The sequence below is a fragment of the Pinus tabuliformis genome, chromosome 9 (assembly GCF_031772625.1).
Source record: "Pinus tabuliformis cultivar Carrire ecotype Pingquan chromosome 9, CPIR1, whole genome shotgun sequence".
NCBI classification, from domain to species: domain Eukaryota; kingdom Viridiplantae; phylum Streptophyta; class Pinopsida; order Pinales; family Pinaceae; genus Pinus; species Pinus tabuliformis.
Genome location: NC_142307.1, coordinates 396,924,266 through 396,996,354, shown reverse-complemented (window position 1 = coordinate 396,996,354; position 72,089 = coordinate 396,924,266). Strand labels below are relative to the sequence as shown.

Sequence of the window (72,089 nt, the reverse complement as noted above, 5' to 3'; positions counted from 1 at the left end):
CAACTTCATGTTAAGCACTTGATAAATTACACATTTCCTTGATATTCCTATTAGCAGAACAAGGTCTCTATCTCTCTCTCATCTCTCCCTCTCTATATGTGTGTATGCATGTATGTAATCCCCAAGGAAAAAAAATAGTAATTTTATATTGGTATAAAAACATAATAACATATGTATATGACATCAACATTCAAGGGGCTCTTCCCTCAAATTTGGTTGTCTACATGTACTATCAAAAGAAAAAATATCCATTGCCACAAAAATTACTAGCTTTTAGAGTTGTTGAAAGTGTTCAAAAAAATATAACAATTTTTTTTAAAGGTGTGTTTAAGCCTTCAAATTGACAATATCTCTTCAACGAAATATCTCAAACTATAATATATAAATAAGAAATAACTATTCATCATTACAACCAAGTGTCATGAAGATATTTAGAGAGGATAGCTTAGGATTTTCCTAAAATTTCCACATGCCTTAGTCCAGTGCCAATTTAGCTATTAAGGGTGTATCCACTTCTTGGTTCCTATTCCTGTACAGAAGATAATAAGTAATGCGAGGGAAATGTTTTTCCTATTTTGATTTTCCTAAAACAATGGAAGAAGATAATAATTTATCAATATGAAGTCCTCATTCATCCATTTTATAACAAGAGATGAATCTCCTTTTATATATATAAGACCCTTTTCACAAGTTATGTGTAAAGTGAGATTGAGAACCACAAGTTCACAAAAAAATGTTTTCACATTCCTAATACCAACTACGAAAGAGATGGTCTATTCATTTGAAAAATGAATAATGCATATTACCCCTCCACAAGGGGATCTCCCTGGGAAATATGTTTAATCTTTAGAGAGCACATTTAAAGAGAGAAGGGTCCTTATTTTTAGAAATGGAATGATTTTTGGCTATCCAACTATTGATGCAATAGTGAGGGGAAGAGATTTGATGGTTTTTGTTTCCTAGTTTTAGAGCCATGATTTTAAAGATTCCTCTATGGTGGCTCTACCCCAAAAAATTAGAGACCTAATTTCACTATATCTATATCTATACTTCCACTTAGAATTTACAAGTAATAATTGGGTGGTGATTTGTTTCTATATTCTACATGTAAAAACATCTTCTAGGACTTTGAAAATTCCTCCTTTTTAGTTTGTCCCATGTAACATCCTTATTGTGTAAGAATTATCATATAATATTTTATTCTTTGGCAGGACACTTGAATTTCCAAATTTTTCTCCCCAACTAAGGTGGAGGTTCCTTTTTCTTATCTTGGGATAGTGTAGTACATCCTAACATTGGTTAATAATATCTAATTGTGAGCCAAAGAGGTTGGTCCTCCTGGTATAATATAAAATGGAATAATTATTGAGAGATCTTATGTGGTTATTTTACAAGGGAGAAAATTCATCCCCAAGGTCTAACTTTTACCAAGAAAGCCACTAAACTTTTCTCATTCCTTGATCCCCACTTGTAACTTGGTTTAGATAGTAAAAACCCCTCTTGTAGAGGATATGGACTAAATGATCAAGGGATATGGTTATCTTTGCTACATATCCAAGGGTCCTTACCTAATAGTTCTTGAGCCCCATTCCCAATTTTTAAAACTCATCCAATTTCCAATGAGAGGGAAGGCATTTAGGATTTCCTTCCAAGCGATGGAACAATTTTAAAATTTCTTATTAGGTTTCCTTATCCAATCCATAAATATATCCTAAGAGAAGTATTCAACCTTTGTATCTTATTCCCATAGACTTGATCATTTGATGAGTTCCCACACATTTTTTGTTGACAATTATTTGGACAAGAGAAAAATATTTAAGTCCCCACCCTTAATGGTTTTTGGAGTGGCAATTTTTTTCCAAGAGGCTAAGACTATATTATTTTTCTAAGCTTCCTAACCATCATAAATTAAAAGAAAGTTGTTTTATTTTTCGTATAATCCCTTTTGGGATCCAAGCCAAAGAGGACCAAGGAAAATATTGACAAGTACAAATCACCTTTCTCTAGAGAGCCAATTGTAGCACCATGCACCTACTTTACTTTTCAACTTTTCTAGTAGCCATAACTAGTCATTTTATTAACAATTGTTGGCTTTTCGCATGAAACCTAAGTATTTGAGTCATGAGTGAATTTCCAACTTGTAAGGAGGATTTGGGAAACGTTATTCTCTTCCTCATCACTAATTCCCATAGTGATTATGGAGAATTTCTCCTTGTTAACCATTATACCTATGGTTTTACAAAAGGTATTCAGTTTCTCACTGAGATGGTCCACTGATCTATTAGTTGCTTCACAAAATATTAAGATGTCATCTATGAATAATAGATGAGTGATTTTATAAGAAGGACAGAAAAATATACCTTTGATCCTTTTTGAAGATATAGCTTCTTTCAAAAGTCTACCAGTACCTTCAACAACTAGTAAGAAGAGATAAAAGGAACAATAATAACCCTCTATTATTACTCTTTATGCTTTGAAAAAGGAAGATGCCGATCCATTTATAATGATATAAAATGAAGCATAAAGGATACGATTGAGAATCCAATTTGCGTAAGAGTGACTAAATCCCATATGGATAAGGATTCTAATATATAACCAATTTACCCTATTAAAGGTGTTGGATAGAGCTATGTTAAAAGTATGGGCTTTCTGATTTATTGCCTTGATATAACGGAACCCTTATTGAGCTATGTTATGGCTTCATGAATATGTCATCCTTTAAGAAACTGATTTTTTTGCGGAGATATGGTTTGAGAGAGTGTCCTTAAACTTTCAAGCATCAATTTTGACTTGATTTTGTGTACACTATCATAAAGAGGTATTGACATAAATTGATCAAAATTTGGGGGGTTGTCTAACTTTGCAATTAAAACTATAAATATAGAATTAAAGGTAGTCGTACTTTGTCTTTCGATACTAGAGTATTTAACCACCTTTAGAGGATGTTTTTTATAAAGTCAAAACAACCCAAGTAGAACTCCATAAGGAGCCCATCCAGGCCTAACCTTTTATCCTTCTTGAAACTATAAAGGACACTAAGGATTTCTTCCAAAATTATTTTAGCCAAAGGATGCCTATTTCATCCTAATATACTTATAAAGGGAATAAAATGGGAACTTAAAAAAATGTGGTTGCTCTAGAATATGCTTTAAAAAGACCTTGAAAGTGATGGATAGCTTCTTTGTCTAAATCAAGGAAAGAGGTAGCTCTATCCCTTTCATCCTATCTATATTCCAAATAGTGTTCATAGGCTTCTAAAAATTTGCAAAATGGTGGAAACATTTTGTGCTTTTATCTCTTTATCATATCCAAATGGCTCGGCTCTTAATTCTTCATTGCTTTATATTATCTACGAGAATTTTTCGCCTGGTATCCTCTTGGGATTTTATTTTATCTTTATATTATTTTGTTAGAAATGTTGTCCCTTATCTTGATAATATAGATTCAACTTTGTCTCTAATTCCTTGAGTACCTTATCATCCTTCTTTCTTTACTTGTTGTAGCAGGAGATAGAAACAAACTTTACTCTTTTGAGGTTAGTCTAGAATTGCAATGATGGGGATTCCTATGAGGAAGGATCAAGGGTATCCAACACTCCTTTATAGATTCCATATAATATTTCTTCCAACCGTGCTAGGTTTTACATGAAGGAATAGGGGTTTATCCAATTATTGACGTTGTGATCAACACCCTACAAAAAGTTTCCTAAATATGAATTTTGGAGCCTACCGAGGATCTAACGATCTATCATTCAATAATTGCTTCATGATCAATTACTGTTACGCTAAGTGTTTAAGTCTTATTCTCAGTTTCTAAGTGTCGAAGTAGCTTGCTCACACATGTTCAGTCTGTAATAAGTTCACGAGTTCATTATTTTACGCCATCTTGAATATGCATATCACAGTTCATCAAGATAGTGTATGTGCAATGTTAAATCGATGTCAATAGTTAGTGCGCACTTTCATTGATAGTCTCTAACTTTTGGTTGTAATTGTACTTCTATTTTGGTGATTTTTTCCAACTATCGCTTTTGCGCACCTTCGCTTTTGCAAGTGTCTCTTTCCTATTTATGATTGTTTCTTTTGATTTTTTCCACTTTAATAAGTGGAATTTTCATGTTATATTCCCTCTCGCATGTTTCACTTTCAATGTCATTTGAATTTTCAAGTGTCATTTGCACATTTCTCTTACTTCTGCAATTGTTGTCTCCCAGACATGCGAAGTGTCACATGATGTCAAACCAAAGTCATGGTTCATGTTAGGAGGAAATTTTGGTACCAATGGTTCCTCTCTATCATATATACATGTATTAGACTCATTCCCAAAGTTTTGTGTGCTTTCACAGTAGTGTCGTCACTGCCGTCATAAAGTGCATCCTAAGTGTCACACTTGGAGGAGGTTGTTGTATTGTCATTGCATTGAGGGGATCATGTTGTTCCTATGTGCTGAATGTTCAATGTTATGTCATCAATGTTGGGAATCATGTTGTCGTTAGACCAAAACCCATAGGTGTTAGTCAACAATCGCATTGCTAGAGATAAGGATCCATGAGAGACAGTTAGTCCATGTCACGAAACACATGGGGAGTGTTGGTTTATCCAATGTCCAACAATCTCCCCCCCAACGCAAGTAAAGTGTGTATTGAACTCGTGACCTATGCTTTGATACCACTTGTTGGGAATCACGATTGTCGTTAGACCAAAACCCATAGGTGTTAATCAATGATTGCATCACCAAAGATAAGGAACCATGAGAGGGGGTTAGTCCATGTCGCGAGACACACAGTGAGCGTTGGTTTATCCATTGTCCAACAATCAATTTTTATGAGTGTGTGTGATCATTCATAAGTTCAATCTTGGTTTCACTTCTACCTCATTGATTCCACACTTAGTCAAATTCCATAAAGTTCCTACCTGGTCAACATGACCTCACTTAACGTCCTGGTATAACGCACTGCATAGTGTCAACCCTCAAGTTGATCCCTTAACTCTTGGAACAACGCAATGAACAGTTCTTGCCTCCAAGGATTGTGCATTACACAACATCAGTGCTCAACCTTGCCCTCTTGACCTCCACAACTATGCAGTTTACCCTTCCAATCAGTGTCCTTTTGTCAATTGCACAATGGAAAGCCTCAAGTTGTCTCCCTGCATCCCTGGGTTGTGCAATTACATAATCCCTAGACCTATCTCTCTCCTATACTCTGCAATGGGAAACTTCAAGGCACAATAATGCCTCACTAAGCTCCCATCTACGCAGTCATCTTACCCAGGCCTCCAGAACTATGTATTGTGTAGTTTCAAGCTTGATCCCATCACTCCTAGCCATTGGAACTGCACACTGCACAATCCCTAAGTCTTCCTCCCTCTCCAGTGTCTGGTCCTCGCTCAATTAGTCATTTTCATGAAGAAAGTTTGACTAGAATATTTATGGACCGATGTCGTCTTGTCATGAGTGGATTCCACTCGTAGGTACTACATCTTAACATGATAGGATTATTCTCGGAGAGGAAGAGAATGAAATCATATGAGAAGACACTTGTGAAGATGGAACCATGAATAATTCATCGAACAAGAAGATGAAGAGACACTACCTTAACATAGAAGATCAAAGATCTAGATGACATGAAGAATCCATACCAATCATCCCCTTGGAGGATGAAGATGAAACACATGCAAGATCCATCATGAAGATGCAAAGAAAGCAACAAAAGGAGCAACTTGGCAATGCCACATCATCATGAAGTTCCATGTCATCATTGTCAAGAGTCAGCTTAAGAGTCACATGTGTCATAGTATCTAGCCACATCAATTGTGGAATGTAATTGTGTAATTTCCCAAGATAAGAAAATTTAAATATGTGGGATACCAAGGGTCCCACATGGAATATGAAGAGTCACTATTGAGTTCTAAAGTCATATAGAAGCTCAAAGGTCATGTAAGAATTCATAAATTCATTATAGAAGCTCTAGAGTCATGACGGAGGTCAAGAGTCACATTGGAAGTGGACAGTCACCTCATTTGTTATAAATACACCCTCATAACTCAAGAAAAAGGGCTTTTGGGGCTTGAACTACCCATCTTGGCTTCTCTAGCATTGGCATAGGAGAGAAGATATTTCTTTGGAGGAGCAAGTGGTGACTTAATGTTCCATTATTGGGGCTGGTGTGGAAGCATTGTACTTGTATGTCTTGGAACTTCCACTTAATGTATGAAGCTCAATGAGCCAACACATTTTCATGCATGTATCATGAATGTCGTAAGACTATTATTTAGATGTTTGTGTTATAGTTTTTGCTCATATGTACTAAGGAAATTGAACTATTTTGGTGCCTTTGGTACTTATCTTGTTGAAGGTGTGTTATATTTGGTTTTATGATTGTGGTTGTATTGTGAACTACTTTGCAGGATAACTAATCATCCTCTTATGTTCTTGTGTGTCTCTCTTAAGATAATACTATTACTATTCTTTTAGAGGCTCACTCTCTTCCTCCTTGTCATGAGGGTACCTTATATACATTTCAATTGTATGCCTCACAGTGTCAACTTACTTGTTTGTTTCAAAGAATGTTTGTATAACCTCTTATGTTAATAATGGAATCCAAGGTAAATCCCTAAGGATAATGGAAACCATCTGTATTTTCAGTTGGAGTTCCTACTCCAAATGGTGTGAGGTCTAATTGGTATTTCACATTGGGGAGACCGCCGTGGTTAATGGATTTACAACACCATCAACAATTGACACTAGAAGGAGGGATAGATGGCAAGTTGTTCCCATTGATTCGGTTTTGAATCTCTTATCTCAAATGGCTCTTTCCCAAATCATAATCCCTGAGTGTTATTCTAACCTATCTCCTGGTAAATGTTTCCTCTTCGTAAAATAGTTTGATGACTTATCACAATTCAGGTTTGATGGTGGGGGTACTACATTCACAACCAAACATATATATGATTTTCTTGGTTTTTGTAAGTCTCATTAAATTGATTATGAAGATGTTGTTTGTATATTATTCACCCTCACTCTTGAAGGTCGGGTTGATAAATGGTGTCATAACTTTCCAATCCTTCTATTCATTCATTTGATCAATTCCTCAAGGAGCTCCATCAAGCCTTTGATAGGTATGATTATAAAGATGTATGTGATAGGATTGATTTTCTCATAATGAAATATGGTGAATCTATAGAGGATTTTCTTAATTAGTTTCTTCACCTTTTCTATGAGTTTCCTGCAGAATATTTTAATTATAATTTTATCAGTGAAAAGTTTCATAGCTTGAATCTTATCTCCATGAAATAATTTACATCTAAACCTTTTGATGATTCCCCTCCTCCAACTTATGTTGATCATGAGAAACCCCAACTTTTTGAGGAGGAACCTCGTATTCATTTTGTTCCTTGTCCTCCTCGTCTTTTAGTATCAATTTGGGTGCCTCCTAGTGGAAATGTTGAAGTTGGAAAATATGGAAATTGAATTGTTGATCCATCCATTCAACCTTCCCCCATTTCCCATGATCTAGTTCCTATTTGTTAGAAAATTATATATTACGGAGCAATGGAACACATAAAATATTGCAAAAATATAAACAAAAAAATGCATAAGATAAGAGAGACACAGATATATGTGGTTCACCCAGTTTGGGCTATGTCCACCCCGAACAGCCAGTCCTTCCTTTCTATTATCCAGCAAAATGAAGAGACACAACCTACAACAAATCCACTGTAATATCCTTTGTTTTCTCTCACAGTCTCGCCTCTCTGTTTCTCTCTCAGAGAATACACATCTATATCACAGCCTCAAATACAATGCCCTCATACAAAGAAAGGGGGTTGCCTTCTAGGGAAAAAAACCCTAAACTAAACATAAGTTCTACCGTCAGATCATCTGCCTAATGAATGGCCTAGATTGACTAGAAATTACTATACTTTTACAAGGAAATTTTACATCTATTTTTGGCTTCGGGGGTGCTGCCCCCGAGCCCCCGGACCCCCAGCCGGGGGGGATCGCCCCCTCACACCCCTTCACGTGGAGGGGTGTACAAACTTCCTAGGGTATACATCTTGTTGAAACAAAGACCTCTGAACAATCATGCTCCACACACAACAATCTCCCACTTGGAGAATGATTGTAGCAACTCCACCACTGCTTCATTTGCTAGACAATGACTCCTCTTTGGACCTGGCTGTTTCTCATCTTCATCGTCATCCTTGAAGGCCAATTGAAAGTAAGCATATTCTCAGTTTCTCCCTGGTTACAACTTTTGTTAGCATATCTGCAAGATTCTGGCTAGTGTGTATTTTTTCCACCTTCAACTCTCCATCTTCCAACACTGATTGTATGAAATGGTACTTGAGATGTATGTGTTTAGTCCTAGAATGAAATGCTGAGTTCTTTGCAAGATGAATGGCACTTTGGCTATCACTGTATAATGTGCCCATATCATGATCCTTACCCAATTCACCCATAAACCTTTGTAACCAAATCATTTCTTTACTAGCCTCTGTAGCAGCAACATACTCTGCTTCTGTTGTTGAAAGTGCAACAACACTTTGGATTTTTGAAACCCAACTGATAGCTGTTCCACCAACAGTAAATACATATCCTGTAGTGCTCCTTCTATTATCTCTGTCACCTGCCATATCTACATCAACATATCCCTGTAGAGAAATGTTTGAACCACCAAAGCATAATGCTTGATTTGTGGTACCTTTCAAATATCTGAGAATCCATTTCACTACCATCCAATGTTGCTTTCTTGGATTGTTCATGTACCTATTTACAACTCCCACTGCATGTGCAATATCAGGTCTTGTGCAGACCATTGCATACATTAAGCTTCCAACCGCTGATGCATATGGAACTTTAGACATATAATCCATGTCTTCTTGGGTCTTTGGGCACATTTCCTTACTCAGTTTGAAATGGCTAGCAAAAGGCATACTAACTGGTTTTGCATTGTGCATATTAAATCTTTTCAACACATTTTGTATGTACTCATTCTAAGACAATGTTAATTTGCGATTTTTCCTGTCTCTAGTTATTCTCATACCAAGGATTTGTTTTGCAGCTCCCAAATCCTTCATTGCAAACGAATTTGCCAATTTTCTTTTGAGCACATTTATTTTCTGCATGTTAGACCCTGCAACAAGCATGTCATCTACATACAATAACAATATAATGTAGCTGCCACCATTTTTCTTTTTCAGATAAACACAATGATCAAAGTGACATCTAGTATAACCTTGTTCAGACATAAACTTGTCAAATTTTAGATACCACTGCCCTAGAGCCTGTTTTAAGCCATACAAGCTCTTCTTCAACTTGCACACTAGTTTCTCCTTCCCTTTTACCTCATATCCTTGTGGCTGCTGCATATATATCTCTTCCTCCAAATCCCCATGGGGAAAGGTTGTCTTTACATCTAACTGCTCAAGATGCAAATCTTAAGCTGCTACTAGACTTAGAATAGTTCTGATTGAAGTCATTTTAACAACAGGAGAAAATATTTCATCAAAATCAATACCTTTCTTCTGTGCAAACCCCCTTCACCAAAAGTCTAGCTTTGTACTTCTGTTTTCCTCCATCTTCTTCCTTCAGCCTGTAAACCCATTTACTCTGCAATGTAGTTTTACCTGCAGGCAACCTGACTAAGTCCCAAGTCTGGTTATGCACTAAGGAGTCCATCTCTTCTTCCATGGCTAGCTCCCACTTCTTCTTGCTTTCAACCTGCATTACTTCTTCATAACATTCAGGTTCACTGGAATCAGTCAACAATAAATAATATAATGAAGGAGAGTATCGTTCAGGGGGTCTACTTATCCTGGTAGATCTTCTAACACCACTTTCAGGTGTTTGGGGTGCTTGTTGCTGTTGTGGTGGTTGTTGTTGTTGTGGTTGTTAATTATTATTATTTTCAGGCACCTTTACTTTTTCAGTGATTTCATCAAGAACTGCATATTCCTTGTTTTCTTTTTCTTGTTTCATTTCCTGCAACTGATTCTTATACAAGACCTTTTCATTGAATATTACATCTCTGCTCCTAATGATTTTGTGATTTTCATAATCATATAAGCGATAACCAAAATCATTAACACCATATCCAATAAAGGTACATTTCTTTGAATTTGCCTCAAGCTTTGTTCTATTTTGTTTATCAATATGGACAAAGGCCTCACAACCAAAAGGCTTTAAAAAGGAGTAGTTTACATTTTTACCTGTCCATGCTTCCTCTGGAACACCACCATCCAAGGAACTTGAAGGCCCTCTGTTTATTAGATAAATAGCAGTATCTACAACATCTACCCAAAACTATAAAGGCAATCCTGCATGCAATCTCATGCACCTTGCACGCTCCATGATTGTTCTGTTCATCCTTTCTGACACACCATTTTCTTGTGGTGTTCTTGGAACTGTCTTCTCTCTATGAATTCCATGCTCTAAACAATACCTATCAAACTCTTTGCTGCAATATTCACCTCCATTGTCTGATTTGAGACACTTTAATTTCTTTCCTGTCTCAATCTCAACCAAAGCTTTCCATTTCTTGAAAGTATCAAATACATCAGATTTATTCTTAATACAATAAATCCAAGTTTTTCTAATTGCATCATCAATGAAAGTAAATAATAACGAGAGCCATCGAGAGATGATACTTGAGCAGGTCCCCATACATCTGTATGCACAAGCTCTAATTTTTCGCTCTTCTTTTCTTTCCCAACTCTGAGAAATCTGACTCTCTTCTATTTTCCATAAATGCAATTCTCACAGAAGTCCAAATCAACATTCTTCAAACCCGGCAACAAATTCCTTGAGTGAAGAATCTTCATCCCCTTTTCACTCATGTGTTCGAGCTTATGATGCCATAATGCTGCATCTGCTCCTTTGGAAGTTAAAGCATTAACAGAGTTAGAAATACCATTGCATAATTACAATGTACCAACCTTTTTGCCTTTTACTATTACCAGGGCTCCTTTGGTGACCTTCCAAGCTTTATCTGTGAAAGTTGTCACACAACCTTCACCACCTAACTGCCCTATTGAAATCAGATTTTTCTTTAGATCTGGAACATGCCTTACCTCCTTTAGTAGCCATTGGTTTCCATTCTGCAGTTTTACAAGAACCTTACCCATTCCAACAATTTTACAGGGTTTATCATCACCCAAACGAACTTGTCCAAAATCTCCTTGAACATAGTCATGAAAGTATTTCTTATCAGGTATGGCATGGAATGAGGCCCCTGAATCTACCACCCAGGAATCAGTAATATTTTTGAAAGAAAGAATCAAAGCATCTTGTAACACCTCACCTGTCACATTTGCTTCATGATTGTTTTCTTGCTGTGCATCTCCTTCTTTTCCCTTCCGAGATCTACAATCTTTCTTTAGGTGTCCTTTCTTTCCGCATTTCCAGCACACTATCCCCGATCTGGACTTGGATTTGCCTTGATTTACTGCGATATCCTGAGCTCTTTCCTCTTTCCATTTTTCTTCCCCTGGACTCTGCACTCAAAGCATTACCCAATGTCTCACCGGAGCTTTTCCGTCGCATTTCCTCGCTAAGGATAGCACCGACAACATCGTCAAACTTTAAAGTACTAGATCCAGAGATAGAGTTACTAATGGACATTACTAAACCTTTCCAACTTTCTGGCAATGAGCACAAGAATAACAAAGCTCTAACTTCATCTTCAAAGTTTACCCCTACAGAACTTAACTGACTTGTAACTGTATTAAAATAATTTAAATGATCTACAACAGATCCACCTTCCGACATCTTCATATTAAATAACTGTTTCATAAGAAATACCTTGTTTGAGGTCGAGGGCTTTTCATTGATCCAGGTGGATGTTGGTGGCCACCCACCTATCCCATCTGGACCCCCACAACTGTCCCTTTCAGTTTTTCAGTTTCCTTAATTATAGTGCAATTTACTATTTTTAGCAGTATTTTGGGTCCTAAACTTCCAGAGCCGTTTTGAGGCCCTAAACGACGTTTTTTGGGAAATCTACCTAGCGATTTTTTTGTCAAAAAATCATCTTTTTCGTCGTAGTCCTCAAAGAGATCTTTCCAACGGGTTATCATGCGTGTCAAACGGAGATAATACGACCAATTCGCGACCCCGGGAAGTTGATGTACCAACTTACCCAAAAATGGGGCCCACAATTTGGCGTTTCATCTTCTAGGGTTAGGTTTTGGAATGTGAAGGGTTTTCCATTGTTTCTCAACAATAAATAGGCCTTCAAGCCTCATTGTAACATAGTTCAGAGGCATGTAGCCACCACATCCCTTCTCAGAGATAAGCTACCATCGCCTTAGCTGGTATTTCCATCACTGTTTGTAAGCATATTTCAGTATTTTACATTAATGAAGTGAATTATTATTTCTGCTGAATATCTGTGTTTATGGTTATCTCTGTAATTTGTTGCGTTCCTGTTTAAATCCGGATCATTCATATAGTTTCGGCAATGCCTGAATCAAACCCTCTGTCGTTGTTTCCTTCGAAATGTTGAAGGCGACTGACGCAGCGAGGCACAACTGTATTGTTCCGAGTGTCTTTCTATCGAGAATGTTCCATTCTTCATCTGTCATAGCCATCGACTTCTTTGTTTTTCTGCTCAATGGTAGGTACAGATCTTTCTGATACAGATAATCTTCCAACTGCATCTTCCATAACGAGAAGTTTTGGCCGTTAAATTTCTCGACCCTAAACTTACCATCTTCCGCCATTGCTCCCACTCGAACGAGGAACCCTTCTTTCCTGCAAGTTTATCAGCCAAATAGACCTTCGTCTCTAATGCCAGTTGTTAGAAAATTATATATTATGGAACAATGGAACACATAAAATATTGCAGAAATATAAACACAAAAAACGCATAAGACAAGAGAGACACAGATATACATGGTTCACCTAGTTTGGGCTACGTCCACCCCGAACAACCAGTCCTTCCTTTCTATTATCTAGCAAAATGAAGAGACACAACCTACACCAGATCCGTTGTAATATCCTCTGTTTTCTCTCACAGTCTCGCCTCTCTGTTTCTCACTCAGAGAATACACATCTATATCACAGCCTCAAATACAATGCCCTCATAAAAAGAGAGGGGGTTTCCTTCTAGGGCAAGAAATGCTAAACTAAACATAAGTTCTATCGTCATTTCATTCGCCTAATGAACTGCCCAGATTGACTAGAAATTACTATACTTTTACAAGGCAATTTTACATCTATTTTTGGCTTCGGGGGCACTTCCCCCGAGCCTCCCCAGGGGACCGCTGGGCCCCAGACCCCCCAGCTGGGGGGGATCGGCCCCCCCCCGGGGACAAGTCTCCCCCACGTGGAGGGGTGTACAAACTTCCTGGGGTATACATCCGGCTGAAACAAAGACCTCTGAACAATCATGCTCCACACACAACACTACTGAGGAGAACTTGGAATGGTTTAGTAATTGCATAAAGCCTGAAGTGAAAGCTGATCCATTGGTTTTTCAAGATCATGTCAGTGCACATAATTCCAACCTTGAATATAATCCAAATGAAAACTTGGTTGCCTCAAGGGATACCCTTCAACCTCCACCTTTTATGTCTCATGATTCCTTGTTTCATGATTCACTTGATCAACCTACTTCAACTCTTAAGGATGTTCAATCTCTTGTTTCAAAAAGTGATCATATTCAAGGTAGTTGCATTTCATAGGTAGAGGAGAAAAGCGGTGAAGATATGTTTCATATTTCTTTCCTCTTTTAGGATGTCAATATTGCATTTCTGGCTTATCACCGATCTTGCAATCTTGATAACATGTCAAATGATTCCGTATCCTTCATTAAAATTAAGACTTTAGACAACCATCACCATGACATCCTTGTTTCCATTAACACATGTGGTGATGGATATCCAAGTACATCGAACAATATATTTCCTTCTTTTGAGCACTTGGATTTGTACGGTATCGATTCAGAATCTACTTCTCATAGTTTGTAGTCTTCATTTATGGCACAAGATTCTCTTTCAATTCAGAATGATTTTGAAATTTCTTCGAGTCATGCATCTCCAGATATCAAATTTGAAGAAATAAGTTTTCAAGCTTTTGAATCTTCAATATACCCTGTTGAAGAAAGGAAAGATCAATATGAATTTTACATTGGTATGCCTATCTTCGATCATTATGATGATGAAAATAATATCATGGGGTATAACATGCATGATCAATTTGATTTAGTTACAACTGGTGTTTCTCCTCTTGAGTCTTTTCATTCTTTCCCACCTCTAGCACACTACTCATTGTATCCAGATATGTGTGATAAGTTTGTTATACCAACAATATCTTTAAATCCTTTATATCTTTATCTAGATGGTCATGGTTGAAATTAAGTATAGGATGGTGTGATTCTACCATCAAAGGATGATAATTTTGAATCTATTATTCATGATCTATTCAATTGAAATTTTTTATAAGTCATGAGGAATATGTTATAGCTCTAAACGACCAAGGGAGTTTTCAACCTGATGTAACTCAATGCTCTATCCATCAAGAATTTGATACATTTAATCTTATGTTTGATCAAACCAGTGGAATTAATATTTCTTTCATTGATACACCTAATGATAATGGTGCATATTTTCTTGTTGATTTTTCTAAGCCACCCATGTTCGATGATCCACCATCAAAAAGTTTAGAGACCGGTTAGGTAGTAAAGGCACTTCAGCCCCTGCTAATGGTTATGTCAGACTCTCACAATCCTATTGAGATCTCTGAACTAAGTTGGATCTATATTTTCACGCATAACTCTTTCATTGATAGTCTTTCACTAGTTGTGAGTTCATTCTTAAAGGACTTTCGATATTTTCAAGTTGATCTTCACGATATTCAAGATAACATTTCTAATCAAACGAAAGATTCTTGTATGGTTAGCCCATTTTCATGTGGGTCCCTTATGTTAGACCAAGGGTTGGAGACAACATCTTTTGTAAATCCCCACAGTTTCAAAGCCTATGATTTTGATGATCAAGATAAAGGTCATTCTGGGTTGAAGGATTTCTCTTTGTCAAACGGTTATGAGATCAATCACCTTCTTATCCCTCTTGTGCATGTCACAAGGTTAATCATCCTTTTGGAAAAATATCTTTTATTGAATGATAGAAAATGATTGATTCATTCAGTGAATAAAATCCCTTTTGTTGATATGAATACCTAGTTTGATTTGTTCCTTGCTTACAATCGTTCACCAGCCTCGTATCCTAATTAGTTTTCTAAATTTGCATTGTCAATGATCGTTTTAAATACCTTAAGCTTTCATATTGTTGGCATGGTTTCTAATCAAATGCAAAGGGAACCAATGGATATTCAAGGATCTTATAGTCACCAATCTAATCATGATACTAGTTCTAACAACTATCTCTCAATTAATCATTGTCTCATTAACATACCTGATGATATTTGTTTTAAATTGATCAATTTTTTTGAACTCAGTGATATTCATGGTTTATAATTTCATGATTTTAATTTCTTTTCGAATAGTTGAGGCACTTCTGCATGAGCTGATGGTTATGTCAGTTTCTCACCATCCTGATAAGGCTTCTGAATAAGATCAAATCAAACTCCCCTCTGGAGATTCTCTATGTTTTGAATGTGTTGATTGAAAATTCATTTTCTCATGAGCATAAGGGTTTTAAAATTTGTTGTTTTGGATATCATGATAAAATCCTTGAATGGTTAGAGAAATCTTACCTAATGAACTCCATCACAAATAACAAGATTTGATCTTCCTTAATGTTTTCTAGAACTGAAAACATGAATGAATGTACTTCCACGAGCGACCTTAAAGGTTTGTATGATTGTCATTTTGAGAAATAGGGTAAAGCTCAAAATTGGTTAAAGCTAGTTAGTATGGCACACCTTTCTATTGATAAGAAAGACTTTCCATTCATTATGCAACATTTTCAAATTGATTTCTTTACTCTTGCACAGTGTTTTATATTGCTTTTAATTGCTTGTATCTTTGTGATTGCAACCTGGGAGTGGTTACGGTGGCTACAATGAAAATTCCATTACACATAGCCTTAACCTTATATACTGTTAGGTTAGATTAGGTTTAGGTACATTTTAGCTCTCTAGTCACATTTCATGACCCTGCATTTCACCCTGCATTGGTCCTTGCATTTGGTGTGTTTGTTTTGTTTGTCTCCCATGTTACTTTTTAGTTAAGGTTACTTCTGCTCGAATTTTATTTTGTATTTCTATTATTTCTTGCCTTTCTTTCTACTCTGCTTGAAAACTCTCTCAGTTGGCTCAAAAGACAATGTGGAAAAACTTGAAAAGGGAAATTGTAATGATTAAAAATGCTTGGCTTATATGTTATCCTCTTCTCTATCTTGGGTTTACAAATTCAATGATGTTTAAATGGAAAATATGATCCATTCAAATGGAAATCCTTTGGTCAAACCATAAAGCCCATATCTATTCTAGGATCTTCATTCCTTGACTCAGTGTTGTAACTAAATGGTGTTCTTCTTGTCAATCCAATCAAGTAGAATAAGGGAATGGGGAAAATCAATAGCAAGGAAAATAATACCAAAGGTATATATAACCTTCTTTGAGGGACCAACCTCTTTTGTTCTCAATAAATCGGGATCCCTCTTCCGCCCTAGTAAATAAATAAGTTCCTAAGCATAGTCCTATAAATAAATAAATAAAGGGAAATGTAAGAGAAAGGCTTCCTATGAAGAGAGGTGAAGCAAGTAACTTTGCCAAGGTATTGTTCAGGCTCACTGGCAGTGAAGCAATGATTGTGTTCTTGTAGTGACTCTCTCATGGTATTATCTAGGCCTGATGGTAGTGGAGCAACACCAGAGCTGAAAACTAAGACTTTGATTATCTTAAACTCACAATTTTATATTACCCTTCTCTTGAATCGAAACAATTGTGATTTGGAAAGATTTGTGAATGTGTAAAACTTAGAAAAGAATAGAGGAGAATATTTCCATAACCAGGTCAAATGGGGGAGCGAAGGTAATCCATACGATGAATCATTACTTCCTAAAATACTGAGACCTTGTACTTAAGGATAAAAACTGAACAAAGAAGTTGTAGTTCTACCAATGTGTTGCCAAGTGTTGACTCTGCAATCAACACCCTCCATAATTTTTCCTACATGTGAATTTTGGAGCCTAGTGAGGATCTAGAGATTTGTCGTTCAATAGTCACTTCATGATTGATTAATGTTACGCTAAGTGTTAAGTTTGCTTCTCAGTTTCTAAGTGTCAAAGTCACTTGTTCCCACATGTTTAGTTTGTAATAATTTCATGAGCGCATTCCTTACACAAGATTGAACAAGCACCTTCCATTTTGTGAGTGCCACTTTCATGTTTACGACTATCACTTTTTCTTGTTTCACTTTAATAAGTGTTTTTTCATGTTATCTTCACTCTGGCATGTGTCACTTTCAATGTTGTTTGCATTTGCAAATTTCGTTTGCACTTTTCTTTTACTATCACAAGTGTCATCTTCTGGGCATGGGAAGTGTCACATGATGTAAAAGAAGAGTCATGGTTCATTTCAAGAGGAAAATTTGGTACCAAAGGGTCCTATCTATCATATAGACATGTATTAGACTCATTCCCAAAGCTTCGTTCACTGTCGCACTAGTGTCGTCACTGTCATCATAGAGTACATCTTAAGTGTCGCACTTGGAGGAAGTTGTTGTATTGTCATCACATTGAGGGGATCATGTTGTTCCTATGTACTGAGTTTTCAATGTTGCGTCGTCAATTTTTCTAAGTGTGTGTGATCATTCATAAGTTCAGTCCTAGTCTCACTTCTACCTCACTGATCCCACACTTAGTCAAATTCCAGAAAATTCCTACCTGATCAACATGGCCTCACTCAACCTTGTGGAATAGCACGCTACGTAGTGTCAACCCTCAAGATGATCCCTTGCCTCTTGGAACAACACAATGCATAGTTTTTTCCTCCAAGGACTATACATTACACAGTCTCAGTGCTCAACCTTTCCCTCTTTACCTCCACAATTGTGTAGTTTAACTTTCTAGTCAGTCTCCTTCTGTGCATTGTGTAGTGGTAAGCCTCAAGTTGTCTTGTTGCTTCCTTGAGCTGCACAATTGTGCAATCCATAGACCTCTCTCTCTCTTGTACTACACATTAGGAAACTTCAAGGCTCGAGAATGCCTCACTAAGATCCTCATTTGCATTGTCATCTTGCCCAGACCTCCAAAACTTCACATTGCGAAATATCAAGATTTAGTCCATCACTCATGGCCCATGGAACTGTTCACTACACAATCCATGAGTATTCCCCCCTGTCCAGTGTCCAGTCCCAACTCAATCAGTCATTTTCATGAAGCAAGCTAGACTAAAATATTTCCATATTGAAGTCATCTTGTCATGACTGGATTCCACTTGGAGGTACTGCATGTTAACAATTACATGGTGATGCTCAGAGAGGAAGAGAAGGAGATCATACGAGAAGACATTTGTGTCGCTGGAACCATGAAGAAGTCATCGAGTAAGAAGATGAAGGGACATTAGCTTACCATAGAAGATAAAAGATCTAGATCACATGAAGACTCTATATCGATTAGCCCCTTGAAGGATGAAGATGAAACACATGTAAGAAACATCATGAAGATGAAAAGAAATCAGCAAAAGAAGCATCTTGGAAATGCCACATCGTCATGAAGTTCCATGTCATAATTTTCAAGAGTCATCTCAAGGGTCACATGTATCATATTATCTTGCCACATCAATTGTCGAATGTAATTGTGTAATTTCCCAAAATAAGAAAATGTAAATATGTGGAAGGCCAAGGGTCCCACATGGAATATGAAGAGTCACTATTGAGTTCTAAAGTCATATAGAAACTCAAAGGTCATGTAAGAATTCAAAAAGTCAATATAGAAATTTTATAGTCATTAGGGAGGTTAAGAGTCACATGTGATATGGAGAGTCACCTCATTTTTTATAAGCACACCCTCATAAGTCAAGAAAAAGGACTTTTGGGACTTGAACTTCCCACCTTGGCTTCTCTAGCATTGGCATACGAGAGAAGATATTTCTTTGGAGGATCAAGTGGTGACTTAATGTTCCACTGTTGGGGCTACTGTGGCAACATTATACTTGTATATCTTGGCAGTTCCACCTAGTATATAAAGCTTGATGAGGCAACACATTTTCATGCATGTATCATGAGTTTCATAAGACTATTCTTTAGATGTGTTCATTATATGTTTTGTTCATATGTACTAAGGAAATTGAATTATTTGGGTGAATTTTGTATTTATCTTGTTGAAGGTGTCTTGTATTTGCTTTTATGATCATGGTTGTCTTATGAACTAATTTGTAGGTTGAATAATGATCCTCTTATGCTCTTGCATGTCTCTTTTAGGATAGTACTATTACTTTTCTTCTAGAGGCTCACTCTCTTCCTCCTTGCTGTGAAAGTACCTTATGTACATTGCAATTGTATGCCTCATAGTGTCAGCTTACTTGCTTGTTTCAAAGAATGTGTGTGCAACCTATTATGTTAATAATGGCAAAGAGGAAAATCCATAAGGACAATGGAAACTGACTGTATTTCTTGTTGGGGATCCTACTCCAAATGGTGTGATGTCTAATTGGGATTTCACATCGGGGAGACCCCCTTAGTTGACATATTTCCAACCCCGTCAACACTATCTAGGGAATTATTTCCAAGATAATGGGACTATGATCCAAGTCTCATCATGATGAAATACATTGTCTTATTTATTATTTTTCTTCAAAGAGAGATTCAGAGCCTAGAAATGTACATAATTGCTTTGCTACACTCACCTCTATATTTTTTATGCTCCTCCAAGTTGGGGAGATTTTTCTAGGTTATGTATTGAGTATTTCCATTGCCTCTAATTTGGAGATGAAATCCTCCTAAGGGTCTAACTTGGCTACTAGGTACTAGATTTAAAAGGCACCCAAAGAGAAATTCAAGTATCCCCTTACTAGAACAATCCTATACTACAAATTTCAAGGGTGAGTTCCCAAAACCTTTAAAGGGCCATAAATATTAATGCATTTACACTCCTTGTCTAGGGAACAAGTGAGAAGAGAGGTATTGAGCTTATTTGGAATGACCCAAGAGTTTGTTAAAGATATTGAGTTCTTTTTCCAACTAGTGATAAGACCCCCCAACCTTCCTTGTGCATTAGTAGCCAATAATTCTTAGCCCAATAAAGTGGAAGTGAGGAGTTGTATAACTTTATCTCCATCCAAAATTGGTTCTTGTTGGAAGAGGATTGATGGATTATGTGAATTCACCAATCTCTTGATTTTTTTGAGGGATTGTCCAACCATCTCAAATGTAAGGAGAGAATGATCATGAATATTCTCTCCCTAAGGAATTTTCTTGAACTCTCATAACAAGAGAATGAAACTTTCCAGTTTGAACTTCATGATTAACATGCTTTTATGGAATTGAATGGAGGGATATCCTTATTCTTTGGGAAGGCTTCAAATCCCTGTCTTCAAACAAATCCAATCCCATTTTAATGCCTCTTAGAAGAGAAATAGATTCCTTTGTCTTAGAGTGAAGATTATATTTGAATCTATCAGAATGTTAGAGGTAAGCTTGGAAGGGCTTCAGTATAGTGGAAGTCATGAGGGTTTTTGTAACACCCTTCTCCCACATCTACCCAAGTAACCTACCAACTAGGATAAAATGTGACAAAGAGTTACTATGATATGATTCAACTCCCTATATATCATTTAAGTAAGTGGAACCGACGGAACACAACCAACTTGACCTTCTACACATGCAATAGAACCCATAGGAGCCATCCAACCCATCAAGGTGACCATCCCCTAAGACAAACTAAAATTTTTCTACATTAAAGCCTTAGTCTCTCCCTTGACATGGGGATGCCTACGATAAGGGAACCTCCGGTCCCTCCCACAACAAGGCATGCATGCAATTGGAGACTTTTCTAGGTAGTTATATGCCGATGACTCCAAATTCTGTGCCAATTTTTCAGGGTCAGGACTCAGGCCACTGCCCAGAACTCCAGGAATGAAAAGTAACATCAAAAAGATTATACAAATTCAAATAATTGAACAAGGACTTGATTGGACCCCTACTAGCCATGATAGGCATTTCGTCAAACATGTCACCAATATGCATCCAATAGGTTTAAACAATAGATCTGAGCATAGGGGTCTCACACTTATCTAAGAATCACTAAGAAGCATTGTTTCCTAATCACCATAATTACATTCCTATATTAAGCCATATATTCATTCTACATTCAGTGATAAAGCAAAACATGATGAGATCCATACATGATCACTGTCATAAAACTCACTAATGACCAACATATAACCAATAGAAATATCAAGGATAGAACAACCCTATAAGCCACATATAAATAAGTATATTTACCCATAAAATACCAAGGAGAAAGAGATCTTATTGATCACTGCATAAGACAACCAGGTATGGGGACTTCCATGAACCACCTGACCATAGACTAGGTTGAACCAAATATTTCTTTCATCCAGCCACCCTTGTGCCATATTCCAAGCATGAATGTGGGATATCATAAAACAAATCAATCAAAACCATCCAAGGCTTCCAGAGGCCAAACCATCTCAACCGTCAACCATTGATTCCACCTCACAGTTGGACATCACTAACCATCACCAAATTGGTCTCTACCCAAGCTATCCAGGGCTCCAGAGCATTTGTTCTGACTAGGGCTTCCAGGATTAGTAACTCAATCCATAGTTGTCATTGAGATTCTAGGGCATTTGTCCAACCAGGGCTTTTGGGACTAGTAACTCAACCCTCCAAGGGATTCCAAAGTATTTTCCCAACCAATGCTTCTAGGACTAGTAACTCAACCCAAGTTGTTACAGGGCTTCCAAAGCATTTTTCGAACCAAGGATTCCAAGAACTAATAACTCTACCTACAACCAAATGCATAATAAAACCAACCAGAGAAAAAAAGTAAGACCCACTACCATGGCTATCCAAGAAATGGAAAGGCTAGGCAAAACCACTGTCAACCTAGGAAATCCTCCATGCCAATGATAGATCATGACCAAATAAACACATGCATATGCCATGCATGCCAAAATCTGCAAGGAAATCATAACACACAACTTGGTACCTGCAAGTGAAATCTGTTATAGTTATTGATCCCGATGACCTCTTACGCTTTCTAGATTTTCCTTTGCCTTCTTGCTCCAGATTCCAAGTATGCCACACTCCTCCAAGAGTGCTCCAAGAAAACTCTAAGTGTCCAAGAGTATGTGAGAGAGATAATACAATGGGAGCTCCAAAACTGAACTGGAAAAAGTCTATGAACTGATTGTTAGAAGCCTTTTTATCAATGATGCCTCTAATTTCTTCAATTTTCCATTATTTTCTTTCATTTTCCTCCTCACATGAAACCTATGACATTTCACCTTCCTTTTCTCCTAATTTCCATTATTTTCATAAATAAATGCCAAGAAATTCCATTTTGCCTTTCCAAATCCTTTGCCATTGCCTTTGCTATTTTCCTTAGTTGTTAATAAACCGAAGTTACACCTCACTAGGTGGTTTTCCCACTATCCATATTGGAATATGTGTCCCATGACCAAGGTATTATTTTACCTTTATTAATTTTTACATGGATTTTTGACTAGGGCTGTTACAGAACCCCCTCGGGGGGAACACCGTCCTTGGTGTTCAATGACACCTACAACCAACAAGACTGTTGAAAGAAAAACATACTACCCATGTATATTTATAAATTAGCTTGTTGCAATATTTACAATGATAAACCTGCTAAGAAGCAAACCAACATGACAACATAACAATCATGAAAACCATAAAGACATGACTCCATGCCTCTTATTGGAGATTTATAACACAACTCATGGTGGTATTTACATCCATATACATATGTGCATATACCCAAAACATCATACCAAGCATATACCAAAGAAATATATCGAGGACATTCACTCAACCAGTGAATAAAGAAGGATACATAGCCCACATCTGATCTGACATCTCCCATGTAACTTCATCAGGCCCAAAGTGCTTCCACTACACCTTAACCTGCTCGATTGCTCGATTCTGGAGCATGAGCATCTTTCTCTACAATATACACTAAGGTTTTGGTTGGAATTCTCCTTCTGGCTCCACATGAAATACAAACCATTCAATCACATGATCAACATATTTAATACACTTTTTAAGCAATTGTACATGGAAAACATCATGTACTTTCACTGTCGAAGGTAGTACAAATCGATAGGATACTAGTACAATCCTTTCAAAAATCTTGAAAGGTCCAAAAAACTGAGGTGCCAACTTAGCACATGATCCAATATGCAAGGAGCTCTTCTTGGGCTTGATGCACAAGTACATAAGTTCCCCAACCTGAAACTCCTTAAACAACATGTTCTGATCTGCATAAATTTTTTGTCTAACCTATGTTTCCTTTCAATTCTTCTTAATTACCTACATTTCCTGTTCCATTTCAGCCAACATATCCGGTCCTATCAATACCTTGTTAACTAGATCACTCCAACTAATAGGAATATTACAACTCCGACCATAGATTTCCTTGAATGGACTCATCCTCAAAGACTCTTGATACCCATTTTCGTAAGCAAACTCTACCAGTGGAAGACACTCTTCCCACTTTCATTGCTGATGCATCACATACATCCTCAACATATCATCCACCATCATGTTGACCCTCTCTGTCTGTCCCTCTGTATGTGGATGATAAGTTGTGATGAAGGCCAACTTTATGCCCAAACATGAAAATAACTCTTTCAAAAACCTAGAAGTAAACTTAGCATCCTTTTCTGACATAATCTTCTTTGGGACACTATGCAAAATCACCACATCCCTGATGAAAACCTGTGCTACATCGTTGGCTGAATAGGTAAAATTCACTAGAAAAGGACCTCGAAAAACCTTTGATGTAGTCCATGAAAATGATCTCCCATTTCCATTATGGAATCGAGATTGGTTGACGTAACCCACCTGGATACTTACACTTTGCCTTTACCTGTTGACAATAACAACATCTTGCCATGAACTCTACCACTTCTTTCTTCAAGTTCGGACAATAGTAAAACTTCTTCACCACTGTCAATGTCTTCTGATATCCTGGGTGACCTAAATAAGGTTTTGCATGAAACTGCCTCAAGATAAGCTTCTTGAGCTCGTTTTCATCTGATATGTATATCATGTACCTAAATCTGACCAACCCATATTCTATGAGACGATAGTCCACATCCTATGCACCTGTACTTGTACCTACACCTGTACCTATTCCTATACCTCTACTTTGTTGTAACTTGTGCCTGAGTTCCATGTACCTATTATCCTGTTGGCCTACTTGTAAGATTCAAGCCTGTAAATCTATCCCATAAGAACTCATAGTTGCTATGTGGTTCACCTATATCTTTCTTCTAAGAGCATCTGCAACCCTATTCTCTTTACCTTTAATGTACTTGATTTCAAAGTAAAACTCGTTGATTGTGGCCAACCATATAGCTTGCCTGGTGTTCAAATTTGGTTGGTCAAATAGATACCTCAATCCACTGTGATCGCTCATTAGTACAACTCTCCTACCAAGAATATAGTGCCTCCACATCTTCAATGCATGGATGATAAATTCCAACTCAAGATCATGTGTCAAATAGTTATGCTCATGCTCATTCAACTTCTGTGATTCATAGCATACTAACTATCCTTCCTGCATAAGAACTCCACCAAGTCCTCTCTTTCAAGCATCTGTGCAGACCACAAACTCTTTATCTGGATCTACAATCTTTAGTACTAGAGAATTTGTCAACAACTGTTTCAACTGCTCAAAACTTGTTTCACGTTCTTCTGGCCATTCAAACTTCTTACCTTTTTGTTGCAATGACGTGATAGGATATGCAATGGGAGAGAAGTTCCTGATGAACCTCCTTTAGAAACTTGTTAACCCCATAAATGATCTTACCTCATCCACGTTCCTAGGAGTTGCCCATTCCATGATATCCCTTATCTTCTCTAGATCCATTGCTATGTATTCATTGGAAACAACATGACCCAAGTAATGTACCTATGTCTGAAAGAAACTACATTTTCTAAGCTTAGCATACAACTGATGCTCTCTTAGCCATCTCAACATTGCTACTAAATGTTCGGCATGCTCTTCCTCATTCTTAGAATACATCAATATATCATCAATGAATACAATAACAAACTTGTCTAGATAAGGACGCAACACACTATTCATCAAGCATATAAAAGTAGTTGTAGCATTAGTCAAACCAAATGGAGCTAAAACAAACTCATAATGTTTTTACCTGGTTTAGAAAGTTGTCTTGTGAATGCCATCTTCTTTAATGAAAACCTGATGATATCTTGATCTCAGATCAATCTTTGATAACATTGTTGGTCCCTTCAACTGATCGAACAAATCATCAATCCTTAGCAACGAAAACCTGTTCTTAATGGTCCCCTTATTCAACTGCCTGTAATCAATGCATAACCTGAGAGTACCATCCTTCTTCTTCACAAACAGTATCGTTGCACCCCATGGTGATACACTTGGCCTAATGTATCCCTTGTTAAGAATTTCCTTCAATTGCAACTTCAGCTCTACCAACTCTGGGGTGCTCATTTCGTATGGTGCTTTTGATGCTAGTGTTGCCCCATGTACCAACTCAATAGAAAAATCCACTTCCCTATGAGGCGGAAACTATGAAATCTCTGCGAGAAATACATCCTGAAATTGTTGTAAAAATGGGCACCTGCTCAAAACATTCGCATCCTCAACTTCCTTACCTTTGTCACTAGTAATATGTAACGTAAATAACACACACCCTTTCCTTTGACTATGCCTCGCCTGAATAGACTCAAATGCACGAGATCTTACCCAATGATGAAATTGCTTCTTTGTACCTATAGTCAACTGTACTAGCCAAGGCTTTGCATGTACTTATTTATTCAAACCACACTTATCCACTAGGTAAGGATTAACATGACTATAATTAGATCTAGGGTTAATAAAAATTGAAAAAATTTGATCAAAAATCTTATTGTCCATCTCGATAATAGATGCTTTGTGGTTTGCCTACCTGTTATCCAATGCTACATAGATCCGAGGAACACTCTGTCCAACATCCCCCATTGTCTACACTTCTTGAGCACTATAGATCCATAGTCTACCACCCTGATGCTATGTACAACCTCTTCTGCAATGATCTTTGCCACAAGTCCAACATTGTATAGGCTTCCAACCTGCACCCTTATTCTGCTCCTCAAACTGAAATCTCTTCCCTTTTTCAGATGCATTAAACTTCTTGTGTTGTGATGCATTCTCTTTGTTACCTGTGTCCTGAGGCCTCGCTCGCTTATTATTCCATTTCCCTTTATTCCTTGCATTACGTTTCTAGTCTAGTTTCATCTCAAATACGCTTTAATTGCTCATAACAATGCTTTAGCTTCCAGATGGCCTCCTCCAATGAACTAGGCTCATCAAACTCAATCCTATCTTTGAATGTTATTGAAAACCCACTGATGAATCTATGAATCTTGGACTTCTCCTCCTTGAGGTAAGGAACATATCTCAACAAATCCATAAATATGCTAGTGTACTTCTCATCGGTCATAGAGCCCATCTTTAGTTCATAAAACTCTTTTTCCTTGTCATCATAGTACGTCTTCGATAGATACTTCTTCCCGAGTAGTCTCTCAAATTCACTCCAAGTCAAATCCTCCACATAAATATCTTTGACGTTCTTTACATCTTCCCACCAAATATCTGTTTTACCTTTAAGACTGAATGTAGCTATCCTGGCCTTCATGTTCTCTGAGTAATCATGCAATCTAAAGAACTTATTCATTCCAAGCAACCATGCTTATGTATCTTATATTTTCTTCATTTCCCCATTGAATGTAGGTGGTTTTTATTTCTTGAACTCATCCGGAAAATATCCCCCTACACTCCTCCTGTAAGTTAGAATAGTACTTGTGTCCATCACCCCTCATGTTCAGAGTATCCAAGAACCTACCATCCTTGATAGTGTCATCTCTATCTGACATGTTCCCACTATGGGATCTAATTCCATATGCCCCATTAGTCTTATCCTCCAGTTCATATTTGATCTGAAGTGGTCAATGTCTCTACAAATCTGACAAACTCTAAAGAATTACTGCATTGAATTCTACTTGTTTCGCCCGTGCGTGCATGATTCTGTCATTTTCCACTTTGAAACTCCTTATTTCTTCCTTCAAACTCCTCAATGTGTCTTCTAATTTAGAAGAGTTACCAACACCACATTTCTCATTGAATTCATAGGGAGAATCTTTGTAGTCTACCATCTTGCCAGTCATCTTTGATCTCTTCTTCCTGCAAGGTGTATTATGTCAGCTAAACCAAACCATAAACAAACCAGTGTACCTTAGTATAGTTCAGGGAGGATGTCTCATTTGCAAGACTAACCAAATTAACACAATACATATATAAACATAATCAAATCAACATATAAGCATATTTTCAGCCATTATCCAATTATCAATGCATGACTATGCTAACCACATACCATGACTTCATGCATAATGACCATCATCCAACCAATGTATGCATAACAACATATAAACATCGACACACATAATTGATGCACGAACGACATACACTCACAACAAATACATTTAGCAACGACAACATCAACATTCACATGGTGATGACACTACAATTATGACCAATTCCATGCATACACAACAAGAACATAGCCCTCAAGCACAAGGACCTATATGCAACCAACATGTACATGCGACAACACCTTCATTAAAGGGAAATAGAAACCAGACATCACCCAAGGATAATGGAACCATGCTCTGATACCACTCTATAACACCCTCCTCCCACATCTCCCTAAGTAACCAACCAATCGAGGTAAAAATGTGATGAAGAGTTACTATGATATGATTAAACTCCCTACATATCGTTTAAGGAAGTGGAACCAATGGAACACAACCAACCTGACCTTATACACATGCAACAGAACCCCTAGGAGCCATCCAACCCATATAGGTGACCATCCCCTAAGACAAACTATCATTTTGCTATATTAAAGCCTCAATTACTCCCTTGACATGGGAATGCATGCGACTAGCAACAAGGCATGCTTGCGACTAGGGACTTTTCCAGATAGTTCCGTGCTAGCAACTACGAATTTTATGCCACCTTTTTAGGGCCAGGACTCAAGCCACTGCCCAGAACTCCAGGAAACTTCCTGTAATGAAAAGTAACATCAAAACAATGATACAAATGCAAATACTTAAATAAGGACTTGACTATACCCCTACTAACCATGACAAGAATTTCGTCAAACATGTCACAAATATGCATCCTATAGGTTTAAACAACTGATCTGAGCATAAAGTTCTCCCACTTATCTCAGAATCACTAAGAAGCATTGTTGCCTCATCAACATAACTACATTACTATCTATTAAGCCATATATTCATTGTACATTGATTGATTAACCAAAACATGATGAGATCCATACATGATCATTTTCATAAAACTCACTCATGACCAACGTATAAAAAATAGAACTATCAAGGATAGAAAACCCATATAAGCCATATATAAATAAGTATATTTACCCATAAAATAACAAGGAGAAAGAGCTTTTATTGATGATTGCACAAGCCGACTAGGTATGGGACTTCCACAAACCACCTAACCATAGACTAGGCTGAAACAAATCTTTCTTCCATCTAGTCACACCCATGCCATATTCAAAGCACGAATGTGGGATCTCATAAAACAAATCAATCAAACCATCCAAGGATTCCATAGGCCAAACCACCTCAACCCTCAACTAGTTATTCAACCTCATGGTCGTACATCACTAACCATCACTAGATTGGTCTCTACCCAAGTTGTCTAGGGCCCTAGAGCTTTTTTTCCAACCAAGGCTTCTAGGACTAGTAAGTCAACCCACAGCTGTTACCGGGCATCTAGATAATTTATCCAACCAGGGCTTTCAAGACTAGTGACTCAACCCACTAAGGGCTTCTAGAGCGTTTTTCCAACTAAGGGTTATAGGTTTAGTAGCTCAACCCAAGCTGTTACAGGGCTTCCAGATTTTTTTTCCAACCAAGGCTTCCATGAACTAATAACTCAACCAATAGACAAAGGCACAAGAAAGCCAACTAGAGAACAAAATTAAAACCCACAACACCATGACTATCCAGGAAATGGCAAGGCTAGGAAAAAACATTGTCAATCTAGGCAATCATCCTTGTCAATGAAAAATCATGAAAAAATAACCACATTCATATTCCATGCATGCCAAGACCAGCAAGGAAATCATACATTCAACTCGATACCTACAAGCAAATTTCGTTGTATCTGTTCCCAATGTCCTCTTGTGCTTTCCTGCTTTTTCTTTGCCTTCTTGCTCCAAATCCCCAGTTTTCCACACTCCTCCAAGAGTGCTCCAAGAAAAATCTAAGTGTCTAAGAGTATTAGAGAGATAGAATAGAATGAGAGCTCCAAAACTAAACTAACAAAAGTCTGTGAACAGATCCTCTGAAGAGTTTTTATTAATGTGGCCTCTAATTTCTTCAATTTTCCATCATTTTCCTCCTCATATGAAACATGTGACCTTTCACCTTCCTTTTCTCCTAATTTCTATTATTTTCATAAAGAAATGCTAATAAATGCCATTTTTCCTTTCCAAAGTCTTTTCCATTTCCTTGGAATACATTTCCCATGACCAAGGTCTTATTTTACCTTTATTAATTTTTACATGGATTTCTGACGAGGGTTGTTACAGTTTCATAGATTGTACGAGGAACAAAGTCCCCTTCAATTTATTTTATCTCATGAAGTGGAGTAAATATTGGTGATTAGAGCATTGAAAGACTTGAATGGATAGAGAGGAAGTATTTTTCCAAGGCCTACCCTTGGGTAGAGGAAAAAATTCTGGGAGTTGAATTGAATTTCTTTTTGAAATGAAAGAGTAATATGAGAGGGGTAATAAAGTGGCTTACCCAAAGTCAAGCCTTCAATGCAATGCATGGTAAAATTTGAGGGTTAAATTATTTGCTTTGAGAGATCAAAATCTTTCAAAATATCTAGTTGAATTGTTGTTGGATGCCTCTCCCATTGTTTTCTCCCATAGTGGACTAGACAATTGCTACCACTGCCCACAATCCTTTCTAAACCCACAATTTCTGCTTAGTGTAAGAAAGGGAGAAAGTTATCACTAGGTTTCCACAGGAGTAACATCATTTTCACTTGAACATAATCCCATCATAGTCCATCTCTTGAAAAAAACATAGCATTCAAACTCTTGAGGGGTTATTCAATCTATATGTAACACCCTCCTCTCACATATACCCAAGCTAACTGGTCCACTGGGGTAAACATGTGATGGGAGGCTACTATGATGTGATTCAAATCCCTGTGTACAGTTAAGGAAGTGGAACCGACAAAACACAACCAATTCGACCTTCCTCAGGAGCTACAAACCCTTCAAGAGGTAACCAACACTTCCAGGTACCTAACTCATGAGAAAACTTGTCATTTTTTTGATTTGGACCCTTAACTGCTCCCATGACAAGCCACACATGGGAATGAGGCCTTCCAGTTACTCCCACAGTAAGGCATGCCAATGACTATGGAATTTTTCAGGCAGTTCTGAGCCAACAACTCTGGATTCTGAGCTATTTTTTTAGGGATAGGTCTCAGGCCATTGCCCAGGACTTCATGAAACTTTTAGAAATTATGCATAACCATGGAATCAAGATATTAATACAAACTTTTGATCAAATACTTGACTAGACTCCTACTAGCCATGGCATACATTTCGTCAAACATATCACAAATATGTAATCTACATGTCATAACAATATATCTGAGCATAAGGGTCTCATACTTATCTAAGATTTGTAAGGAAGCATTGATGCCTTATCACAATAGCTGCATTATCATCTATTAGGTGATATAATCATTTGTTAATCAAAACATGACGAGAGCCATACATCAATTCTATCATAAAACATACTCATAACCAACATTTAAACAAAAAAAATAACAAGGATATAACAAACCTAAAAACCACATATGAACAAGTACCTTTACACATGATATACCAAAGGAGAAGGAGCTCTTATTAATGAATACATATTCCAACCAAGTCAGGGACTTCCATGAACCACCTTACCATAGATTGGGTTGAACCAAATATTTCTTTCAGCCAATCATCCTTGTTCCATATTCCAAGGATGAATGTGGGGCTCACAACAAAACCAACCTGGGCTTCCTTAGGCTTTACCATATATCCCACCAAGGGATTCCTAGGCCTGAAACCCTCATCAATACAATCAGGCTCTACTGCAATCCCACCAGATCCCTAGGCCTAAACATGCATGGATGCCTTTGAATTTCTCCGCCTAAATTGTGAAGAATTTTTTTGTCTCCACTCTATAGGATTTACCATGTATCCTGCCATATCCGGTCAAGGGATTCCTAGGCCTCACAAGAGCATACACCTCTAGGATTTACCGTGTATCCTGCCATTACCAAACAAGGGATTCCTAGGCCTACGACCGCTCCATCCTCTGGGCTTTACCGTGTATCCCGCCATTATCAATCAAGGGATTCCTAGGCCTAACGAGGAGGTTCACAATCAGGCTTTACCGTGTATCCTGCCATTACTAGTCAAGGAATTCCTAGGCATTGTGATTTTTCCTGAGACCACCCCACTCAATTTTGATAGCATCCGACAAACCATCTCAACCAAATACAAGAGAACCCACCACACCATGGCTATCCAGAAATGGAAAGGAAAGGCTAAAATCCACTATCACACCTAGAAAAATCCATGCCAATGAAAACAAGAGAATCGGATACACACATACATGTACCATGCATGCAAAATATAGTAAGGAAATCAAACATGCAAATCTATACCTATAAGTAATCCCATTGTAGGTGCTTTATTTTTCTCTTCCTTGCTTGATATTTTCTTCCCTTTGCCTTCTTCGCTCTTCCTTTTCTTTTCTTGATCCAAGGCTAGAAAGCTACAAGAATGCTCTAATTGTCCAAGTGTGTGTGTGTGTGTGTGTGAAAGAGAGAGAGATCTCAAAAACTGAAATGAAAAAATGTACCAATTGATCCTTAGGCCTCTAATTTCTTCATTTTCCATTATTTTCCTTCATTTTCCTCATCACATGCAACTTGTGACCTTTCACCTTCCTTTTCTCCTATTTTCCATTATTTTCATAAATAATATGACAATAATGTCTCTTTCCTTTTCCTTTGCCAATTTCCCTTAGCTATAATAAACCAAATGAATACCTGTACTAGGATGTTTTGCCCAACATTCATCTTGGAATAATTGTCCCATGACCTTGGTTATTATTTTTCCTTTATTAACTTTATTGCACAGAATTTTGACCAGGGCTATTATAAAACCCTCCCCCTTGGGGGAACACCATCCTCGGTGTTCAATGACACTTACAACCAACAACACCGTTGAAAGAAAAACATTTTGCCCATGGAGCTTTATAACTTAGCTCGTTGCAATATTTACAATGAACAACCTGCTGAAAAGTAAACCAACATGACAACATAACAACATGACAACCGTAATGACATGACACCCATACTTCTTATTAGAGCTTTATAATACAATTCATGGCGATATTTACATCCATATACATATGTACATATACCAAAACATCACACCAAAACATATGCCAAAACAGTTAGCTCAACCTATGAATAGAGAAGGATACATAGCCTCCATCTGATCAACCATCTCCCATGTAGCTTGATCGGGCCAAAAGTTCTTCCACTACACTTTAACCCGCTTGATTGCTCGATTCCAGAGCATGAGCATCTTTCTCTGCAAAACACACTAAGGTTCCCACGAGAATTATCCTTCTGTCTCCACTTGCAATACAGACTAGTCAATCACATGATCAACATATTTAACATACTTCTTAAGAAATGACACATGCAAAACATCATGGAATTTCATTGTCGAAGGAAGTGCAAGTTGATAGGCTACTAGTCCAATCCTTTCAAAAATGTTGAAAGGTCCACAAAGCCGAGGTGCCAAGTTGGCACATGAGCCAATCCTTAGGGAGCTCTTCTTGGGATTGATGCACAAGTACACCTGTTCCCCAACCTGAAACTCCTTAAATGCCCAGTGTTGATCTGCATAAATTTTCTGTCTATCCTATGCTGCCTTTATATTCTTCTTGATAACCTGCATTTCTTGTTCCATATCTACCAACATATCCAGTCCAATCAAAACCATATTCATTGGATCACTCCAACTGATGGGAGTATTACAACTCTGACCATACAATGCCTCGAATAGACTGATCCTCTGTGATTCCTGATAACCATTATTATAATAAAACTCAACCAACAGAAGGTACTCCTCCCATCTCCTTTGCTAATGCATCACATATATCCTCAACATGTCCTCTAGTATCATGTTGACCCTCTGTGTCTGCTCATTTGTTTGCGAATGGTAATTTATATTGAAGGCCAACTTTGTACCCAAACCTGCAAATAACTCTTTCCAGAACCTAGAAGTGAACTTAGCGTCCCTGTCTGACACAATCTTCTTTGGAACACCATGCAACCTCAATACATCTTTGATGAATACATGTGCTACATCATTATATGAATAAGTAGACCTCACTGGAATGAAGTGTGTTACCTTTTTCAACCTATTTACCAGAACCATAATGGAATCATGCTATCTTGATGTCCTTGGAAAACCTATGATGAAATACATGGAAATGACCTCCCACTTCCACTCTAGAATCAGAATCGGCTGTAGTAGTCCACCTGGATGCTTACATTATTCTTTCACCTACTGAAAATCCAAGCAACTAGCCACAAACTCTACCACTTTCTTCTTCAGATTCAACCAATGATAAAACTTCTTCACTGTTGTCAATGTCTTTTGGTATCCTGGGTGACCTGAATACATTTTTGCATGAAACTCTCTCAAGATAGTATTCTTGAGCTAACCGTCATTTGACACATAGATCCTATCCCTAAATCTAACCAATCCATCTACTGTAAGATGATAATCTACATCCTAATCACCTGTATCCTACTGTAACCCATGCATAAGCTCCGTATACCTATCATCTTGTTGTCCTGCCTGTAAGATCCGATCCTGTAAGTCTGTCCCATAAGAACTCATAACTGTTAAATGATTCACCTGTACTCTCCTACTAAGAGCATCTGCAACCTTGTTCTCCTTACCCATGATGTACCAGATCTCAAAGTCAAACTCACTAATCGTGGCCAACCATCTAGGTTTCCTGGCATTCAAATTCGGTTGGTCAAACAGATACCTCAATCCATTGTGATATCTCATTAGTACAAACCTCATGCCAAGAAGATAGTGCCTCCACATCTTCAATGCATGAATGATCATTTCCAACTCAAGATCATGTGTCGAATAATTCTTCTCGTGCTCATTCAGTTTCCTTGATTCATAGCATACCAGTTGTCCTTCCTGCATAAGGAATCCACCAAGCCCTCTCTTGCAAGCATCTGTGCATGTCACAAACTCTTTATTTGGATCTATAGTCTTTAGAATTGGATCATTTGTCAACGAATTCTTTAATTGTTCAAAAGTTCCTTCACATTCCTCTGTCCATTCAATTTTCTTACCTTGCCTCTACAATGATGTAATAGGATAGGAAATCCATGAGAATTTCTTGATGAACCTCCTATAGTAACATTCTAACCCCATGAATGACCTTACCTCATCCGCATTCATAGGAGTTTCCCATTCCATGATAGCTTGTATCTTTTCTGGATCCACTGTTATGCTTTCCTTGGAGACAACATGCCCCAAGTAATATACCTCTATCTGAAAGAAGCTGCATTTGATAAGCTTCACATACAACTGATGATCTCTTATAAATCTCAATACTGCTACTAAATTCTTGACATGCTCTTCCTCATTCTTAGAATATACATATATCATCAATGAATACAATAAAAAACTTGTCCAGATAAGGACACAACACACTATTCATCAAGCACATAAAAGTAGCTGGAGCATTAGCCAAACCAAATGGAACTACAACAAACTCAAAATTCCGATACCTGGTCCAGAAAGCTATCTTGTATATGTCCTCTTCTTTAATGTGTACCTGATGGTATCTTGATCTCAAATCAATCTTTGAGAACACTGTTTCTCCCTTCAACTGATCAAACAAGTCATCAATCTACAACAATAGATACATGTTCTTGATTGTTACCTTGTTCAACTGCCTTTAATAAATGCATAGCCTGAGAGTACCATCCTTCTTCTACACAAACAACACTGGTGCACCCCACGGTGATACACTTGGCCTAATGTATCCCTTTTCAAGCATATCCTTCAACTGCAACTTTAGCTCTACTAACTCTGGAGTGCTCATCCTATACAGTGCCTTCGTTGTTAGTGCTGCCCCTGGTACCAGCTCAATCAAAAAGTCCACTTCCCTGTGAGGAGGGAAACTCTAAAATATCTGTTGGAAACACATCCTGAAACTGTGGCAAGATCATGTTCCTGCTTAATACCTATGCATCCTCATCCTCCTTACCTTTATCACTAGAAATGTGCATTGAAAGTAACAAACACCATTTTTTGTGACTGTGCTTTGCCTACATAGTTGTCACCATTCTAACTGATGTAGACTTCTTCTTACCCTATAAAATTATTTGTTCTCCATTGTCATCCAAATACTCAATATATTTGTCATAACAATCCACCTTAGTCCTGTGAAGATATAATCAATCCATACCCAAAAGCATACTATATGATCCCAATGACAGTACATTCAAATGTGCTGATGTAGGTATACCATTCAACTCAAATGCACAAGATCTTACCCAATGATGAACTCTTTTCTTTATACTTGTAGTAAATGCACTAACCAAGATTTTTTATGCACTTCTCTTTTCAAACCACACCATATCCACCAAGTCAAGGTTAACATAACTATAATTAGATCTAGGGTCAATCAAAATAGAAATAACTTGACCAAAAATCTTACCATCCATCTTGATAATGGATGCCTAGTGATTTGGTTGCCTGCTATCCAATGCTGCATAGATCAAGGAATGCTCTACCCAAGATTCCCAACAATATGCGCCTCTTGTGTACTATAGATATGAGGCCTACCACCCTGATACTTCAGACAATCTCTCTTGAGATCCTCCTTACCACATATCCAACACTGCAATGGTCCCATAACACCACCTTTATTCTGCTGCCCTTCAGGCTGTGGCCTGTGTCCCTGTCTAACTACATTGAACTTCTTGTAGGGATTAACATTCTCTTTCTCACCTGCATCATTGTGCCTTGTTCTTTTCATCTGCCATTTACCTTTAGCTTTTTCTTTCCCTTCCCATCATTGCTGAGACTCTGTCTTGCTCTTTGATTGTTCATAACAATGATTTTGCTTACCAATGACTTCTTCAAGTGATCGAGGCTCATCATATTCAATAAGATCTCTAAAAATTAATGGTATTCCACTGAAAAATCTCTAAAAATTTTATTTCTCATCTTTAAGATACTGTACATACCTCAATAACTCCAAGAACTTGGCCGTGTACTCCTCATTTGCCATCAATCCCATATTTAGCTCATAAAATTCCTTAGCTTTGTTGTCATATTACCTCTCTAATAAATATTTCTTCCTAAAAAGTCTCTTGAATTAATGCCAACTCAAGTCTTCTATCTTGATGTCTTTAACCCACTTCACATCTTCCCACCAGATGTATGGTTTCCCTTTAAGGTTGAAGATAGCTATTTTGGCATTCATGTTCTCTATGTAATCATGCAACTCAAAGAATTTCTTCATCCCAAGTAACCATGCCTCAACATCTTCTGGCTTCTTCAAATCTCCATTAAATGTAGGTGGCTTGGATTTCTTGAACTCATTTGGAAAATATCCCCTACCACTCCTCCTGTAAGGATGATAACGATGATGGCCATGATACCTGTCAGGACCAAAACTCGAATAGAACCTGTGTGCATCACCTCTCCTATCTGGGGTATCCAAGATCCTGTCATCCCTGATTGTGTCATCTCTATCCGACCTATTCCCACCATGAGATCTACTGCCATATGCCCCATTAGTCTTATCCTCCCACCCATGGCTGGTCTGAAGTGATCCCTGTCTCTGCAATTATGACAAACTCTGAAGGATTACTCCATTAACTTCTGCTTGTTTCTTCGGTGCTTAAATGATTCTGTCATTATCTCCTTTGCAACTTCTTATTTATGCCTTCAAGCTTCTCAATGTGTCTGTTATATCAGGAGAGTGCCCACCACCACGATGCTCATTTAATCCATAGGGTGAATCTCGTGAACTGTAGTCTACCATCTTGCTAGTCATATTTGATCTCTTTCTGCAATCATACCATGTCAGCTAAAACCAAAACATAACATAATCAACATACCTCAGTATAGCTTAGGGGACGATATCTCATCTGCAAGATCAACCAGATTAACACAATATATGTATAAAAATAATCATATCATCATCATTTCAACCATTATCCAGTTATCAATGCATGATCATACTAACCACATACCATGACCTCATGCATGACAACTATCATCATGTCAATGTATGCATAACAACATATAAAAACCGATATGCATAACCAACATACACTCTTGATGACCATATCCAACAACAACACCATCAGTTTTCACATGGCGATAGAACTGCAACCATGACCATCACCATGAATACATAACAAGCACATAGACCACAAGCATAAATAACACATATTCAACTGACATGTATGCATGACCAACACACCGCCCATCTAGTCCAAGGGGTGAACCATGCTCTTATACCACTCTGTAACACCCTCCTCCCACATTTACCCAAGCTAACTAGTCCATTTGGGTAAACATGTGACGAGAGGCTACTATGATGTGATTCAACTCCCCATGTATAGTTAAGGATGTGGAATCGACAAAAGACAACCAATCTAACCTTCCTCAAGAGCTACAAACCGTTTAGGAGGCAACCAACCCTTCCTGGTACCTAACTCCTAAGACAACTTGTCATTTTACTGATCTAGACCATCAACCACTCCCATGACAAGCCATGCATACAACTAAGGCCTTCTAGACACTCCCAAAAGAAGGCATGCTAGCAACTATGGACTTTTTCAAGCAGTTCTAAGCCAGCGACCCCAGATTTTGAGCCACATTTTCAAGGCTAGGTCTCAGGCCACTTCTTAGAACTTCATGAAACTTTCAAAAATGATGCATAACCATGGAATCAAGCTACTAATACAAGCATTTGATCAAGGAATTGACCGGACCCCTACTAACCATGACATCAAACATATCACAAATATGTAATATAAAGGTCATAACAATAGAGCTGGGCATAGGGGTCCCATACTTATCTGAGATTCGTGAGGAAGCATTGATGCCTTATCAAAATAACTTGATTATCATCTATTAGGTCATATATTCATTGTTCATTTGTTTTCTAATCAAAGCATAATGAAAGCCATACATCAAGTTTGTCATAAAAAATACTCATAACCAACATATAACCAACATAAATAAAAAGGATATAACAACCATAAAAACCACATATGAACAAGTACTTTTACACATGAAATACCAAAGGAGGAGGAGCTCTTGTTAATGAATGCATATTCCAACCAAGTCAAGGACTTCCATGAACCACACAACCATAGATTGGGATGAACCAAATCTTTCTTTTAACCAATCACCCTCGTGCCATATTCCAAGCATGAATGTGGGACTCATAACAAAACCAACCATGTCTTCCTCAGGCTTTACCATATATCCCACCAAGGGATTCCCAGGCCCGAAACCCTCATCAATACAACTAGGATTTACCACAATCCCATCGGATCACTAGGCCTAAACAAACATGGATGCCTCCAGATTTCTCCACCTAAACCATGAGGAATTTATTTGTCTCCACTCTTTGGGCTTTACCATGTATCCCTCCATAACCGGTTAAGGGATTCCTAGGCCTTAAGAGAGAAAACACCTCTAGGATTTACCGTGTATCCTGCCATTACTAGTTAAGGGATTTCTAGGCCTACTGAGGCTCCATCCTTTAGGCTTTACCGTGTATCCCTCCTTTACCGGTCAAGGGATTCCTAGGCCTAACGAGGAGGTTCACAATCATGCTTTACCATGTACCCCACCATTATCGGTACAGGGATTCCTAGGCCTTGTAATTTTTCCTAAGATGACCCCACTCAATTTCGATACCATTCGACAATCCAACTCAACTAAATACAAGAGAACCCACCACACCATGGCTATCTGGAAATGGCAAGGAAAAGTTGAAATCCATTGTCCTACCTGGCAAAACCCATGCCAATGAAAACAAGAGAACCAAACACACTCATGCATGTACCATGCATGCAAAATATAGCAAGGAAATCACACATGCAAATCGATGCATGCAAGTAATCTTGCTATAGCTGCTTGATTGTGCTCTTCCTTGCTTGATCTTTGCTTCCCTTTTCCTTCGTTGCTCTTCATTTTCTTTTCTTCATCCAAGGCTAGAATGCTCCAAGAATGCTCTAAGTGTCCAAAAGTGAGTGAGTGTGTGTGTGTGTGTGTGAGAGAGAGAGAGAGCTCCTAAACTCAACCGATAAAAGGTACCAATTGATCATTAGAAGCCTTTTTTATCATTGAGATATCTAATTTCTTCATTTTCCATTATTTTCCTTCATTTTCCTCCTCACATGCAACTTGTGATCTTTCACCTTCCTTTTCTCCTATTTTCCATTATTTTCATAAATAATATGCCAATTAATGTCTCTTTCCTTTCCAAAGCCTTTGTGTTTTCCTTTGCCAAGTTCCCCTAGCTATAATAAACCAAATGAACACCCGTACTAGGATGTTTTTCCCAACACTAATCTTGGAATAAGTGTCCCATGATCTTGGTTATTATTTTTTCTTTATTAAATTTATTACATGGAATTTTGACTAGCGTTGTTACACTATAGGGATTTTTGATAAATTTAGACCCACCAAAATGTAGGCGATGCTCATATAACTAGTTGATCGGAAGGAATTATCCACTTCATAAAAACCCCAATGTGTTTCCAATCTCTTTGAAGTTCTGTTATAATTAGAGGATTAGAGGTAGACTGGGGAGTCTGACCCAAGCTAGAACCAATTCTAATTTCTCATAGGTTACACAAAGTTGAACTTCCATTTCTGTAGAAATAGAGTTTGAGATCCCTAGCTCCATGTTAAGAGAAGGATTTTTCTTTTCATTGTCTCCCAATCCATACCATCCACATTTTTACCAATATTAAGCTTCAAGGCTCATGACCAATCATTTTGGAAAAACTTTCAAGCATCTAACTTTTTAGGGTTCTCATTAACCTTAATTTCCTAGAAAATCCCTAACTAAAGCCAAATGCTTCATATCCATGATTTCATGTAGCTTTATCCCTTCTCCCAATATGATATTGGTTTCGTCAAGTTTTCGATTGACACAGTTTTGGTTCTTCCTACACTTCCCCATACCCCTCATTCTCATCTTATCTGAGTTGGTATCCATATTCATCTTAGGTGTAGTGTCATTAATTAGTTCTCTTGATAGGAATCTTCCAATAAGACCCCATTTTAGAGTATAGTTGATTTAGCTTTTGAGTGAAATCCTGATCTATTACCTGTCCCCATATTAGTATTTCCCTCATTATTTATTGGGGTGGAGTTGGATGCCTAGCAAGGATGATGATTGATCTCATTCACACCATCTAAAATGTAGTAAAAGAACGAATCCTCCCTAAACCTAGATCTAGGTAATCCATTAGGTACTCTTGTTCCAATGAAATCTAACAAACTTGTGGATTTGGGTGGCAAATCCACATTCCCATCATACATTTGCTTGGAGAACGATAAATAAAGGGTGAGGTTTTGACTAGAGTTATTCAACGAAGTCCATATCTTATGTCCTTTGAAAAGGTATTTTATTTAATCAACATGTTCCTCCTCCATAACCCTAGGGTTGCCTACTTTATCCCAAATTTCACCCAAATCTAACCTAAGCTACTAACCTTAGTTGCAACACCACGATCCCACGAAAAATCATCCCATTTCACCAACTTTGAGACATCAAATCCGCACTAAACGACACTCAAATTATGGGAGACAAGTAATATTATACACACACATAGAGAGAGAATAAAAATTATTTCACTTAAGGTGGATGTTAAATTAATTATTTATGAATGACATTGAAATATTATTTTATTAATATTAATTTTGAATGCCACCTGTCATATTGATTACAGAAAGAATTAAACGTCCCAATGTAAAATGTACCTTTCAAAACAATAATGAAAGCCAAGTTGAACAAGGCCTCCCCTCTTGAATGATTGAGAGAAGTTGGATAAGACCTAGAGTTTCTCATTCCAACAATTTTAGTCGGAAAGAGGGAATGGATGTATGGAAGTCAACCTACGAAATGGGATGTAAGAGGGAAAGCCATGAGGAGCGAAGTAGAATAAAAGCATATTCAACCCAACTAGGGTGGGAGCATAGAGGAGTGACACAAGTAAAGCAAAATAGAATCAAGCTGAGTGGAATGAATTAGAAGTAGGTCCTAAATGCAGGGAGGTTAAACCATTGAGTGTCAAGTAGGTGTAAGAGGATGCACAAATGATATCGTGGCTAGAGGAGATGGCTACCAAGATTATTAAAACTTGATGTGGGCAAGGGCTAACCATGCTCTTGGTAATCAATCCACATGTACAAATAAGCATGTGTTGTCTTCCCGGTACCTCTCAAACATCACCCCTCAACACCTTAATTCATCCATAAAGGCTTGCAAATAATTAACACATTAGCCCATTATCACCCCAATTTATCCATTAAAACTAACGAACCATTGATACATCAACCCCATCATCATCCTAGTTCATCCATCAAGGCTAACAAATTGGCATTGATGCATAATCACTGTCGTCATCCCACTCCATCCATCAAAACATACAAATGATTGTTACATCAGCTACATCATTACGTGAGGTCATCCATTAGACTAGTAACTCCATCGAGACTAGCAACCCATGAATACGTGTTAAACAATAATGTTGAACAGCAGAAATTAATCTATTTAATAATTTACATAATACCAAATACATTTTAAGCCACACCAAAAGTGACTTGAACGAGTGCAAATTAAAGGCAAATTTCTAAAAGTAGCGAGAAGCTACTTTTAGTGGAAAAACCAAAAGACATCCCTTCATTGGAGTTCGCATGGCAATTACAAATCTATCGACAAAAAGGAAGAAATAAAGACAAACCCCAACGGATACCTGGCATAAACAACTGGACATGAATTGTATCCCACTATATTGTATATTCTATGTTAAGGAAACTTACAGCCTATTATATTCTATGTTAAGGAAACTTCCAGTCTATTATATTCTTTGTTAAGGAAACTTCTACGGCGTGATTCTCATGGCACCTAACCACTTCATGCAGTGCATAAACAACCATTCAAACTACATATGACAAAAAGATTGACCAGGTCCCTTTTCACTCAGTCTTCGAATTCAAGCTCTAAGGGATGGCGTCCAATAACGTCACTGTCAGAAAACCACCTTTCAAAGCATATGTGACAAACCAGCTCCCCTTCTCACTAAGATGTAAAGTTCAGGGCTACAGCTATGGGATTCCAAACCAGCTCCCCTTCTCACTAAGATGCAAAGTTCAGGGCTACAGCTATGGGATTCCATGACATGAATGTCCATTATTTTTATTTATAAAATTCCTTGATATATGATTTTATAACGTATTTATAGGTTGATATATTTAAATTATTAGATCTATGACAATTTTTGATAAAACTTAGCCAGATATCACTTTCAAAGTGCATGTGATACTAGCTTGACACATTCAGATTTTAAGATATGATATGCTATCATATTGATCTTAATTGTTAATAATTTTACCTACCTACCAAATAAACATTATACATTTAACATTGAGATATAAAATATTATATATATTATTAGACTTAAAATTTAGATTCAACATATCCAACCTTTTTCAATTCACTGCTGTTATGTACAGATGGACCACCTATAGTTATATAAAAATATGGTCAGGTGCTCTCTATCTTATACATGAACAGCGAAGGTGAGTTCCCATGGATTCTCTCAACTCTCCCTTGCTCGATACTGAACAAGAAAACCAAAGACGAGAAAACCAAAGACAAGGGACTGTGAGAACCACAGACTTACCTCCATTTTCGACATTCTCACAGTTTGCAAAGGAGAGTTGGATTGAATCCAAAAAGCTGTGGGGTATTGGAGGGCCTGCTATCCTCACCATACTATGCCAATATGCAATCGGGTCCGTTACACAGATCTTTGCAGGCCATCTGGGCAGCCTTCAATTAGCTGCTGTTTCTATAGGAATCACAGTGATAGGAGGATTCACATTTGGATTTATGGTGAGTACTGTATTCAAAATCTACTTGGTTAATGTTTTAGAATGTGAGTTATGCTATCTGAAGACTGATAAATAGTTGTCTTACAAAATACATCCCCACCCAAAAAGATTTATTTTATAATGAATGATGAACTCATACCAGTCAGTTTATGGGTTCATCGTATCTTTTATTGATGTATGCTTTAAATGTTTTAGCTGTCAAAAAATAACTCTCTGTAACGAGAATTCAGAAGGCAAATATCTTTAGTTCTCTGTAGCAATGATTCTTTTTTATAAGAATAGACTTATATATTCTTCGCGAAAGTTGTTATATATAAAAGTTTAACAGAGTACATACGATACAGTCCATAAAAGTTTTCCTGAATCAAGATGTCAGTTGCCAGAATCAAGATTTCCAGAGTATATACATGTCTATAAAAGTTTCCCTGAATCAAGATGTCAGTCTCCAGAATCAAGATGTCAGTCACCGGAATCAATGAATTTGAATACGTTTTGCTGTATTGTGGGTCTCTATGGGGAATCCTAATTCCCTTTTGCTGTATTGTGGGTCTCTATGGGGAATCCTAATTCCTATCCTAGAGTCCAGGAATATTTTAAAAATCTATAGATAACCGCTAAGTGAATTGTTTGATCCGGCTGTTGTTATTTTTCACTTAGCTTGATCCGGCTGTTGTTATTTGCCAAATTCTGGGATATTCTTGGAATTTGTAGTTGAATCAGTTCAAGAAGATTAATGAAAAAACTAATGAAAACTTTATGACTATATTTATAGTTATATTTATAGTTTTTTTAGTTGAATCAGTTTAAGAACATTAATGAAAACTTTATGACTATATTTATAGTTTTTTAATTTATATGACTATATTAATTGTTACCATAACTTTAATAGAATCTCCGAGCTTCATTACAATGAAAAACATGGAGTTTTGTAGATAACATTGTGAACTTGTGGTTGACAAATAGGGTGAATGATGTGACTTTGAACTTTAAATTCCTTCTATCATAAATCCATGGATTTCCCATACATGATATAACATTAATCAAACATAAAACAATATCACAGATAGTATATAGCTAACAAAATTGATAGTATACAGTATATGGGTGAGATAAAATTTTACACATCTAATGGTGCAGGTAATGAAGAGTATATAGTTTCTTTCTATTTATTTTTTATATAAATGGTGAACCTTAGTGGAAATAGAAATACACAACCAAGACAATGTTATGATAAAACATAAGTCTCAATGATGGCCGCCAAATCATGTAACATCTGAACTTAACTGATCATACGTTGGATTTTGAAAGAGATTATATTAACCTTCTACTCCCTGCCTTTGGATAGAGCAACGGAGTAGTCAAAGGAAAGGAATGGATAATGTTTGAAATCTTTTGTCTTTCAAGCAGAATGTTTAAATGTGGTTCGCCTTGTAATGTCTCTGAGCATGGGCTATCTGCTTTGTAGCTTGGAATGGGGAGTGCATTGGAGACACTCTGTGGCCAAGCATTTGGAGCAGGTCAGATTCACATGCTTGGAGTGTTTATGCAACGATCCTGGATCATTTTGACTGTAACTGCAGTGTTGTTGACTCCAATTTACATTTTTTCTACGCCCATTTTGAAGCTGTTGGGACAAGCTGATGATATTTCTGATCTTGCTGGGTTATTTGCCATTTGGATGCTTCCACAGCTTTTTGCTTTTGCTATTAATTTTCCTATTCAGAAGTTTCTTCAATCTCAGAGCAAAGTCATGGTGATGACTTGGATTTCTGCAATTGGGCTGATAGTTCACGTTTTCCTTAGCTGGCTGTGCATATACAAACTCGGTTGGGGATTGGTGGGAGCAGCTTTAACACTGAATATAACCTGGTGGATAATTGTTATTTTTCAGTTAGTTTATGCAGTTCGTTGGTGTCCTGGTGCTTGGACTGGATTATCTTTGCTGGCTTTTTATGAGCTGTGGGCATTTGTTCGGCTCTCTTTAGCTTCTGCAGTTATGTTATGGTTAGTAGCAGGATTTAAGTAGTTAAATTGGGCTTCATATTCCCAATATTCTCACATTCATTATGGAAATGTCATTTGAAATTTGATTCCTTCTTCTTTTCTAATATATCGATTGATGATCATTTCAGCTTGGAGGTCTGGTATTTTATGACACTAATTATTTTGACTGGCCACCTAAAGAATGCAGAGATTGCAGTGGACTCTATCTCCATTTGGTAAGCAGTCTGTCTCCTACCTCCTATATCTGGACTGGTGGGGCTTGCCTTCTTTTGGGGGCACAAAGAGGTTTGACTAATGAGCTCAATTGATTTTCTATAGAACTTTATCGACTAAACAATCTCGAGAAAAGATTTGGAAAATGCTCCAGCTCTCTGTGTTCAACGGACGAGAATCGGGATTTAAAACCACCCTATGCACTTGTTCATTGAGCCATATTCTTGCATGGTCTTGGTGATTATGCATGGTTTCTTTTCCCTCAGAGCCATTCCAGAAAGGAAAAATTTCCATAAGTTGTGCAAATATCTCCCATTAAATGATAGATACCAAACCAGTGGGTGTGCATATGGTTACCAAATGCCAATTAGTCTAACCTTTAAGTGTCTCAACAGAAGGTTGAGCCATAGGTATGAAAGAGGTTTTGAGCACGTTAGTCAAGCTGATACAAGTTTCTTTCTGCTCAGTTTTATATAGTTTTAAGTTATTCTTCTCAACTACGACTGTTGCTGTCTGCCTTTTAAGTATTTCTAAACATTTTTATTTCAGCATGAATTTGAATGGATGGGAAGCAATGCTTTTCATTGGAATGAATGCTGCAATTAGGTATGATAACTGTTTTAGTTCCATAAACTGTTTTTACAATTTTTTTCATACAGCAATTATTAATTCCACCTATGTTTCTCTTCAAGCAACACCTCCACATGTTATGGTATGCATACTTATGTAAATACAATACCAAAAAGATTTAAGATACAGGACAAATGTTCAGCCTTTGGAAGTACATTGTTAGCAGTATTTTTAATTTTAATTTTTTTCAAAGGTATATTCTGCTTTTTAATTTTTGGAGGTTCGATCTTATATTGACTGTAATAGAAATATCTTCTGCAGTGTGAGAGTGTCCAATGAACTAGGGGCTGGCCATCCAAGAGCTACAAAATTCTCCATTATGGTTGTGGTTGCAACATCACTATTGATTGGCATTATTTGCATGGTTATTGTTATTATTATGAAGGACAAATTCGCTATTCTTTTTACTGACAGCAAGGTGGTCATAGCTGCAGTAGCTAAATTAGCAAGTTTTCTTGCAGTGACAATGCTTCTAAACAGTGTACAACCTGTTTTGTCAGGTACTATTTTTTATATGATTTATATTCAATTTTAAATCTAATATATTTGGTTTTCATTGAAGTCTTTAAAATTCAGGATAAAAGAGTGAAGATTTCCACAACTAAGGATTTTCAAATAAAACTATGTATAGAATTTTTACCCAAAATTCTCCACAAAAAGTTCAAGATTTATAACCTAATGCCATGACTATTAGTCACTTACCTAAATTTTAATATATTTGATTCCCTGTTTAATTTGGGATGTCTCATTTATGAATTTTCCATCTAGTCATAGTGATCTTGATAACCCAAAACATCCTCCAAATCATCCTTTTGCTATATTTGTAATTGTAATTTAAGTCAAATCAATGAATACTCCACTCTATGAGTTTCTGACGTGATGCTTTTAGAATTGATTTTCAAACATGGTGTTTTAGGATCTGGATACTTTGTTTTCCTGTGTAAACGTATCAGGTGTGGCTGTGGGTGGAGGGTGGCAAGCTTTGATAGCTTACATAAACTTAGGATGCTATTATGTTATTGGTGTACCAGTCGGTCTACTTCTAGGCTATAAGTTCGACCTTGGAGTAAAGGTACACTAGGCAGTACCTTGTTTTTTATTTCATAATTTATCCATTATTCTTCATTATGTTTTTTCAATCGTAAACCATGGATTTGATCATTTTTGGTTAGCATTGCTTATGGTGAAAGCAATAAATTGTTGAGTCATCTATTTGTTGTGCAAATTTGATCTTAAAATGAGGGAACAGGGCATTTGGAGTGGTATGATTGGTGGAACTGCATTGCAGACCTTTATTCTTTTACTAATGGTATATTTTACAAATTGGCAGAAAGAGGTGCGTTTTTATTTTATAGTCAGTGGAATAATTGTATATATGTTGTATTTGTTCGTGGTCTGACATTTTAATTCTCGGTCTCCATGAATGCAGGCCTCTGCTGCCGAGGACCGTATCAAGATATGGGGTGGTTCAGTTGAGGTTCTCAAACATAGCTCAGTTGATGTAAGAAACAGTAGAATGATTATTGCATTGAAGTAACAGTTCATTGGCTATTTTAATCGCTTTTGCTTTATTTTAGTTTTCACTCTAACCGTCTTCCAATTGGTTGCAGGAAACAAATAGCAGTGAAAGGAACAGTCAGTCTTCACATGTTTAAACTTTAAAGAGAATCAATAATATCTGACATAATACTTTTGGATTTATCTTTTAAAATTTTGACTAAAGTTTGGGAGCATTATTCAATCAGATAAAAACGAACCATCTCCACCACCCGGGGCAAATATAATGCATTTAAAATATATTGTTTCGGTCGGGATATTTGTAATTGTATTGTTTATTGGGTCTTGATAGACAAGGATGGGATACTTTATTAAAATATTTTTGATATGAAATTATTGTTTAATTCCCTGCCCCAATTAAAGTGATATATTAATCAAGGTCATATATTGGATAAGATATTTCAGTATATTTATAACTCTATCTCTTTCGCTGTAAAACCGGTGTAATATTAATATTTAGAAATTTTGCAAGAATGCTCTCTATGTAATGGTGCAATTAATAGTTCGATGGACAATTTGCCTTTTTGGGTTAACCCGATTGAATGAATTCTACATGTTATGCCCTTCTAGGGAGCATGTATCTATTGTACCTTTTGTGAATAATTCACACGACCTCGACTGGTTAATTGGTGTGCATATGTTTTGTCTTCCATAATTTGATGCATCATTGTAACCCTTTTGTTCTTCATATTGTGTCATTGTTCACTCTCACATAATGAACCGAATCCCTATCTCTTCACCACACTAGTGTTATGCTTCTTGAACTAAGTGATATTAATTTCAAGTCTATGAGTTGTGCATGAACTGTGTAAAAGTGGTTTCCCTTTTTGGAATTGGAGCCTGTTTTGTTGCAAATGTTCAAGACCTTCAACATGTTATCAAAATACGTTCTTGTTCAGAAGGCAGAATAAGGATCATTTTTGTTTAGTCTATATTGGAATACTTTTGAAATTGAGAATTGAAATAAGAATGAATCTCAAATTTCCCTAATGTTAAAGAATTTGTAATTAAGTTAACTTGGACAAGTAGGAATTATATTTTCCAAGTCACCCTCTTAATGACTACTTGTCTCGATCTCAATTAGCAAAGCCTAGTTTTGATCTCGGGTTTACCAACATGATTAAAAGATATGTCGACGTCCATATAAAGGAACAAACATCTACCCGAATGCACGAGTACCAACTGCTGCAACCGCCAGTCAACTAGATGTCCTTTGTGTACATGGTTCAATCAACTAATATCTCCATACCTATACCTATACCTACAAATCCCCCTCCATCATTGTCATCATGGGTTTTCTCAGATTACCCATAACCATGCTCTAGGTTTTATCGGCTTACCCTAAACCACGCCCATGGTTTTGTCAGCTAACCCTAAATAATGCCTACAGGAATCCCTATCCACTTCACTCTCGCACGTAGTTTCTGGTTTACCACAAACCTACACTGCAAAGCGGCTTTCGGCTTATCGTAAACCTACATTTCCAAATTGGTTTCAAGATTACTACAAACTTCATGGGGGTATACATGCCTCATCAGGGTTACATTACACATTCCAACTCCTAGAGTTACTAGGTACATACTTTACAAACACCGCTACAAAACGTCCTAGACTTTCTCACTAATAAATGTATGTGACACATAATACACCATCATCATGAGTCTATTCCACAAACTCACACAAATTTTAACTTGGCTGTCCATCATCCTTTAATTGCTAATGTTGCTCCAATCATTATATTTTGATGCCATCTCCAGTGTCATGCCTTCATCGTATCTAGTAATCCATAATTCCTACAAATAAATATGTCTATTGTTGAAATGGCCACTACCAACATAGACTCACACTCGTGACAATAGTTGGCCAAACTAAATGTCACTAGATTCTTTAAACCAGATTTATCCTGTTAGGTTCCTATACCAATAGCAGTCATAATTTATGAATGGCTGAGATTAAATCTGTAAAATGTACATACCTTTGCTTTCTGCAAATGTTTTTCCATATTCAAAAACTCAAAAAATTAAAAAAATGTAAAGAGGGTATGTCCTAGAAGAAAAATCAAACGACAAAAAGAATGAAAAAGGTCAAAAAAGATTAAAAATGAACCCGAAGGAAAAAAAATAAAAAGACCATGAAAGTGTGCAAGTCCACATGCCACTACTATTTACTTTTCTGCATAATAATGATTGTGTGCAACTTGTTATTCATGCCACAATCCATGGTAATCAAACAGTTTAATTTTGGTTATTCCATGTTTTGAATTTCATGCTTAGAGATAGTGAATAAAATCTGACCAAACTATTTAATCTTGGCAAATAAATAGGTAGGTAGAATAAATAAAAGGAGCTCAACAGTTTAATCTGAGCCCTTAGATGTAATAAGGATAGATTTCTATTGTAAAAGAGAATAAAAATGTTTTGATAAGGGTTTGCCAGCTTAAGTGCACCCTAATAAAGAGTAGAAAAAATGTTTGGATGAGTAGATGGGTAAGTAGTTGCATGGTTGTAGAATTATGATGATTGATTAGGTAAAATCATATCATTTACTTTCATCATCAAGTTGCTAAAGTATGGATGATAAATTGAGCATTTACACAAAGTCAAGTGATTAATTTCCCCATTCATTTCACCCTTAATTTTACTAATTTCCCATAATAAAGTCAAAATTACCTAAAACCTTAAGTTAAAGGGGCTCAGAGCATTTCTCTGACTTCTGGAGGGACCAAACCCTCGCGCAATAACTTAAAAGGTCTAAGTACTAAAAACCCCTTTACCAATATTCACTCCTCCATAATTCATCCATTTCATCTAAAAATCCATTTTTTAAAGTGAAATCATCATTTACCTAGGGAAAGTAATTAACTCTATGCTAAAAACCCATTTTTCCACAAAACCCCCACAAAAATCATTTAGCCTAAGTTATGATGTGTAGATGTGAATATTAAAATAAATATCAGTACATTATACTTAGCATATTCACTTTCCACTTTCACTTCATATTAACATTAATCTTTATTATATTTATTTAACTCCCGAAAAGGAACCCCCTTTCTCGTATGTTTTATTTAATTCCCATATGATAATATCTCGCCTCGATGGTTTGAAATATAAACCTTATTAACTAAACTAGTTAAAATGGATTAATTAGTCGATCCGCGACTAATTAAGAGCCATAAACCTCCACCAAACAAAAAGGAGTTAATTAATCAACCTGTTCCTCCAATCATATCGCCCCCGATGTCATTAAGTCGCTCTAACCCACAATCAATGACCCGTTGGGACCCTCCATTAACTCCCCGATCAAATCACACCCCGATCGCCGTACGATATGACTCCTTCAGATCTAACGGCTGACGCTTATATCGGGAAGCCTCCAAAAGCCGACCTTTACCTACCTGATGTGAGCTGTTTCACTATTCCCCTCGCTGCTACGTGGCGCCCGATGAATGGCATCGGACGGCCTTCCTCAAAACTGCCCATGCCTCATAAGCGGTGCCATGACCCTTCAAAACCACTTCCCCACCATTTCGATAAACTGCCCGTTCGCACCATATTTCGAAAATTTTCCCGTTAAACCTTATAACGTGAAAACCTGTGTTTCTCACAGTTTTCACTAGTTTCACAGTGCTAACCCATGAAACCCTCCATCACCACTTCGAACCTCTGTGACTCGATTTCGCCTCCAATTATGTCCAAGAATCCATTGCCGCCCATTTCCAACGCATTCCTCTGCAAAGAAAGGCATTGCATGCCTGCACTACAAACCCTATTTTCTTAATTATTGCTACTTTTTGTAGGTACTCAGCTAAAAAACACACCTTGGATAGACCAGTCTGATACTAGTCACAAAACTGGTTTACTCCAAAAAATCAATAGGAAACCTCATTCAACACCTATATTAAGAGGGCGAACACAATTATACAAGGAAACAAAGAAGAAGACAACTACAAAGAGCATTAACAATCAAAACAGAGCAACCAGACAAAGAATACAGTTACAAGACAAGTGAACAAAATATGCATGTACTTAACCTATATCCACTACCTGATACTGATATACACAAAAATAAAAGAATTTACTATTGAAATAGATAGTAAAAACCTAAAATATATAGTGAAGGTAAAAGGACATAGTAAAGAACAGTCAAAGTGTATCAGGGTTAAAGAGTATCATATTGAAGACAAAGTCAAGTATATCAGCTAGCATGAAGATAAATAGCAGGGAAGACAGTTACAAAGCATACAGATTCATGTCAAAGTGAAGACAGATGAAAAAACAGAATGGTAAAAGTAAAACAGTAAAAGTAAACTTGGATGCAGTAAGGGTTAAACAGAGATGAAAACACTTTCACTATCAACAATGAAGTTTATCCAAAGTAAAAGTGAAAAACAGTTAAAAGAAATTTGAGGTTAAAAGATGAAATAAAAGCAGAAATGGTACATTCTTCATAAATTTCCTGTTTAAGTCATAGTTTTGCAGAAACTATTGTGACCCATCCAAAAAGTATTTTGATAAACGGGAGGAGGTTTTTGTTCCTGACAGGCAAATATATGGAAACCTATCTCACTTTTCATACAGGTATCACCAAAAGTGAGATAAGTGCATGTCTTCACAACCTATTTTTTAGTTTGTGCAAAGTCCTGTTTTTTATATCTTTTTGCAGAGAATGAAAAGATGGAGCTAAATTTTGGGAAACTGAGAGGTTTTTATCTCAAAAAAATTCTTATCTACAATAACCTCCTTCAAGTTTTACATATATAGCTCGGATTGAGATTTAAAAGCATATCATTGGACTGTAAGTTTACAGAATTTCTGGGGCAGAATGCACAAAGGAAGGAAGCAGTTAATGACTGGGATGCCTCGTCATCAATTAAGAGTTGCTATCAAATTTGACTTTCTCTTCTTTGTCACCATAAATCCATAAGAATAGTGCCCAATAGATTCATTAGTTTTGAATTTCCTTTATTTAAGTTCTATTAATGTAAAACAATTTGAGATATTTGTAAAACCAATCTTTATATTTCTTCAAGATATTTTGGTTTAGAATTGGTATAAATTCTTCTTCATTTGAAGTGTTTAGGGTGGATTAAAAAGCATTTTGTGTAGACTTTTTGTTTGGAGCTAGAGGGGCTATTCTAATCAAGACTGGACTGGTTTTGCTGGATTGAATAAAGCTGAGGACATTTCACTCGATTCATGTGCACTATGGGAAACAAATAAGTATCATTTGTTCGAGTTTAATTATTGTTCTCCTTTATGTTATAAAATATCATATATGTTTCTTATAAATTTTACAAGCAAACGAGGAGTGATATCATTAGAATTAGCTTAAGAGCTCTCTGTGTTGACTGGTTTTCTTGTTTAATGTTTTCTGCTAAAAATTTCTTAAGTCTGGGAATTCTTCATTGCTCCCTTACTTCTGTAATTAGTCTTCCCTTTGGCCCTAGTATAGGATTCTTAATTGCCCTTGCTATTTGTCAAACTTCCCTTCTTCATCTTAATCCCTGTTAAGGATTCTTCATTTCCCTTAGCCCTGGTTAAGATCTCCATATTTTGGAACCTTCAAATTTGTCCTCTTCATGCTATCTTGCCTTGTGAACTCTTACCTTAGTTAGTAATCAAATCCAGTTGAACCTTTCCTACTTGACTCCATAGCCCAATGGCCTGAATTCTTGTTCTACCCATCTATTTCCTTAATTCCACCACACAAATCAAAGCAAATTCCTTAAGCCTTAATAGCTAGCCTAATATCATAGCGAAACAAAGCTAAATCATAAAGAGAGAGCCCTCTTTGAGTGCAGATTGGCTAGAATCTACACTTAAAAGATTGGTTTGTAGTTACCTTGGATCCTTTCATTCTTTCAAATAACTTCAAAGGAAAATATGAGTGATAACATAGTGGCGACCATACTGGGGAATCAAAACCCTTAGTTTCAATAAACCTTTGAGGAATTCAAATTTTTATTCATAAGCATCTTAAAGGGTTATTAGAAGTTATTTCAAAAAAAATCATAAAAAAGCAAAATAATTAGAAAAAGCTCGAAATCTAGCTTCCGGAGAACTAAAATTTTCTTCAGAATTGTTTTACAGGCTTAGATCTGATCTATGATGGTGGATAGTGATCAAACACACAAAGGTTAAAATCATCCACCTGGTGACTCCAAATCAATTCCACAATCAAGACTCCACTGGAGGAATGAACCTGAAAGAACTACATGAAAAGATCAGGCTTTTAACTTGGATTATTATCCAAGACATTATGTTCTTTCTCATCAAGAAAGTTTTTCAATGTACATAGTATGTTAGAGAATATCTTAGATTAATGTTTAATTATTTTCTTTTGAAAATTGTAAATATAAAATTTCCTTGCACATTTGAGCATCATTCTTCTGACTCATTTGATGATCATTTTTCAATCAAGAAGCCTCAAATAATCAAGACTCCATTGTTCAAAGATCTAGAGCTTCAAATTTCAGAGCAATTCTACAACCAAATAATCCATATTCCAAAGCATTATTAGTGATACAGGATGACGGGGTTTGTGGAAAATCTTTTACTTCATTAAATTTTAAATGAATTCAAGGATGAGTTATCAAAATTTCAGCTTGATGAAGCTTTTTTAAGAGTTGTGTTTATAATTGTCAAATCAAAAAAACACTCTCATGAAACTAAAATGTGTCTTCTTAAGTTAGTTGTTGAAAAATATGAAAATGAAATTAAACTTTTGCATTCTCAAATTTAGTCATATAATTTCCAAGATCCTAAAGAATTCTTACAAAATCTTCCTTCTCCAAACCAAGAAGAAATTGTACTGCCTTTTGATTTGTAGATTGAGGATGATTATGCTTTCAAGAGCAAGACTGAAGAAGTAGTTTCAGGTTTTAATATTGAGGATACAAAGGATCAATTAGACATTGAAGGCCTAGAAGAAACTATCATACTTTATGATTTTGTTGATCCTATAATAGATTATATGGAGGTTCTTCTTAGCTCAAGTTCTTTAACATGTTTTCTCTATGAGGACCAAATACATCAGCAGTGGCCTTTATATATCACAGTTTTGATTATATGGGTACATGATCAAATTATGCTTCTGTTTTACTGATAATTCGTCAAGTAGTCCATTTGTTTCTACAGTTGCTTGACTGTCTTCATTGGAATTTTTGTATTATTTAAGCCAGCCTGATTTTCAATGATATAGAGTAGGTAGCATTTCAGTTTGATTTAATTCAGTTTTCAGTAGATTATGAAATAAATCATAGAAGATTTGAATCCAAGCAAAAAGCCCCAAGGTCTTGATGATTTACTAATTTGGTTTGAAGGTTGCAGCACCTTTTAGTTTCAGATCAGGTCTCAAGTTGTGCAGGCAAAGGTCAAAAAGAATTTTGATAAAAGGACCAAGGCTAAAGATTCCTACCTAAGTGACAAGGTGCTCAAGTGGGATTTAAGAAGGGACGATAAAGGTAAACATGGGAAGCTTGACTTCCTATGGAAAGGCCCTTACATCATTTATGATTTCAGAGTGTGAATTGGATGGGAAAATTTTGGAGTTGAACCCCGAAGAGAAGGCCCTAAGCTTCAAAACTTTCACTGTCATAAGTATCAATAAAGCCGCAAAGCAAAAGGAAAAGTTGCAGAGTAAAATCATAGTATTTCAGAAGGCTATTGATCTACTAGTTCTTGACATTTCACCAGGAAATTCCATCCCTAAGTGGAGCCACTGTTAGGTTCCTATACCAATAGGAGTCATAATTTATGAATGGCTGAGATTAAATCTATAATATGTACATACCTTTGCTTTCTGCAAATGTTTTCCATATTCAAAAACTCAAAAACATTAAAAAATGTAAAGAGGATATGTCCTAAAAGAAAAATCAAAAGAAAAAAGGAATGAAGAAGGTAAATAAAGATGAAAAATGAACCAGAAGGAAGAAAAAAGCAAAAAGACCATGAAAGTGTGCAAGTCCAGATGCCACTACTATTTACTTTTCTGCATAATAATGATTGTGTGCAACTTGTTATTCATGCCACAATCCATGGTAATCAAATAGTTTAATATTGGTTATTCCATGTTTTGAATTTCATGCTGAGAGATAGAGAATAAAATCTGACCAAACTATTTAATCTTGATAGATAAGTAGATAGGTAGAATAAATAAAAGGAGCTCAACAGTTTAATCTGAGCCCTTGGATGTAATAAGGATAGACTTGGATAGATTTCTATTGTAAAAGAGAAGAAAAATGTTTTGATAAGGGTTTTCCAGCTTAAGTGCACCCTAATAAAGAGTAGAAAAAATGGTAAGATGAGTAGAATTACGATTATTGATTAGGTAAAATCATATCATTTATTTTAATCATCAAGTTGCTAAAGTATGGATGATAAATTGAGCATTTACACAAAGTCAAGTGATTAATTTCCCCATTCATTTCACCCTTAATTTTACTAATTTCCTATAATAAAGTCAAAAGTACCTAAAACCTTAAGTTAAAGGGGCTCAGAGCATTTCTCTGACTTCTGGAGGGACCGGACCCTCGGCCCAATAACTTAAAAGGTCTAAGTACTAAAAACCCATTTACCAATATTCACACCTCCATAATTCATCCATTTCATCAAAAAATCCCTTTTTCTAAAGTGAAATCATCATTTACCTAGGGAAAGTAATTAACCCTACACTCAAAACCCCTTTTCCCACAAAAAACCCACAAAAATCATTTAGCCTAACTTATGATGTGTAGATGTGGATATTAAAATAAATATCAGTACATTATACTTAGTGCATTCACTTTCCACTTTCACTTCATATTAACATTAATCTTTATTATATTTATTTAACTCCTGAAAAGAAACCCCCTTTCCCATACATTTTATTTAAATCTCATATGATAATATCCCGCCCCAATGGTTTGAAATATAAACCTTATTAACTAAACTAGTTAAAATGGATTAATTAGTCAATCTGCAACTAATTGTAACAACCCAGAAATAACAACACGTAATTAATTAGATTAATTAAGCGATTTATAATCAACAAGCACTTTATCATTAAATTAAAAAATATGAATGAAGAGAGACAACTTACTTGTGGAACGCTAGTTGAATGCTAGTTGAATTTTGCTACCTGCAACAAAGTCTTGGCGACGACTCTCCACCCAACCGTAGGCTCAATTGCACAAAATCTTGCTACAACTGACCACCTCCGAGCCCTCAATCAACGCACTATTGCCCAGGAATCCTTTGTCTCACAACACTATTCTCCCAAGGGAATGGATGGTGGAAACATGGAATGATGGAATGCCTCTAATCTTCCTCACCATCTATTAAATAGAGCAACCATTGGAAGGGGAACCACATGCACACACTCCATGTGTCAACATGCAACTTTATTTCTTGTTTTATTCTTTTGTTTTTACTTTTTGATAGCTTTACTGATTTTTACTGCTTTCTTATTTTATTCTTATTTATATTTATTTAGAGCATGTAATTAATTTATTATTTATTTACTATTACTATTATTTATTTATTGTTTATTATTTATTTAATATTATATTATATTATTTATTATTTATTATTAAGGGACATTACATTTACTTTGTTATTTATTACTTCATGTAACAATCCTGACACCCTCTGCCGAACTAGTATAACTAGCAGTCATCGAAAATTTCACAACACCCAGGAAATCCCAAGGAATATCTGTCCTTTTTCCCACTTTTGGAATCAGGCATAAGCCTCCTCGGTCTGTAACCTAGTGCAAGGCTGGCCCCAAGGCTTGTGCCTGACTCAGACCTCATCTGCCCCCAAGGCCCCAAGGCAGGCATCCGGTATAGTGCTCAATGTCTTCGGTCATCTCGCAAGGTTGGCCCACTCCCTCCACAACTCACTAAGACAAACAACCCCAGGCATCGAAGTCCTTACACACCTACTAGACTTCGACATCCCAATACAATACTAGGCACCTAGCCTTCAATATCAGGCACTTGGCCTCCTCAAGATGGTCTCATAGCCCTCAAGAGCTATCCATCAAGAGATATACAAGACAAAGGAACCACTGGCATATGTAGTGTTGATTGAGTTTGTCCCCAACCCATATGGTGTTACTTATTCTCCCTTGTGCATATGGGCTCACATGAGGTCATCAAATAAACTGGCCCTCTCAGCCCATTTGTGGAGTCCTCTCAATCATCACACCTCAACATGCAACCAATGCGTTAGCTATACCATCGTTGTATCATAAAAAATAATCCACATGCCAAGTCTTGCATGTCATCATGGGAACATTCATCATTATGAATAATAACAAACTGCATGCTCAAGCATGTCATAAATTTGTATGCAACTATCACATGCTTCACCTCATGAAATACCATCATAAGTTATAACATCAACATATTTACATCAAAGACATATCATGACTTCACATAATAAATGAACTGCATGTCAATAAAACTCATATTATAGCATCATAATTCCTATGCCACATTATGCATATCATTTCCATCATGAGTATTCAACATTAAATACCTATCATCACGTAGTAAATGAATATGTCAATATACCTCGACATAACATCATAATGCCTATAAATATCATCATCATCATAAGTATACATCATCACTATTGTAATAGCCTTGAAATAACAACACATAATTAATTAGATTAATTAAGAAATTTATAATCAACAAGCACTTTATCATTAAATTACAAAAATATGAGTGAAGAGAGACAACTTATCTGTGGAACGCTAGTTGAATGCTAGTTGAATTTTGCTACCTGAAACAAAGTCTTGGGGACGACTCTCAACCCAACCGCAAGCTCAATTGCACAAAATCTTGCTACAGCTGGCCACCCTCGAGCCCTTAATCAACGTACTACTGCCAGGGAATCCTTTGTCTCACAACATTATTCTCCAAAGAGAATGGATGGTGGAATCATGGAATGATGGAATGCCTCTAATCTTCGTCACCATCTATTAAATAGAGAAACCATTGGAAGGGGAACCACATGCACACACTCCATGTGTCAACAAGCAACTTTCTTTCTTCTTTTATTCTTTTGTTTTTACTTTTTGATAGCTTTCTTGATTTTTACCGCTTTCTTGTTTTATTCTTATTTATATTTATTTAGTGCATGTAATTAATTTATTATTATTTATTATTTATTTACTATTACTATTTTTTATCATTTATTTCATATTATATTATAATATATTATTTATTATTTATTATTAAGGGACATCACACTAATTAAGAGCCATAACCCTCCGCCAAACAAAAAGGAGTTAATTAATCAAACTGTGGTTAGTTAATAACATGTTCCTCCAATCATATCGCGCCCGACGTCATTAAGCCGCTCTAACCTGCAATTAATGACTCCTTGAGCCTCTCCATTAACTCCTCAATCAAATCACACCCCCGATCACCATACAATTTGACTCCTTCTGATCTAACAGCTGACACTTATATCGGGCAGCCTCCGAAAGCCGACCATTACCCGCCTGATGTGAGCGGTTTCACTATTCCCCCCGCTGCTATGTGGCGCCCGATGAATGGAATTGGGCAGCCTTCCCTCAAAACCGCCCACGCCTCATAAGCGGTGCGATGACCCTTAAAAACCACTTCCCTGCCATTTCGATAAACCACCCATCCGTTCATTTAAATTACTTTCGCACCATATTTCGAAATTCTGCTCATTAAACCTTATAACGTGAAAACCTGTGTTTTTCACAGTTTTCACCAATTTCACAGTGTTAACCCATGAAACCCTCCATCGCCACTCCAAACCTCTACAACTCAATTTCGCCTCCAATTACATCGAAGAATCCATTACCACCCCTTTCCAACACATTCCCCTGCAAAGAAAGCCATTGCATGCCTCCACTGCAAACCCCTATTTTCTTAACAATTGTTGCTTTTTGCAGGTAGTTGACCAAAGAACACACCTTGGATAAACTAGTATGATACTAGTCACAGAACTGGTTTACTCCAAGAAATCAACAGGAAACCTCATTGAGCACCTATATTAAGAGGGTGAACACAATTATACAAGGAAACAAAGAAGAAGACAACTACAAAGAGAATTGATAGTCAAAACAGAGCAACCAGACAGAGAATACAGTTACAAGACAAGTGAACAAAATATGCATGTACTTAACCTATATCCACTACCTGATGCTAATATACACAAAAATAAAAGAATTTACTATTGAAATAGATAGTAAAAGCCTAAAATATACAGTGAAGGTAAAAGGACACAGTAAAGAACAATCAAAGTGTATTAGGGTTAAAGTGTATCATATTGAAGACCAAGTCAAGTAAATCAGCTAGCATGAAGATAAACAGTAGGGAAGACAGTTACAGAGCATACAGATTCATGTCAAAGTGAAGACACATGAAAAAACAGAACAATAAAAGTAAAACAGTAAAAGTAAACTTGGATGCAGTAAGGGTTAAACAGAGATGAAAACACTTTCACCATCAACAATGAAGTTTATCCAAAGTGAAAGTGAAAAATAGTTAAAAGAAATTTGAGGTAAATCAAGCAAACAATACTCATACTAGTGAAAACATAAAAAGCAACAGAAATGCAACAGAAAGCATGGGAAGCAGGCTTACCCCAAAACCACTGAGCTAAATGTGCCAACTGCTCCTAGATGTGATATGGGATGTCAGAGCTGCAAGGTTGATGAGAGGAATGAGCTCTGTAGCGTCTGACTGATGAGTTTTGATAACATCGAGGTTGTGACGCGCATGCCACAAATCTAGGGAAAGTGACACTTGGTGGGAGGTTTCTGAAATGATCCTTTCATGTAACCTCCAACTACTAAATATAGATCCCTAAAACAGGAGATGCTTTTGCATGCTGCCTTGGGAGAAGCATACCATGCATGCAAGTCAGTTTTTCTTGGTCCCGAAGGGAACCGATCAACTCAGTTGCACATGTAAGAGACTACTCGACCGCTTGAAGGGAATGCACATTTCTGGCTGGGAGCTAGGTTGACTGTTAGGTCCCTACACTAGTAGTATAGGGACCTAAAAAGATAGATCAACGCCTTATAAATAAGGCTCTTCGAGGGGGAAACCTCATTTACATTCCACAAATGAACAATTATTGGATGGTACAAATGACAAGACCTCCTTTCTATATATAGGAGTCTTAGGGGTCATAATATAATCAGAGCCGACATAACAATAATAATGTAAGGGCACAATAATAACAATAGTGGGCTTCTATGGGGCACAATAATAAAAATATGGGGACTACATGGGCTCAACAATATAATAAGGGGATTATACTAATAACAATAAGGGGTTACACTAGTAGTATAGGGACCTAACATGCCCCTCTCCTTCAAAAAGCATTGTCCTCAATGCCTGAGTAGTTCTTGATTCTTTTGTATAAATTCTCGTCTTCTAATGTGGAATCTTCAATGACTAAGTTCTTCCACTTAATGAGATACTTTGAAATTTATCTATTTCGTAGCTATCGATTTCTCGATTCTATGACTGCTTCAGGTTCCAATATGATTTATCCTTCATCCAAGTTCTTGTGATACTGTTTGAACTGGGATCTTCTACAACTTTTGAATGAGTTTCCACTCCTTTGGGCATATGGATATCTGTAAGGGATGATGTTTGGAGGAACACTTCCTGGAATCAAATGAATAGCATGATCATGATCACGAATAGGTGGGAGGCTTTTGGGAGTCTCAAATACCTTGGAATGATTGTCCAAAACATTTTGGAGATTTGGAGAAATACATGATTTTGATGTGGGATCCTCTAATGAACATAATTGTGCAATTACGCCCCGTTGTTCTTTATTTCAAAGCTTTGTCATGCTGTTAGAGTTGATTATCTTTCTCGGTTTCCCTTCGACACCCCTCAATTCAACTTCCTTTCCTTCACAAATTAATTTAGGAGAAGTTCTTGAAAATTAAAAGCTATCGTACTCAAAGATCATAGCCAATGGACTCCTAGTAAAACATCAGCACCACCCATTGGAATGGAAAGCATTGGGCTATTCAATACATATTCTCCCATGGATAGCTTGATATTATGGCACTTTCTAGAGAAATTTATGGTTCCTCCACTTGCAACCATCACTTGACACTATGGTGTTGGATATACAAAGCAATTCAATTCCTTGGCTATCTTACAATGAATAAAATTATGGGTACTACCCGAATCAAGCAACACTATTACCTTTTTCTTCTTGATATGTCTTTCTATCTTGATAGTTTGAGGAGTGGTAATTTCTTCCAATGCATTAAAAGATATGGTTAGATTCATTTCTTGATGCTCGATGTGATCTTTCACTTCTTGAACATTTTTCTTTTTGATATGTCCTTCTATATTGATAGTTTGACGAGTGGTAATTTCGACCAATGCATTACAAGATATGGTCAGATTCATTTATTCTTTCTTGATGTGATCTTTCACTTCTTGAACCTTTTTCTTCTTGATATGTCCTTCTATCTTGAGAGATTGAGGAGTGGTAATTATTTCCAATGCTTTACAAGTTATGGTCAGATTCATTTCTTCTTTCTCTGGGGTGGGTTCTTGGTGTATATCCTCTTATTTTGATGTTTCTTGATCCTTTTCTTCTTCCTTTTCATAATCTATGTAAAATAATTTCTTCTCAGCACACTTATGACCTTTAGTGTATTTGCTATCACAATTGTAACAAAGCCCTTTTTCTCTTTTTTATTCCAATTGTTGTGGTGTAAACCTTGTAGGTTGTGGAAGATTAGGAGAAAAAACACTTCCATAATTATAGTCGCAAGTGGTGGGATTCCTTGTTTCCATAATTTCTCTTTCAATTTTTCTTGTCAACCTGAATGCCTTCTCCAATGAATCAGGTTCCCAAAGACGAACTTCATGTTGAAGGTTATCCTTTGAATTCCCTATGAAGACATCAACCATTTTCTTCTCTGGAATATCATTTACCCTTATATTCAATTTTTGGAATTCCTCAATGTTATGTACCATTGAACCCTTTTGTTTGAGATTGATCAATTGGCTAAAGAAGGTGTTTCTCTTTGTATCCTCATAATGTGCTATCATTTCCTCTGTGAAAATTGACCATGTGACAAGTGGTTTACGAGAACAAAGCCATTTATACCATAAAAATTGATTCGATTCTAAATAATTAGATGCAATACATACCTTTTGTAACAGTGTTACACCATGTAGATCAAAAAATTTATCCAACTGTAGTATCCAATTTATCGGATCCTTGCCATCAAACTTCCTCATCTCGCTTTTTCTTGATTTTAGGAGCTCGATCTTCAAATGACTGTAACTCTGTAATTTCAGATCTTTAAGTTCTGAAATTTTGGTCTACAATATCCCTCTGATTCCTCTTTCTAACTCCTCAAGTCTGATCACAATTGGATTCTTGAAGAAGGATTTATTCCCAATCTCCCGCAATGACCTAATTATAGACTAGCTCAGTAGAGTGAACTTGTAAGACGCACTGTTTCAACCTTAGGTTTTGAAAATTACACTCAAACAAAATACAGTTTGTCCTTTTTCTATAACTTCTTACGAAATTTCAATTTGATGCTCGGAGAGAAAGTTATGATGATTTTCCCAAGGTCGCCTAATTAGGATTTAATTCGGGAGTTTGCAAACACCCTAACTTCCTTAGATCATATATCCGAAAATATAGCAAGCCAAGATCTGAAATTTGGACTCGAGGTTTAGATCGATTTCTTCTCAAATGGGTTGTTTTTTAGCTTCTGAAACTTTGTAGCGAAAACTTTATAACAAAAATTTGATGATGGCCTATTTTAGATGAAATTCTAGAGCTTGCAAAAACCATAACTTCCTCATATCATATCTTCAAAAATATAGCGAAACAAGTTTAGAAATTTGGACCCGAGGTTTAGCGCAATTTTGTCTCAAATGGGTTTTTTTCACTTCTGAGACATCACAGGGAAAAAGCTATAGTGAAAATGTGACGATGGACTGTTTGGAGCAGTGAAACCCTAGAATTCAAAGCTCTGATACCAAATGTTATGAAACCAGCTCACAAAAAGATAGAAAAGATAGATCAACGCCTTAGAAATAAGCCTCTTCGAGGGGGAAACCTCCTTTATATTACACAAATGAATAATTATTCGATGATACAAATGAGAAGACCTCCTTTCTATATATAGGAGTTTAAGGAGTCATAATATAGTTCAGAAACTCTTCGGCAATAATGTAATCAGAGCTGACATAACAATAATAATGTAAGGGCACAATAATAACAATAGTGGGCTTCTATGGGGCACAATAATAACAATATGGGGACTACATGGGCACAACAATATAATAAGGGGGTTGTACTAATAACAATAAGGGGTTACACTAATAGTATAGGGACATACCACTAACTGCCCAAGAGATTTGCGCAATTTCTGGGCAGAGCAGCTGACTGCTACCCAGATTTTCCCAAATTCTAGGCTGAACAACCCTGCTGGGGAAAATTGCACAATCCCTGCTGGGAGTGTTGACTGGCAGAATTGTGCAATCTCAGAGTCTAGCAGGCTGCTAGACAGGATTACGCAATTTCTGGAGGGAATGTTGGTTTCCCTCCATAAATGCATAATTTTCTTGGGGAAGCTGCTCATCCTGCAGCTGGACCAATTTCGGGTGAACAACCTAAGAGGGGAATGGATCGAGTTGTGATAGACAGGCTGCCTTTGTGCAAGAAAAACACTGAAGCTTGTGGACTTGACAAAGTGAGACAAGCTACTGTGAAGGTGGGAAGGGAGGCTCCAAAACAAAGTTAAGGAAAAATTTTGAAGGGTGGTTGTAGCCGCTACAACACTTGGCGACACACTGGTAGAACTCCAGCTCTATGTATGGACCTTGTTCGAGAAAAGCAAGTCTAACACCTCCGAAAGTATTGTTCAGTTCTTAACTCCTCTTGGTTTCACATTAGCCCGATTGTAAGATGTAGCATCTACCAAACTCTTGGTCAGTTGATACACATTCCAAGCCAAGGCAACCCAGTTGTTTCGATTGGGGTTGAGGGGTATATATGTGCAAAAACAATATAGTCGTAAGAGTCTTAGTTTCATCTTTGGTGTTATTCGACTGCCAGCAGGCCTGGACAGTACCCCGGTGGAGTCACATATGATCATAAGCATGGCTCTGTTGCCAACGAGCCTGGTCAGTACCTTGGCGCAGTTACTTGCATCACCTCCCTATGCAGGAAGCCTTTCTCTTCTTTCACCTTATTCATTTTTCATTTGATTTTTTTTTTTCACTTTCTTTTTCTCATTTTTTAACTATGCATAACACTTATTCATTTCAAAGGCAGAAGAGGGATCTCGACTTATTGAGATCAGAAGAGGTTGTTCCAATAGAGAAGTAATGATAGCAGCACAAGGCCTCTTGTACTTTACCCAGCTTGCTTCAAGAATCATACATGGTTTCATGCAAAACTATCCTATGAAACAAAACAAGCGAACTAACAAACAACAAAGAAAAGCAAGAGCAAAAGCAAAAGTGAAAGCAAAGAAAGTAAGCAAACAAGAAAGCAGACAAACAAACAAACAAAGCAATTAACCAAACAAGCATGCAAGGAAACAACTCAAAAGCAAACACTACTACTCCTAAGCTAACAACGCAGGGGTCATCTCACGTGAAGTGATACTTCCAATGTAGCCACCAACGCATTAGTTGACCCATGTTGGTGAAGGCATGGTTCACGAACAAGACATTTGTGCGAACCAACAAACAAGAAAGATGTAACAATGAAGACAAACACACTCCGAGCTTACAAGTGACCATAGAACAAGATGAGTGAAAGTGCATGACATGTATTCTGTGGTGCTGCCATGATGTTGTGCTTCATTGCATGCATATGTTGAGTGTATGAATTCTCTTGACTATGACATGCAAGAAAACGTGAGAAAGGTAGACCACTTGTGTTGTGCATGTGTGCTTGCTGTGTAAGATTCCTCCAATGCATAAGCAATGGGATCACGTAGTTCAAGTAGAAGAAGTGGAATCTAGGTGTTTGGTTGATCTTCAGTGCAAACAAGAGAGTGATGAGGAGCCTTGAGTGTTTAAACAATTTCCTAACCAGAAGTGAAACCAACCTTAGGATAGAGAGGGCCTTACATAACCATCATCTCGGGCTGAAGTTCCTTGACAGACTAGGGGGTTTCGCCCTCATTGATAGATAGATCATTGTAGACTAGTGTCTTGGATAGATTAACAATGGTTGAATCAACATCATGATCAGATGAGGAAGTGGTTAGATCACAAAAACCAAGATCATAAAATTCAAGATGTTTGTCGACATCCTCATGATTTGATGAATCAGGTAGAGGGGTAGATGAGAAATAAAGATGTTCACCCCCTATGTTTTCAAGAGAGATAAATGATAGATTGAATAGATTTTCCAAGGAGGATGTCTCCTATCTGCACTGTAATGACAAACTTACATCTGAGGTGTCCTATGAATGATCGAAAGTAGAAGCATCTATAAATGAGTTTTCATAGGATAAATCAACAGTGGAAGAATCACAAGGGATGTCAAGATGAAGAGGATAAGGCACGGCTGGAAGGGAGTCATCCTTCACCATAATCTCTTCTTTAGATTCCCGCACACACACATAATGAATGATGGTGCAGGTTGCATAACACCAACTCCATCGACAGCTTAATCCTTGTTCACAACAAGTGAGGAGTCCGGAATGAGAGAACACATGACAGCACAATCAGGAGGATCAATAGAACGCGAGGAATGAGGTCGAGGGAGTGAATCCATGTGACAACCAATAGGATTTGCAGCCAAATCTGCGCAAATATCAAGAGCAGGTGGGGTGGGGGGATGTGACAGTTCAATTGAGGTGTGTGCATGATCTCCCACATCACTCCGCAGTGGTGGAGATGTTTGATAAGGTGAAAGCGGACAGTCACTTGTCACAACAACTGTGCCTTCCTGTGATTGCGCAACTCCATCACCGAAGTGTGTTGGGTGGGGCTTGGATATGTGAAGAAGATACTCAAATATTCCATCAAGAAATTCCCAATCAATATCATCTTCTGGGAATTCGTATGCAAGATTACAAAAGTGTGTGTGAAACTATTCAACAGATTCATTGGGTGCTTTTCGTAATTCTAGAATTTCTTTGTTGAGTGCTTTATAGTTAAAGTGATTGAAAGCATGGCCTATCTCTGCGACCACATGAGCAAGAGAATGAATAGATTTTTCGGGCAGTGTGGCACAACAGTGCATTGGGTGCCCTCAAAGCGTGTAGATGAACAATGCGCAGCTCATGTATTCTCCAAAGAATCCATGTCTTTTGCATGAACCTATAATGCCGACTGCATGCCTTACCAAGGATACGTAGCCTCCACTATCAAATGTTTTATGAGACAAGTTATTTGAGAGCTTTTCAAAGATGATGATATTTTTCCCATAAGACATACATTCCGAAAGAGAAACTCGGTAGTTAGTCATGATAGATGTGAGGACTCAGCTTGTCATCTCACCCTCTTTCTAGCGCCAAAATTTTGACAGTGTTGGACCCACCAACATGTCAAGGGGATCTTCTCGGCAAGAATTCCCAATTAGACCTCAAACCATTTGGTGTAGGATTCCTAGTAGTGGGTCATAATGTAATGCCTTGACCGCGATGTCACACAGAGGCAAGTAAGATAAATCTGTTAGTAGCAAGGGTGTGCCCGTTGCAGTGAGTCAAGAAAGGTGAATGAGAGGTTCTAACACACGGGGGGTGAGACGAGTGTGCTCCTTGTCCACCTTTAGCAGTACTCAACTGAGAAGGGAACACACGAGCGAAGATGCTTCATAAGCTGGAAAGAAGATTAGTCGAAAGTCCAAAGTGATGGTAAACCAACAAAACATCTGCAACAAGATTCATATAATTGCATATGAAGTAGTTCATACACAACTATGTAAGTTAAACAACATATATTGCTAACCAACTGAAGAAATCCAACTACAATAACAACATATGCATGAAAATGTGTTGGCTCTTAGTATATAAATAAGTGTAAGTACCAATCATACAATCCATCCATCTAAACCTGCTAGCCCCAACAGTGGAATGCTACAGCCACATCTGCCTGCTCCTCCAAAGAGATGAACTAGCTCTGTGTAGTGGAGAAGCCAAGGCGCGTTACAATAGTCTCCGTGTTGATCTTCAAGTGTGTGCTGGTGGTCATGCGCCTGAACTTTCCGAAGTACATGTTTAACTCCATTTGGACTTACTTCTTGTCTTCACCTTGGTGAGTGTGCTAAATGGGTTGGATTGTATGCGTGCACACAATGACATGCATGCTACTAAATCCCTTGCATGTGATCAACAACACTGCTCACCATGTCTACTCCATGCCAGCTGCTGGGATGGATCTTTAACTTGTACGGGTACAAATTCATCCGTGAGTGCATGTTGCACCCACTTTTGTTCTTGTTCCTACTGTAACTCATTCATTTGTCTGTGCAGCTTCATGTTCTTCCTTGAGTTGCTACTTTAGCACATGCAACTCCTTCCTCGTTCCATTCTCTGTCTTCATGTGATCTTCATGTCGTGCTGTCACCTCATAGCCTGAGTCTCCAAATTTTCTTTCATCATCAGTGGATCTGCTTGATCTTACAAATTTGTTTTGCCTCTGTGTTGTCAACAACCTTCCTCTTGCATTCACTACATTCGTTGCATTCATTGTATTTGCTTCATTCGTTGTGTTCACTGAATTTGCTGTGTTCACTGCATTCACTTTGTTTGGTATGTTGCCTTCAACTGCTCTTCATGATGCTGCTCCCTTTGATAACTTGATGTTATTGTCTACAAACAACTTGACATCTTCGTGAGTAGGAAAGCTAATAGACATTTGATCGACTACATCTCCAGGTGTGCTCTGAATGGTGTCTTCGACTTTACCCTCTTGGAAACCATCGTACTTGCACTGCTGAGAGGCAGATGAACACCTGCAATACCTGGAGACATGGAAACACTCATGGCAAGCAATCTGTCACTCGAAAACCAAAATGAACTTGAGAACTAAATTTCAACATCCCTGTGTGACTGATCATGAAGGCTGCGCAAATTCAGCCGGGAGGTCGGGAAACTGACTGCCAACACTGCGAAAGGCATGGTTTAGGTTGCTGGGAGACTGGCTGACTTTGGAACTACACAATGCATAGTCCAGTCTGGCTGTTGACTGTTGGAATTGCGCAATGCGCAACCTCAGCTAGCAATGGCTGCAAGCTCAGTGACTGCATTCCACAATTTTCTTAGCCAGCAGTCATTGTCCCTCATGATTGCACAAATCATGCTTGGGGAACAGATGTTGGGCAGAAATGCGCATTTTTGGAGAGGAAGGAAGAGCCTTCCCTCTCAGGATTGTGCAACGCTGTCTTGGTGAAGCAGGGTCCGAGCCGAGGTTGGCCAGACTCACCGATGGGAAATTGAAAGTGACAGTGAGTGCAAATGCATGCTAATACTTGGTGGAATCATAAGTGAGTGATAATGTATGCAAATGGTGAATGAAAAATTCAGAAAATGGAACAACATACATGTGGGTGAGACGAGTCACCGAATCAATCACTGTTTGTGGAAAATAGTTTCATAAATGCGACAACAGTGAGATGTTGATGAAAACTAAAATGGTGCTAGGACAAGCTAATATACATGCAAATGACAGCAAGCATTCAAAGAAATCAAGCAAGCAATACCCATACAAGTGAAAACACAAAAGGTGACAAAAATGCAACACAAGGCATGAGAAGCAGGCTTACCCCAAAACGTTTGAGATGAATGTGTTGACTGCTCCTAGATGTGATGTGGGATGTCAAAGCTACAAGGTTGATGTGAGGAATGAGCTTTGCATCATCTAGTTGATGAGTTTTGATAACATCGAGGTTGTGACATGCATGCCACAAATCTAGGGAAAGTGACACTTGATGGGAGGTTTTTGAAATGATCCTTGCATGTAACTTCCAACTGCTAAATATAGATCCTTGAAACAAGGGATGCCTTTGCATGTTGCCTTGGGAGAAGCAGCTCATGCATGCAAGTCAGTTTTTCTCGGTCCCAGAGGGAACTGGTCAACTCAGCTGCATATGCAAGAGATTTCTTGACTGCTTGAAGGAAATGCACATTTTTTGTTAGGAGCTGGGCTGAATGCCCAAGAGATTTGCACAATTTCTGGGTAGAGTAGCTGACTGCTGCTGAGGTTTATGCAAATTCTGTGCTGAGCAGCCCTGCTGGGGAAAATTGTGCAATCCCTGCTGGGAGTGTTGACTGGCAGAATTATGCAGTCTCGGATCCTAGCAAGCTACCAAACAAGATTGCGTAATTTCTGGAGGGAAGGTTGGTTTCCCTCCAGAAATGCACAATTTTCTTGGGGAAGTTACTCAGTCTGCAGCTGGACCACGTCTAGGTGAATAGCCTGTGAGGGGAATGGATCAAGTTGTGATCGGCAGGTTGTCTTTGTGCAAGCAAAAAATTGAAGCTTGTGGACTTGACGAAGCGAGGCAAGTTGTTGTGAAGGTTAGAAGGGAGGCTACAAAACGAAGCTAACGAAAATTTTTAGAGGGTGGTTGTAGCCACTACAACAGGTCCTTAATTGTTTTCTAAAAGTTCAAGTAGGGATGTATTGATTAATTCCACAACATTTTTTGTTGTCTCACTGAAGTTGAATGATAGTTTGTATGATGAATTCAGGAACTATATTGGTCCAAAGATCGAATCCAGCAAGGAGTCACAGAAAATGAGGATGGAGATGCCGAGTATCTTGTTAGACAACTAATCCTTGGGGTTAAATATTAGGTTAGTTTGTATTGTGGTGAGTTGTTATTAGAGTCCAAGAAGACTCGTAAACTGGAACAACGATTCTTATATGTATTAATATGTACACATTGCACATCATTTATTGAAATCAATTAATATACGTTTGAGTTTGGTTTCCAATCTTGTGTGTTTTATAGGGGTATAAGAGCAGGTAGTTCATTACCCTCTTGATTGAGATAAGCCACTAGTTTTGTGGCCATCCAGAGCATTGGGCAGGAGAAGGAATGTAGCAGCAGAACCGCCAAAGTGCATATGACTCAACAAATTTGGACTCACATCAATTTTGATATTGAAGGCAATTGCCCATTTTTTCTTATTTATATATATTGGATCATCCCTTGATGTGGTAGTTTAGTTATTTTATTTCGATGAAGAAACGAACTTTGGTTCCTAAGTCTAGTCAGTGGGTCATTAAATTCCACACAATCCAATTTTTCAATATCGTTCAATGTTTAATTTATTGTGGAGTTTACATAATTGGTTCGAACGTCGTGGTATCTTTCTGGTAGATGCATCTTCATTCCTTTCATAATTTTTCTCTATCTTGTGTATATTTAATATATGGCTTATGCTCTCTATGATTATGTTTTTTGGATCACCTCATTCAGATCTGGAAGATTTTTAAATTTCTATATGTAAAGGAAGATATGAGGAACAATATTATAGGAAAGTTTCTATTTAATGTGTGTGATTCTCATCCTCTCAATCTAGCTTCTTGTGTGGAGAAAATAGAATTGATTTCATCCGGTAGATGTTGCAACAGAAATATGTTGTGTCTTTGAAAATTGCAATGATTGTTGTTGTTGTTCTTAATGAATAATTGCTACTACGTTGTTGTTGCTACTAGGAAACATCTAGAACATTAACTTGAAATAATTGGTATTGAAACGTGAGATAAAAAAAAAGTATTCTATTAACACTGTTGAGTATTATTGTGATTTGTAGGTCCCTACTATAGGTGTGATGTGTTGGAGAATTTAGGCATTGTTGAAACTAAGTGAAAGACCATCGAAAAATATTTTAGAGGAGTCGAAAGAGCTATCCATTGTTCGAATTATACGATTCGAACACGCAACATGTAGAAGATTAATTGATACTATCATGACACTGTGAAACTAAAAAAAATAGTGAAAGTGAAGCTATTGTGAGGATACACTAACCACGCAGGGCTTTGATTCGACAATCTAGTTATTTATGACATTGATGGATTTGCACTCACTGTTTTGTTGAATCAATACTTTGTAAATTAAAGTTTTTATGTCCATGATTAATTAAAGCAGAGGTCGCGAATGTGACAACCCCGCGGTTGGGGATGCCATGCTTTAAGTACAAATGGAATCGAGTTTGGT

The 72,089-nt window shown here is 37.2% G+C and overlaps 1 protein-coding gene across 2 annotated transcripts; it reads left to right on the top strand.

Annotated features, from left to right (window-relative positions):
* The first annotated feature begins 43,091 nt into the window (after positions 1–43,091).
* LOC149148814 (protein DETOXIFICATION 35-like) lies at positions 43,092–48,275 on the top strand. 2 transcript variants are annotated; one of them, XM_089437832.1, is made up of 9 exons: positions 43,093–43,522; positions 44,987–45,525; positions 45,654–45,740; positions 46,288–46,344; positions 46,630–46,868; positions 47,322–47,440; positions 47,618–47,704; positions 47,798–47,869; positions 47,979–48,275. In XM_089437832.1, the coding sequence occupies exons 1-9, from the start codon at positions 43,217–43,219 to the stop codon at positions 48,021–48,023; spliced, it is 1,551 nt and encodes a 516-aa protein (XP_089293958.1). In that variant the 5' UTR covers positions 43,093–43,216; the 3' UTR covers positions 48,024–48,275. The 2 variants fall into 2 exon arrangements, with proteins under 2 accessions (XP_089293959.1, XP_089293958.1); XM_089437833.1 differs by lacking the exon at positions 46,288–46,344 and having other exon boundaries at positions 43,092–43,522.
* The last annotated feature ends 23,814 nt before the right edge of the window (positions 48,276–72,089 follow it).

Coding starts and splice junctions, on each gene's coding strand:
- LOC149148814 (XM_089437832.1), top strand. CDS start 43,217: ATGGATTCTCTCAACTCTCCCTTGCTCGATACTGAACAAGAAAACCAA. Junction 45,526..45,653: donor GCTTCTGCAGTTATGTTATG/GTTAGTAGCAGG, acceptor TGATCATTTCAG/CTTGGAGGTCTGGTATTTTA. Junction 47,441..47,617: donor AGTTCGACCTTGGAGTAAAG/GTACACTAGGCA, acceptor ATGAGGGAACAG/GGCATTTGGAGTGGTATGAT.